This window comes from Pantherophis guttatus, chromosome 13 (assembly GCF_059756535.1).
Source record: "Pantherophis guttatus breed Tessera chromosome 13, ASM5975653v1, whole genome shotgun sequence".
NCBI classification, from domain to species: domain Eukaryota; kingdom Metazoa; phylum Chordata; class Lepidosauria; order Squamata; family Colubridae; genus Pantherophis; species Pantherophis guttatus.
This window is the reverse complement of record NC_142075.1, coordinates 19,038,166-19,110,254: the sequence shown is the minus strand read 5'-3', so window position 1 is coordinate 19,110,254 and position 72,089 is coordinate 19,038,166. Positions and strand designations below refer to the sequence as shown.

General features: G+C 42.0%; 1 long non-coding RNA gene across 1 annotated transcript; it reads left to right on the top strand.

Annotated features, from left to right (window-relative positions):
• The first annotated feature begins 47,376 nt into the window (after positions 1-47,376).
• On the top strand, positions 47,377-70,129 carry LOC148112172 (uncharacterized). Its single transcript, XR_015729818.1, has 3 exons — positions 47,377-47,530; positions 48,526-48,653; positions 69,472-70,129. It is a non-coding gene; the product is annotated as an uncharacterized LOC148112172 (long non-coding RNA).
• Positions 70,130-72,089: the final 1,960 nt, after the last annotated feature.

Sequence of the window (72,089 nt, the reverse complement as noted above, 5' to 3'; positions counted from 1 at the left end):
CTATTCAATTTCTTTTCCTCTAGGCAGGTGGCAAGATGGAGAGTGCAATTTTCCATTTCTATTGGAGTCCCTGGGATTCCTGCTTATGATGGACAGTCTGCTTTTGCTAGTAAGTACATAAAAAACTCAGGGTGCGTAGAAGCAGTGCCCATGTTCCAAGAAAGCTAGAAAAATTCCAGGCCATTGAGTCGTGATTTCCCATGGTTCCAACCTGAACACAGGAACAGCCAAGTTTAAACATACAGCTATAGTTATATATTTATACCCAGAGGTGGGATTCAGCCGGTTCGGGCCGGTTCAAGCGAACCGGTAGTGGCGACCCGCAATGTTACATTACAGAAATACATTACATTACAGAAGTAAGTAGTAGGAAAATCAGTCCGTGAAAAAACAAACTTTATTCGAACAGCCGAGAATTGCTTCATTCCCAGCGTCGTTCAACTAAATTAAAGCAAATTCCTCCCAACACAAATTCCTCAGTCCTATCGCAAACCTTGGTCCAATTAGGCAAACTGCCAAAGGCCTTTCTTGGCAAACATTCAGAAGTCACAGATAAAAATAAATACAAAACGTAGACGAAGAAGAAGACGAAGCTACCAATGTTGTTTTCCGGCAAAGCCCAAACGCTGTTGCTGGTTTGTTTTAAGCCTTATGGGAGGGGGCCAATCATCTCTTGGCCCTACTACCGAGTTGTCCTCTTTGCTTGAGCTGCTCTTGCCTTCTGGCAGCTCTTCTCATACGTGCACTAGGAACAGGCTCCTCCTGTTCCTCTGCCTCTCTGCTGTCAGCATCTGGAGGCTCCGGAGTCCGCACCTCAGTCCCCGATGGCCCTGGCCCCATCTCTACCTCCGACGCAGAGCCCTCATCTGGGATTTCCCCAGCCTCCAGGACTGGCCCCTGTTCTTCCTCAGCCTCATCGCTGTCCGACTCCGCTGCCAGCTCCCCAGTCTGCTGGCGGACCACAACACCCGGGCTCAATCCGTGTCACTGTGTTTTTGACGCTGCACGCAAGTGTGGACAGCATTGCCATGTTGTTTGAAATTGCACACATGGGCAGTTGGCGCGCATTCACATGCTAACTCACCTATAGCTAAGTTTAAATTCTAAATGTTAAAAATCTCCTCTGCATTTTCTGGAAAAGCTTCTGTCTGCTGTGGGTTGCAATTCAACGCAGCCCCACCCAGCCGTACACGTCTCTTTTTCCTTCCTGTAGTGTTCGTATTTTATGCTAGCGCTAATTTGTTTCATGCTATTTCCACACCAATTTTAGCATCTCCCCGTTCAGGAGCCGCACAAAAGAGTTACAGCCGTTTCCATGAGGGGAGCTGAAGTCGAAAATGACTCCTCATAGGCATATCCCTAATGTATGCACATATCTATATTGTACTTTCTCCGGATGGGGCTGCTTATTTGCCATTTCCCATAATGGTCTTACTTTTTATATGCAATTTTCCCCAAAGTGCTTTTTTTGGAGTGAGGGCTGGACTGCAACATTTGGAGGGTAGTAAAAAAAAAAAAAAGCCTCTAAATTAATCCAAGTTATACATTTGATCGTCTCCTGCTAAAACTTGGCAAAAGCTCCCCAGATACTTCAGCACAGTGTGTCTAGATAAGAATCTTTATTGCCTACCAGGATGAAGCTATTAAAATGGTTGATTGCTCTCGATCAACACGTAGGTGCCGTTCCTTTTTCCTCAACTTTAATTTCAGGGTTTCTTTTTCCTGCCTTTGCTCTGATTTAACACGTTTGTGTTTTTTTTGCCTTCATCCCTCCCTCCCTCCATCTATGATCTATCTGTCTGTCTGTCTGTCTGTCTGTCTGTCTGTCTGTCTGTCTGTCTGTCTGTCTGTCTATCTATCTATCTATCTATCTATCTATCTATCTATCTATCTATCTATCTATCATACCTCCCTCCCTCTATCTATCTATCTATCTATCTATCTATCTATCTATCTATCTATCTATCTATCATCCCTCCCTCCCATCTCTCATCCATCTCTCTCTGTCTCTGTCTCTGTCTCTGTCTCTGTCTCTGTCTCTCTCTCTCTCTCTCTCTCTCTCTCTCTCTCTCTCTCTCTCTATCTATCTATCTATCTATCTATCCATCCATAATCCATCCATAAATATCTGTCTGTCCGTCTATCTATCTATCTATCTATCTATCTATCTATCTATCTATCTATCTATCTATCTATCTATCTATCTATCTATCTATCTATCTATCTATCTATCTATCTATCTATCCATAATCCATCCATAAATATCTGTCTGTCCGTCTATCTATCTATCTATCTATCTATCTATCTATCTATCTATCTATCTATCTATCTATCTATCTATCTATCTATCTATCCATCCATCCATAATCCATTCATAAATATCTGTCTGTCCATCCATCCATCTATCTATCTATCTATCTATCTATCTATCTATCTATCTATCTATCTATCTATCTATCTATCTATCTATCTATCTATCTATCTATCTATCTATCATCTATCCATCCATCCATAATCCATCCATAAATATCTGTCTGTCCGTCCGTCCATCCATCCATCTATCTATCTATCTATCTATCTATCTATCTATCTATCTATCTATCTATCTATCTATCTATCTATCTATCTATCTATCTATCACTGCCCATCTCAGCCAATGACTCTGGACAGCTGACAGTCCAAAGCCTCTATTACAATTAAAATCTTGAAAAAAAATCAAAACAATAAAAACAGTGAAAGGCATTCCAACTGTAAAACAAATACATTGAAACATCAAAAATTCAAGCCCATGCAAAGCAAGACATCTGGCCTGTTAGCAATCTAGCCAGGAGGCAGGTCCTTTGGTGCATGTAGTGCCCCAGGCTTGGGAGCATAGCCAGGTTTTTAAAAACTTTAGGGAAGGCTAAGAGGGTTGGAGTCGTTCTTTATAATGCAAGCATACCAATTGACCGTAAGTAACTTGGGATAAGGATAGATTCATAAGGTAAAGGTAAAAGTTCCCCTTGCACATATGCGCTAGTCGTTCCCGACTCTAGGGGGTGGTGTTCATCTCCATTTCAAAGCCGAAGAGCCAGCACTGTCCGAAGACATCTCTGTGGTCATATGGCCGGCATGATTCAATGCCAAAGGCACAGGGAACGCTGTTACCTTCCCACCAAAGGTGGTCCCTATTTTTCTACTGGCATTTTTTACGTGCTTTCGAACTGCTAGGTTGGCAGAAGCTGGGACAAGTCACGGGAGCTCACCCTGTTATGCAGCACTAGGGATTCGAACCGCTGAACTGCCAACCTTTCGATCAACAAGCTCAGCGTCTTAATGTCCCTGGTAGATTCATAGACATGTGCAAATTTTATGCAATCCTTGGCTGGTTTGGTATTATTTTTTCTCCCTTGTGGTGGGTATCCCTGAACTGAACTGAAAGTTTGAATTCAACTGAGTAGCAGGGTCTTTAAGTGAAAATGGTCATAAATAAAAATGGTCCTGTTCAAATCACATTAAGCCATAATTTGTTTTATTTTATTGAATGGAGTGCTTTACGGTGTCTCAAAATTTGGTTTGCAAAACAGTATTTCTGGCTTCTCATATCACATTGTGTCTATGGAGATCCAGGTCATTGCTGTCCCAAAGGTACTTTTTCAAGAGGCAACTGGACTTTCTTTGTTTTTCCTTGAAGACATTTCACTTCTCATCCAAGAAGCTTCTTCAGTTCTGACTGAATGGTGGAGAATGGAAGGACTTACACTATTCAGGTGACCCTGAGGACACGGATAAAACTCCAAGTGGCCTCAGTGACTCTCAGAGGGAGTGCTAATGACCAGATGACTGCAAAGAATAGAAATCATTCCATTTTCCACCATTCAGTCCGAACTGAAGAAGCTTCTTGGATGAGAAGTGAAAATGTCTTCAAGGAAAAAGCCCAATTGTCTCTTGAAAAAGCATCTTTGGGAATATCACGTTGTGGTTTATCCACCATGGTTGAATGTGGCCTGGATGATGTTGTGGTAGAGTTAGGAATCTTGTTTATCCTCTCTTCCAAACTTTATACTCTTTGTCTTAAGTTGTAAATAGGATCTATTTTTGTTTTACAAAGTTAAGTTTCTTAGCTTTGTTTCTTCATTTGTTTTGTCCTGAGACAAGTAGATCTCCCTATGGAAATGACAAACAAAACACTCTGAAGCTTTGTTTGTTTCTTTGTTGACAGACACCAAATCAAATAACTCTTTCTCTTTTGAAAACTGGGAATTTCATTTCATTAAAGCTGAATCTTTCAATCATTCCCAGGGCTCTAAAACTTCATAGACTGAAGAACTCTTAGTGGGAAAACTCTTGAGAAGGGAAAAAATGAGTTGAAGAAGCAGCACACAACACAATGCTTGGACGAGTCTAGTGAAGAGAAGGACCAGGGGAGACAAGGATAGCAGTCTTCCAATATTTGAGGGGCTGCCACAGAGAGGAAGGGGTCAATCTATTTTCCAAGGCACCTGAAGACAAGGAATAATGGATGGAAACTGATCAAGGAGAGATTCAACCTGGAAATAAGGAGGAACTTTCTGACAAGTCTACTCTACTCTACTCTACTCTACTCTACTCTACTCTACTCTACTCTACTCTACTCTACTCTATTCTATTCTACTATTCTATTCATACTAGTCTAGTCTAGTCTAGTCTAGTTTACTCTACTCTACTCTACTTTACTTTACTCCTTATTCTATTCTATACTATTTAGTCTAGTCTAGTCTAATCTAGTTTACTCTATTCTATTCTATTCTATTCTATTCTATTCTATTCTATTCTATTCTATTCTATTCTATTCTATTCTATTCTATTCTATTCTATTCTATTCTATTCTATTCTAATTTACTCTACTCTACTCTACTCTACTTTACTCCCTATTCTATTCTATTCTATTCTATTCTATTCTATTCTATTCTATTCTATTCTATTCTTCTTTATTAGCTGTGATAGTACAGAATAATCTCATTGTAAGTTCAAAGGTTCTGCCATGAAAAGAAATAGCACAATATTGTTAACGCAAGATTGGGAAAGGAAGTTCAAGTAGCTAAAGAAGCAACCAAGGATGAATGTGCACATTTCTTGCAAATGGGACCATCTCACACTTCCCCATTCAAATCTGTGACTGAACATTTATCCAATGGCTCCTACCTTGGTCCTCGATCCAACTTAATGAATATGTATCCTTGTCCGGGTAAATTATTTACCATGTATCCCGTAAAATTAAATATTTGCAGAGATGGCAACGGCCTTTCCTTCGCTCTGTAGAAATGAATATGCATGGGGGAAAAAATACACACAGCTCTCCAGTTTAAAATATTTACAGGAATTTGAAAAGCGGATCTCAATATTTACTGAACGGGCCAGGTGGTGGACTCATTCTCCTTCCTTTACCATTTGTGAATTCTTCAATATTTATCATTAGGAAATGGTCAACCCAAATAAAATTCCCTTTTCTTTTTGTGTCACCAACGCTGAGCAAGAGATGAATGATTGTATTTGAGCTTCTGGGGCAAAAATCAAAGGGAGTTTATTTATTATACAGATAATATTCAACTTATTACACATTGGTTTAGTGACTGTTTGAAGTCACAACAGCACTGAAACAGCACTGACCTTCTGCACATGGACAGAGTTTCAAAAATTGGACGTGATGATGTCAGGGTATGTATGATGGTTGCAGTGTCCTGATGTCATGTAATCCCCTTTTGCGACCTTCTAACAAGCAAAGTTAATAGGGAAGCCAGATTCACTTAACAACGATGTTACTAACTGAAAAACTGCAGCGATTCAGCTAACAGCCGTGGCAAGAAAGATTGTAAAATGGGCCAAAACTCACTTAACAACTGTCTCACTTAGCAACAAAAAGTTTGGGCTCAATTATCGTAGGTCGAGGACTACCTGGGATGAATAGATGAGTTAGGACCCATCAAAGAGATCTCAGAGAATAAGACCCATTGAATTCTTCAGGCTTTACTCTGCTTAATGGGGAGCTTTTTAAAATCACCATTTCATTTTGGGCAATAGGTCAATAGACCTTGACTTACAAGGGTTCATTTAGCAATAGCAATAGCCCTTAGACTTATATACTGCTTTACAGTGCCTTGTTACAGCCCTCTCTAAGCGGTTTACAGAGTCAGCAAGGATGACTCTTAAGGATGGTCCTTCAAATGCGATCTTCATGTGCAACTTTCACAGCTGGCTTCCGACAAGCCAACTCAATGGGGCAAACTGGATTCGCTTGACTCTGTGATTCACAATCATCAGAGGGATGGATGTACAGGCAGACGGACCAATGGACAGATGGAAGGATGGATAGATGGACCGATCCTGCTCTGTTGGGTTGAAAGTCATCTATATATCCCATCTTTAATAATTTTCTTTGGGGAGAAATGGATTAGGTTTGCCTTGCAAGAGGATGCAATTTCCACCATCGTAAGTCTTGATTGCATAACCCCAAGCTAATCATTATCCAGAGAGAAGCGAGTAGCTTCTTGTTTATGTTGAAATGAGAGTTCATTAACGGTATTAATGGGCCTTGCTGCCTACTTAACAGAGTTTAGTTAAAATGATAAACTCTTTTAAATCTTTTCAATAATGCATGAGTGCCTGGCCACATCATTTTTGGTGTTTTCCAATAAAGTGAGTTCTGGCTAAATAGAATGTTTTGCTACATTTGCTGAAATAATGGATGAAACATGCTTTCGAGTCTGTATAAATGTTCCCCATGCAAAGAAAAAAAAAAGGACTTTAAAACCCCAAAAGCTAAAAGAAGATAACTAAAGGGAGAGAGAATTGGTATTTTACCAAGTATATGCCTTAAGATTTATGGAAAATTGGCCACCAAGCCACGCCCACCATGCCACACCTCGCCCACCATGCCACACCACGCCCACCAAGCCACACCACACCCACCAAGCCACGCCCACAGAACTGGTAGTAAAAAAATTTGAATTCCATCACTGGTGTATAGTAACTATTTTGGCTGGGATTATCATCAACTGTTTACAACAATTTGAAGTCACCACTGCTATTTCTTTGGTTAGTGTTGGCCTTCATAACACATCAAGTCCTTCCCAAGAACCTAGAATTCTTGGTTCCTACTACCAGTGTAGTATAAGTGTGGGTTGAAGTAGTCATTTTACAACGGACAGATGGAAATTTGGTCAAAGCACAGATGTTTTAATTTTTCAAAAATATTTTTTGGGTACGGCAGCCAGCGTGTCAATCAATCCCGATGGACCTCCATGGCTGGTTTGAGGCCATAATCTTTCAATTTCAACTTTCAGATCTTGATTCTTTGTGATCTGCTCCAGTTCTTGATGTTACAAATGGCTTTAAAAATACGATAGGCGGTAACACTTTCTCAGAAAGTAAAAAAAAAAATAGTCGAATGCTATCCTAAATTTAATAGTACCGTTAAATGCATCTTTTCAAGTTTGGGATATTCAGATTCTTTGTCCTGGATTGTCAAAATTGACATGTGGATTTGGCTATCTGCTGTAACATCTTGTATATTATCGCGGGGAAGCTTCTTCCTTACAACTTCTGGACTGTCAACATTGCCTGAGATGCAAATGAGATGCAAAGAGATGACAGAATAATTTTTGAAAACCCTGACAAAGAGAACAGATAACAGAGGCGGGGAGATGTTAGGATGTTTTGATAGGTGTGACATTGAAATACTTCTGTGACCTTAGCCTGTCTTGGTGTTAACTCATGTAACTCAAACAGAAAGAAAAAATACTTTAATTTTTTTTTTTTTGCTTGAGTAAAGGAGGAGAAAAAAGATTTTAGGAGTTTGTAACTGAATTTTTATTCTTTGTAAACTTAGTACCGAAAATGTCTTGGTTGTCTACTGACTCCCAAGCGTAGCAAGTTGATGGATCAACCCCCCCCACCCAACTCAGCCTCTGATTCTGAGGATTCTGAATTTAATCCAAGAACAAAAAAGCACAAGGAAAGAAGGAGCCGTGGTGGCGCAGTGGTTAGAGTGCAGTACTGCAGGCTACTTCTGCTAACTGCTGCCTTCCTGCAGTTTGGCAGTTCGAATCTCACTAAGCTCAAGGGTGACTCAGCTTTCCATCCTTCCCAAGGTGGGTAAAATGAGGACCCAGATTGTTGGGGGCAATAGACTGACTCTCTAAACTGCTTAGAGAGGACGGCAAAACACCGTGAAACAGTATATAAGTCTAAGTGCTATTGCTATAACATATTTATTTATTTATTTTATTAGTCATATTTCTATGCCGCCCAGTCTCCTAGGACTCTGGTCGGCTTACACCAAAGACAGTATACTAAATAGCATATTGCCCCCAACAATCTGGGTCCTCATTTTACCCACCTCGGAAGGATGGAAGGCTGAGTCAACCTTGAGCCGGTGAGATTTGATCCGCTGATCTGCTGAACTAGCAGTCAGCTGAAGTAGCTGCAGTACTGCACTCTAACCACTGCGCCACCTCGGCTCATATGTGGTATGTGTTCATCATATGATCATATCATATGATTACAGAGAACATGCCGGATGCCTGGCAAGTAAACAGACCATGATTGTAATTAACAAGCCTGCTGAAAAAATTAATTCCTTCCTTCCTTCCTTCCTTCCTTCCTTCCTTCCTTCCTTCCTTCCTTCCTTCCTTCCTTCCTTCCTTCCTTCCTTCCTTCCTTCCTTCCTTTCTTCCTTCCTTCCTTCCTTCCCTCCCTCCCTCCCAGTGATTAGTACTGCAGGCTAACTCTGCACACTGCCAGCAGTTCGATCCTGACCGACTCAAGGGTTGACTCAGCCTTCCATCCTTCCAAAGTCAGTCAAATGAGGACTCAAATTGTTGGGAGCAATATGCTGATACTCTGTAAACCGCTTAGAGAGGGCTGTAAAGCACTGTGAAGCGGTATATAAGTCTAAGTGCTATTGCTATAACATATTGCTTATGATGAACAGTATGGCAAAGGCTGAATTAAACATGCTGGGGTAGCCAAATTTCCTAATTCTCCAGGCTGAAATGTTTTCCGAAGTGTGTCTAGGTCACCTTCAGTCTTGATTACAGAGAACATGCCGGATGCCTGGCAAGTAAACAGACCATGATTGTAATTAACAAGCCTGCTGAAAAAATTCTGTAGAGAGAAGGTGATCTCTTTTATCCAGGAAGAGAGTGGCAGGGAGGTAGGACGAAAATCAATCGTGGAAGTTAATCGAAGGATGCCCTGATAAGGAGATGAAAACGCTTGGCACCGTGTGCCCAAGAACAGAACGCTTTAAGGTTTTCAAGGACGACAGCAAAACGATTGTTCCCTAATGTTCTGAAGTTTTTGGAGAGACCGTTTAGCTATTGGGGAACTAATTTAGTTCGAAGATGCCTTAAGTGGATTTTTTTTAAGGGTCTCCAGGGCTTTTGAGGACTTAGATCTGTGATGGCGAACCTATGGCACGCGTGCCAGAGGTGGCACACAAAGCCCTCTCTGCGGACACGCAAGCCACTCAGCTATCACACGTGAAGTGCATGCACGAAGAGAACTGGTAGTAAAGCTGCTTGGAACCCACCACTGTGCCATATCCATCATCGGACCTCAGCGATCATGTTGGCAATCTTATTATTATTATTATTTTTTTAAATTTGATTTATATGCCGCCCTTCTCCGGAGACTCAGGGCGGCTTACAATGCGCTAAGCAATAGCCTTCATCCTTTTATATATTTTTACAAAGTCAGCTTATTGCCCCCACAATCTGGGTCCTCATTTTACCTACCTTAGAAAGGATGGAAGGCTGAGTCAACCTTGAGCCTGGCGAGATTCGAACCTGCAGTAATTGCAGGCAGCTGGTCTTAATAACAGGGTGCTTTAGACCACTGTACTACCAAGACTCTTTTTGTCAACAGCCGCATGAAAAAGTGCTGTTGAGTTTTGTCCAAACCAGTCCCTTAGGTTTTGAAGCCATGATGTCCTTCTTCTGCCTGGATCTCGTTTGCCTTCAATCTTTCCCTGGAGGATTAAGTGAAGGATGCCGTATTTTTCTGGGTGTTGCGTCACATGTCTGAAATATTCTAACTTTCACTTTTTAATGGCTTTGATGATATCCCTTTGCTTTCCCAGGTGGCTTATCACCTCTTCATTTGTGATTTTGTTAACCCAGAATTACCCTTGACTTCTAGTAAACGATACCTTTCTCTCTCTCTCTCTCTCTTTTTTACGTTTTAAAACAAACATTATTCAATTAAAAAGATAAAAATTATACAAAAAGTTCTTAACTCTAAAAATACATTCAAAACTACTTATAAACAAAACTAACAAACAGGATTACCTCTCCATAATATATAAGTATGCAAATATATACATTAACCTTTGCTTCTTTTATCTTAATGACGGTGTATATTTGTTATCTTTGCTTTCTTACAATATTTGACATTACCTTTTTTTCCAGTGATTAATCCACTCATACCATCTTTGGTCCCATACTTTGAAATACTGTGAGACATTTTCTTCCATTGCCATTTTTTCCCTTGTGGGGAAAAAAAGAAACCAACACCATTCTGGTTCTTGTTGAAGAGAATGTGCGCCCCTAAAATAAAATTCTGCCAGGCAAGAAAAACAAGTACTTGGTAATAATGCCATTTTTAAAATCAGCACGTTCAAAGTGTTTAATCACCTACTGCATTTTGAGAAGTTAAAAAGGAATAACGCCGCTAGCTGTTTCTAAGATAACCTTTCGAAAAGATTTGCATAGCACGAGCTGATCTTTATTTTAAAAAGGCCATCAAAGCAAATTGCTGACCCTCTGTAAGAGATGGAAAAGGATCTCGACTACTGGACTGGACATCAGTGGGGAAATGCTACCGGTTCGCACCGGTTTGGGCGAACCGGTAGTGATAAAAACTACCGGTTCGAGCAAATCGGTAGTAAAAAAACAGCTATTGGTTCCTCTGAACTGGTATTTCTGATGATCAGCTGTGCCACATGATTTAAAATGTGAATCTAAATCGTGCGCACAAGTGACTCCCCCCCCTCCGTTTGCTGCTCTACTTAGCTTCCCAAGTCTCCTTTTGGTGCGTACTGCGGATGCGCGCACAGTGCGTGTTTGGCACGTGGCGCGCATGCACTGCCAGCAAACCAGTGGCAAACTAGTTCAGATTTCACTACTGCTGGACATGTTTTAAATATTCAAGAAAATGGGAAGGGGAGGGGTTGAAGAGAGGAGTTGGGGTTCCTTGGTTTTTGAAATTGCAATTCGTTTTTTCTTGTAGAGTAACACTAAAAATAAGATATTCATCTTATTTTAAAATACTTTGATGGTTAAAATACTTTGATTAAGACTGGGCAAGGTATTTGGATTTATATTTTAAAAATGCTACTGAAGACACTTTTAGCCTTCCTTCCTTCCTTCCTTCCTTCCTTCCTTCCTTCCTTCCTTCCTTCCTTCCTTCCTTCCCTCCCTCCCTCCCTCCCTCCCTCCCTCCCTCCCTCCCTCCCTCTTTTCAAATTGAGAGAAGTATAGAAAATGAGGTCTTATATAAAAGATTCTAAAATGATAGTTAAGATCACTTGTGTGCAACATTCAGTGAAGTTGTACCATGATATAAATAACAGAAGTAAGCCACCCTGAGTCTCTGGAGAAGGGTGGCATATAAATCAAATTTAAAAAAACAAAAAACAGAAATTGTGTTCTTTCTCCATTCATCAGATAATTCTGTTCTCCTTTTCTCTTTCTTTCTCTTCTCTCTCCTCTCTCCTCTCTCCTCTCTCTCGTCCCTCATCCCTCGTCCCTCGTCCCTCGTCCCTCGTCCCTCGTCCCTCTTCTCTCTTTCTCTCTCTGTCTCTCTGCCTGCCTGCCTGCCTGCCTGCCTGCCTGCCTATCTATCTATCTATCTATCTATCTATCTATCTATCTATCTATCTATCTATCTATCTATCTATCTATCTATCTATCTATCATATATCCATTCAATTAATCAGTGGATTAGCTTCCCTCCTGAAGTTGTGTCTGTTCCATTGCCGGAGCTTTTCAAAAATAGGCTGGACAGCTCTTTGGATGGTGTAGGATGTCCTGCCTTCAGCAGGGGATTGGACTAGAAGTTCTCCAAGGTCTTTTCCAGCCCTATGATTCTACGTTCTGTGATATTCCTTCTTTACCATTCCACGCACTTCCTGCTGTACAATGCCTTTTGTTTGGTCCAGCAAGTGCCTGCAGTGGGTGAGATAAAGGCCGGTGGCTGAAACGTTCTTGTGGCATTGCCAGAGCTTGAGTGCCCTGATTTACATGCAGGGGAGATGAAGGCAAACTGAAAACAGTAATTGACCTTCTGCCCTTGTCTGATTACTCAAGGTAGGAGAGCCTGGAGCAGAGCCAATTGTCTCTGTATCCCTGGCTTAACTGACAGTGGAATAATTGCAGCTCTGGATTGCTGATGGCCACTGGATTGCACGGGGGTCCCCCCTGAAATCCCGCCAGTCTTCTAATTAGTTCAAGTGATTTAGCAATAAGCAAACTGACAAATGCAAAACATGACATTATTTCCTTGAAACAAGCAGAGCGGTGATGGACACTATGAAGCAGGCTGTTGTGGCCCCGCCCTCTGAGCCTATCTCATCGGAGGAAGAAGGCTCCGAACATGAGAGAGAGGAGTCAGCCAGGCCTCCCTCTCCAGGCCCCTCCCCTCTGGCACTGTCTCAGGGAGGGAGGGAGAGGAGATTAGCCAGGAGCCAGGTGTCTCTGATGAGAGCGAGGAAGGAGAGACGTCGTTCCTGGATACACGCCAACGAAGGCGTGATAAACGGTTGCAGCAGTTAAGGAGGTGTGCTAGGGATTAGAACTGAGTCACTGGACCACACCCCAGAGACTATATAAGAGAGGGTGGTGGCTGGTAAAACTCCGTGACGAACAAAAACTGACTCTGGCTAGTCACTTGAACAACGTCTGAAGCTGCCGAAGGGATATTGTTTTGCTGGACTATTTGCAATGCGTATGTAATTTTATGTTATCTGTTGCAGTAAAAGCTCTTGGCAGACGGTGATTATATTGCTGCCAAGTTTGAGATAACGACCTGTGTGCGTGCCAAGTACTTTCTTAACCCTCGGCTGGCTGTGTTTGTGTGTGTGTGTAGACGGGGACAGATCACAGGCTGACCCGCTGATGAGGCACCTGAAATGTTCGTGGTCTTCCTATAGGCCTTGGTAAGACCGCGCTTGAAATATTTCATCAAGTTTGGGTCACCATGATATTAAAAAAAAGGATGTTGAGACTCTAGAAAGGATGCATTGAAGAGCATCCTGGGACTGGAGGATCAAGCATAGGAAGAAAGGCTGCAGGAATTGGGTATGTCTAGTCTAATGAAGGTGGGATGCGGTGGCTCAGTGGCTGAGCTTGTCGATTGAACGGTCAGCAGTTCAGAGGTTCGAATCCCTAGTGCTGCATAATGAGGTGAGCTCCCGTTCCTTGTCCCAGCTTCTGCCAACCTAGCAGTTCGAAAGCACCTAAAAGATGCAAGTAGAAAAATAGGGACCGCCTTTGGTGGGAAGGTAACAGTGTTCCATGCGCCTTTGGCATTTAGTCATGCCAACCATATGACCATGGAGACAACTTCGGAAAGCATTGGCTCTTTGGCTTTTAAACAGAGATGAGCATTGTCCCCTAGAGTCGGGAACGACTAGCACATATGTGCAAGGGGAACCTTTACCTTTACCTTAGTCTAATGGAAAGAAGAACTAGGGGTGACAAGATAGCAGTCTTTCAATATCTGAGGGGCTGCCACAAAGAAGAGAGAGTCAAGCTATTCTCCAAAGCACCTGAAGGCAGTTCAAGAAGCAATGGATGGAAACTAATCAAGGAGAAGACCAACCTAGAGCTAAGGAGAAATTTCCTGACAGTTACAGTAGAGCAATTAATCAGTGGAAAGAGATTGTGGGTACTCCAACATTGGAAGTTTCTAAGAAGAGATTGGACAACCATTTGTCTGAAAAGGTATGGGGTCTCCTGCTTGGGCAGGGGGTTGGACTAGAAGACCTCCAAGGTCCCTTCCAACTCTGTGCTGTTATTCTGTCAAGGATTCCAATGGCAACAACATATGCTGATTTTGGATGGCAAGAAGAACAATTATTTGCTTTCCCGTAAGAACATGAATTTTTGATGGTCAGCTTGCTGTAGCAGTTAAAGATGCTAGAAGATTAGGAGACTGTGAGTTCTAGTCCTGCTTAGACAGAAAACCAGCTGGGTGACTTTGGGCCAGACCTTTCCTAATAACCTGTTCTGTCCCCGTCTCACACACACACACAAACAGACAGCCGGGGGTTAAATAAACTGGCAGACAACCAATTCTTCCGATAAGATGCTTGGCAGCAACCCAGTAGCTGCTTGCCAAGAACTTTTACTCAATAAACAAAATACCCACAGTCAAGAATTGTCCAGTTCGTAAAAGAAATCCAAGGCCGATAATGTTGTTTCCAAAGATGCAATGTGACTCGATAGTAGTTAGTTTTGTCTGTCACAGAGTCTGAATGGCCACCTCACCCCCTTTTATACCCTGTGGGGTGTGGTCCAGTGACTCAGCCTAATCTCTGGCACATCTTTTCTTCTGTTGTGCGCGCTTATCTCTGTGACGCTGCCGAGGATCCAGCCAAGACTCATTACCCTCATCACTGTCCACCTGTGGCTGTGTTGACGTGCTTGGCCCGGGCCCTATCTCTTGCCCTTTGGCGGACACCGAAGGCATTGCCAGAGAGGAGGGTCCTGGAGAGGGAGGCCTTGCCAACTCCTCTCCTTCACTCTCGGAGTCCTCTCCTGCCGATGACACAGGCTCAGGTAACGGAGCCACAACATAACCCTATAAAGGAAGCAAAGGGAAACCACTTCTGGAAAATGTTGCATGGATTTTTATGTAGCTTCCAGGAATCAAGACTGATTTGAAGGTGTGCACACATGCACACACAAAGGTGTAATGATCCAAACTTAGAATCTAGACAGCACAAAGTACAATTTGCTATCTACAATTTTCACGCAACACTGGGCATATCTAACAATTTGGGAACACAAGTAGATCCAGTCTCAAAACACTCATTTACCAGATGACATACTTGGTGTGTGTGATTTTTTTTAATCTTAACAAAAAAAATCAAAAACATATGCCTCCCATTCTTTGAATAGCCTGTAAGCATACCCACCCATCGTGCTATTATCTTGGGAGTTAAACATTATGCAGGGCCCAGAAAGTGTATGAAGTATGGGAAGCTAGGAAATTAAAGGTTTCGGTTAGAAAGGAAATATAAATAAAATTAGTTTACGCCAAAACCCTTTGGGACAGTTTTACATACTATTCTTTTCTTGCAAAACCTTCTTGCTACCTTCACATCTGTATAAAGCTTTATGGATATTTTCTTAAACATGCAATCAAAACACCCAGAGGAAAAAAAACCAGCGTTAAGGACATTGCAGATAGAAAACAGAAACTCGGCAGTAAGATTTAAAAGCCTGGGGAAAATAATTATGGTTTCAACTGCTTTCTGAACTGTGCCAAAGAAAAGCTTACCTTCTTGCCAAACTCCCATAATGCTGTCTGTCATGCCAATTTATTTCTGCCTTTTTTTTTTTTGAAAAAACAGTCAAGCACAATGTCCAACGACTCACTAATCCAGTCCCTGTCAATCTCAGAAACTTTAACGCATGCGGTTTCAGCTCTCAGAATGCACGCGGGTTGGGGGATTCTGGGAGTTGAAGTCCACCCATTTTCAAATTGCTGAGGTTGTTGTTGAACCACTATGCTAGGTTGTAACGTGGAACCCCAAGACTTTTTAAGGTATGGAAGATTTGTGTTTTGGGTGGCAAAAACCCTGTTTGTTGTGGCCCGCCAGCGGCCAGCGGAGCTGGTGGCAGACTCAGATAGTGAGGAGGTTGGGGAGGAACATGGGCCAGTCCTGGAGTCTGGGGAAGGCTCTGCATCAGAGGCAGAGATGGGGCCAGGGCCGTCCGACAGTTATCAGCTGCCTTCGGAGTCAGATATCAGTGGGGCAGAAGAACAGCTGGAGCCTGTTCCCGACGTGTGCATGCGCAGAGCTGCCAGGAGAAGAGAACAGCTAAGGAACAAGGGCTGACTCGGGAGTAAAGGCACAGGTGGACGGTGAATGGCCCCACCCAGAGGAGCAAAAGGGGAGAGGAGTTTTCAGAAGACACTTAGTTCAATTCATTGAGGTGAAGATCTGTTCCTGACTCTTGCCAAGTAATTGCTGCTGCTACAGCATGGTGTTTGGAAGATATTGGGCTGGCCACTCTCTAAGCCTAATAAAGCTCTGAAGTTATGAAAGACTCTTTGCCGGGACTTTGCTGGAGAGGAATTTCCCTTTAACATAAATAAAAGAGGTTTTATCAGGACAAGGAGTCTGCTTCATGCTCTTGGGAAGCCTGGGTCAGAACATGTTTAAATTAAAAACAGAATCACAGGAATTGATTTATTTATTAAATTAATTAAAGGCATTTATTTATTTATTTGTATGGTGTTTAGTTGTATTATTTTTTTTTTACAAATTCCTCAAGGTGGCAAATATATCTGCCACACCTTCCTCCTCCTGCTTGCCTCCTGCATAGATCCAACCATACATCTCCAGCCATTGGGTGGTACAGTTACTTGGAAAAAAGCATATTAATATGTGAATATATCCGTTGCATATGATTCATTCTGATTTAGAGCAGTGTTTCTCAACCTGTTCTTCATCCCAGACAAGAGGTGGGTTTCAGCAAGTTCTGACCAGTTCTGCAGAACCGGTAGCGGAAATTTTAAGTAGTTCAGAGAACCAGTAGTAAAAAATTCTGACTGGCCTCACTCCCTCTATTCTCTGCCTCCCAAATCCCAGCTGATCAGAGGAAATGGGGATTTTACAGTATCCTGCCCCTGGAGTGGGGAGGGAATGGGGATTTTACAGTATTTTTCCCCTGCCATGCCCACCAAGCCATGCCACGCTCTCCAAGCTACATCCACAGAACCGGTAGTAAACATTTTTCAAACCCACCACTGCCCCGAAGCCCCTTTAAATACCTTTTTTGGCCACAGAAACCCCCCTCCCCAAGACTTAACTCAAGATTTAAATCATAACATTTCTTCAAGTCTTTGCGAACCTCCTGTGATGACATTGTGGCCTCTCCATTGGTCCATGGCCCGCAGATTGAGAACCAGTGGTGGGTTGCTACCAGTTTGCCCCGTATCAGGTGAATCAGTAGCGGTGGCGGCGGGAGGGTCCACCCACCTGCTCCGGACACTTCTGAGCATGCTCAGAAACTTCTGAGCATGCTCAGAAGCATCGCACGAGAGCACGAGCACCTGCACGTGAGCGAACCGGTAGCAAACTAAATTGAAACCCACTCCTGTTGAGAATCACTGAAGTTCACTCCGCTTTGTTTAATAGGAGCTAGTGTTGGATACTGTAATATATTCAGTACTGTAGCCTTGTCTTTAATCCCAATTCATAGCTTGATAGTTGATTTCTACCTTATTATTCATAGGTTAGCTACTCACGTCAATATTATCGGGGCTGAGACGGTGATGTAACTGGAATCTATTTAGAGATCTCTGACTTAAGCAATAAAAGTTCAAGCTGTGGTTTGAATTATGGCAGCTAAAGCCAACCCCTACCGGCATTTTTCTCTCATCTTTCGTCCCCTTAAAAATCTGCAAAGAGGTCTTTCTTCCCTCCATTTACACTCGTTATTCTTCCGTGATCTTGATTTTTACGGCAAGGCTATCGTGCGCTTTCCTTCTTTTCTGTTCATATCCTCTAGATATAAATAGGAAAGGAATTATTGGGCCATGATGAAAGTGATTATGAAAACACCCCCGTTTCTGTACTTCAGACGAAGGACAAACCATGTAAATTACCTCACATCATTTGCGTTGCATGCTAAATTGTAATCAGTGTTGCGTATCTCTAAAGATTGTACGTGTGTGTGAGTGTGTATGTATGTGGAGTCATTGAACCTGCATAAAGGGGGTCTTTCTTTCCTCTGCATTTCTCTATCTAATGTGGTCTGTTAGCTGTTTCTTGAGCTCTTCAAGAATTATAGTTTCTCCTCTACTTCCAGGTCATTATTTTAGCGCACTGACAAATAAAGTACTCCGATGATGTTACCCAGTTAACGGAATAACAGAGTTGGAAGGCACCTTGGTGGTCTTCTAGTCCAGCCCCCTACTCAAAGGATGGGGTTATAGAAGGCTCTATATCAGTGTTGGCGAACCATTTCGGCACCGAGTGCCGAAACCAGAATGCATGAATGCGCGAAACCGGAAGAGCAGTGGTTTCCGGCACACGCATGTGCACCAGCCAGCTTCTCTTCCAATTTCCAGCACACATATGTGTGAAGGCTAGCTGGCTGGTTCACATGCATGTGCCGGAACCTGGAACAGCAGCTGGCGATGGCATGTGTGCCCAGAGAGAGGGCTTTGCGTGCCACCTCTGGCATGCATGCCATACAGTGGTGGGTTGCTCCCGGTTCAGTCCGGTTCTATAGAACCGGTAGTAAAACCGGTGGAAGGTTCTGCCCACCCACCACAATACCATCATGGGTGATCTGCGCGTGCACAGAAGCGCAAGCGAGCGCAGAAGCGCAAGCGAGCGCGCTCCCGTTGCAAAGTGGTAGTAAAGGTAAGTAGAACCCACTCCTGGTGCCATAGGTTCACCATCACGGCTCTATATCACTCAGATAAGTGGCTGTCCAGGCTCTTCTTAAAAGTCTCCAGTGTTGGAGCATCCACAACTTCCAGAGGCAAGTCGTTCCACTGATTTTCACTGTTAGGAAAGTTCTGCTTAGTTTCAGGTTGTTTCTCTCCTTGATTAGTTTCCATCCATTGCTTCTTGTCCTGCCTTCAGGTGCTTTGGAGAATAGCTTGACTCTCTCTTCTTTGGGGCAGCCCCTGAGATATCGGAACACTGCTATCCTGTCACCCCTAGTCCTTCTTTTCTCTAGACTGGCCATTCCCAACTCCTGCAACCGTTCTTCATATGTTTTATCTTCATATATCATCTTTGTTGCTCTTTTCTGCACTCTTTTCAGAGTCTCAACAGGGGTGGGCTTCAAAATTTTTTAGCAAGGGGCTCTCTGTCCGGTTGCTGGGTAGTCATGGCCATGGTGGGCGTGGCACCATGATGGGGGGGTTTTTTAAAAAAAAATTGATTTATATGCCGCCCTTCTCCAGAAACTCAGGGCGGCTTACAGAGCGTTAAGCAATAGCCTTCATACTTTTGTATATTTATACAAAGTCAGCTTATTGCCCCCACAAACTGGGTCCTCATTTCACCTACCTTAGAAAGGATGGAAGGCTGAGTCGACCTTGAGCCTGGCGAGATTCGATCTTACTTTAATTGCAGACAGCTGGTGTTAAATTACAATGCTCTATCCAGGAGCCTGGATAGTTTTTGCCATCCCTAGGCACCGGAGGCCCTCTGGAGGCTGGAAATGGGCCTATTTCTGGCCTTCCTGAACTTTTGGTAGGCCCATTTTTCATCCTCCGCAAGCCTCCACATACTCCCTGCACTTACCTGCATCCAAAACGGGCTGCGTGGGAACTCCTGAGAGAGGCGGGGCGGGGCGGGGCGGGGCAGGGCAGCCAGGAGTGAGATTTGGGGGTTCTCCTGAACCCCTGCGAATCCCCAGCAGTCCATCCCTGGTCTCAATATCTTTTTTTAAAATAATGTGGTGATCAAAACAGTTTGGGAAATGAAATGTCTTCAAGAAAAGACATTGGTAGTTCAGTGGTCTAAAGCACCCTGTTATTAAGACCAGCTGCCTGCAATTACTGCAGGTTCGAATCTTGCCAGGTTCAAGGTTGACTCAGCCTTCCATCCTTTCTAAGGTAGGTAAATTGAGGACCCAGATTGTGGGGGGCAATAAGCTGACTTTGTATAAATATACAAACGGATGAAGGCTATTGCTTAGCACATTGTAAGCCGCCCTGAGTCTCCGGAGAAGGGCGGCATATAAATCAAATTAAAAACAAACAACAACAACAACAAAAAACAACAACAACCAAGCTCAGAGAGCTCCAAAGACCCTTCATTTCAATCCTCAGCTACAAAAATCCTGCTTTATATAATAAACACAGTAGAAAAATTAGTGGGGGAGAAAAAGGAGACACCCCCTCCTTCTTGATTTTCCTGTCCCTTTTTATAGTTCCAAAACATCTCTAAAGAGAAGACGGTGCATGGATAACTATGTGAGGAGAAAGCATCTGTTCGGTAATCGAAACTTTGTTCCCCCTTTTTTTTTAACACGGGAACCCTCCGTATAAATCATTAAGGATTTAATCTGCAACCTTGTCATTTTGGATTCTGCTGGCATATGCTACTTATGCAAATGTTGTACAACAACCCGGTTTCTCTGGGAAAAGACGTACTCCTGTGGGGAATAAATGAATAAAGTTAAGACTAATCACATGGCAAGTACGTTCTCCTGGAACTTGTCCTGTGGCCCCAAGGGAATCAGCATCAAGCATATTGTTGGTAAATATTCATTGCTGCTTAAAAAAGGAGATGCCGGGTAGACAAAGACATAAATCAAAAGAGCTGAGCCATGTTAGGCACCTGCAGTGGCGGCTCCTTTCCGTAAGTCACTTCCCTGAAGTCACAACATTTTAAATCTTAGCCCAGAAGTAGACGATTTACAGTACACCCTTCCAGATGTTGCAACAGCCAGCATTCCAAGGGAAGATGGGCTGTGGTGAAGGTTGCACCTCTAGCTTTTCTGCAGGGGTGGGTTGCTGGGGGTTCGCAGGGGTTCGGGAGAACCTCTAGCTAAGATTCTGTGCAGTTCGGAGAACCCCCAAATCCCACTCCTAGCTGGCCCTGCCCACCCCGTCCCTCCCCTCCCAGGAGTCCCCACACAGCACGTTTTGGATATAGATAATTGCAGGGCACGCGCAGAGACTCAGGGAGGGTGAAAAACGGGCCTACTGGAAGTTCCGGAAGGGCCTCCGGAGCCTGGGGAGGCTCTTTTCATCCTCCCGGAGGCTTGACAAAAGCCCCTGGAGCCCGGGGAGGGCAAAAATGCCCCCTGACTGTGGTGCAGGAGGCCGACTAGGCCACACCCACCATGGCCATTCCCACATAGCAACTGGGCAGAGAACCCCTTGGTAAAATTTTTGAATTTTACCCACCCCTGCTTTTCTGTCTCCTAACCTGTTCCATTGTTCAGTTTTTGTAGTAGACTTATTAAAAATCTCACGAATTTATCTAGTCTTCTTTTTAAAGCCAGCAGCCATGAACAAAGATTATGGGAGCATATTCCACAGGTTAACTCTACATTAACTATGTGGGTCTTATCTAAGCTTGTTTTAGAGTAGAGGTATATAGATTCGGCCTGTCAGCTGGGGCTTCCATATCTGGGTTGTTTAAATCAAGGTGGAGTTAAACCTTTTGGTATCTCTTTGCTGGTATCTAATTGCCATGTGGACAATTTTCACACCCAGGTGAATATGTATTTTATGATGATTATGATCATGATTTATCACTTTGTTGCTTGTATGTACACTGAGAGCTTATGCACCAGAGACAAATTCCTTGTGTGTCCAATCACACTTGACCAATAAAGAATTCTATCTGTCTGTCTGTCTATCTGTCTGTCTGTCTATCTATCTATCTATCTATCTATCTATCTATCTATCTATCTATCTATCTATCTATCTATCTATCTATGTATTTTATGATGATTATGATCAAGATTTATCACTTTGTTGCTTGTATGTACACTGAGAGCTTATGCACCAGAGCCAAATTCCTTGTGTGTCCAATCACACTTGACCAATAAAGAATTCTGTCTGTCTGTCTGTCTGTCTGTCTGTCTGTCTGTCTGTCTGTCTGTCTGTCTATCTATCTATCTATCTATCTATCTATCTATCTATCTATCTATCTATCTATCTATCTATTTATCTATCTATCTATTTTATGATGATTATGATCATGATTTATCACTTTGTTGCTTGTATGTACACTGAGAGCTTATGCACCAGAGACAAATTCCTTGTGTGTCCAATCACACTTGACCAATAAAAAAAATACTATTCTATTCTAAATCTGTGTTAAAAATACTGCATTGGATGTGATAGGAGACCCACACACTTTCTGCAAGTAAAACCAGTGATACTCTACAGTCCTTAAAATGCTATTTAAAAATGTAGCAGTTTGTCACTCTGATGAGGCCATAATGCCACTTAATGTCATTCAGACTACTCAACGGACTACACCCTCTGCACTTTCTTCATTAAACTAGTTGATTTTTAAGATCAAATGAGTCTCTTGACAGGTTGTCAACAACAGCCACTGATTTCCCTGGAAAGTGTATCTCATGAATGAGATTGAATCTGCCACTCATAGTCATTCTCTTTATGAGTTGATTCTTTTGTATGGCAAGCGGTCCATTCCAAGTTAACATCCAGGGACATCGGATAGGCAAGGGCCTCTGTTTCCATAGTGAATGACTAAGCTATTAATTACAAGCCATTAAAATTACAGCTTCATCCCTCTTAGAAAATGGAACTGGAAAATCTCTTTCTGAAGTCAATCTAATGACATGGTTTAACAATCATGTAAAGAAAGGGACATGGGGGTTCAGTGGCTAAGATGCTGAGCTTGTCGATTGAAAGGTTGGCAGTTCAGCGGTTCGAATCCCTAGTGCCCTGTAATGGGGTGAACTCCCATTACTTGTCCCAGCTTCTGCCAACCTAGCAGTTCGAAAGCATGTAAAAAAATGCAAGTAGAAAAATAGGGACCACATTTGGTGGGAAGGTAACAGCGTTCCGTGCACCTTTGGCGTTGAGTCATGCCGGCCACATGACCACGGAGACGTCTTCGGACAGCGCTGGCTCTTCGGCTTTGAAACGGAGATGAGCACCGCCCCCTAGAGTCAGGAACGACTAGCACATATGTGCGAGGGGAACCATTACCTTTTTAAAGACAGGTAAAGAAGGCAATTTGATAGCATAAGTTGTGTTAAACAACAGGTTAATTGTTGGCAGTTGAGTAGAATCCTCAGATCTGCTATCTATCATGATTGCAAGTTCAGCTTGGTTGCAGGAACTGGGTATGTCTAGTATAACAAAGAAGAGGATTAGGAGTGAGAGGATAGCAGTCTTCCAATATCTGAGTGGGGGGAAGGTCACAGAGAAGAGGGATTGACTTGTCCTCTAAAGCACCAGAAGGCAGGATAAAAAGTAAAGCGTGGAAGATCATTAAAGGGAGATCCAACCTAGAATTAAGGAGAAATTTCCTGTCAGTGAGAACAATTTATCAGTGGAACGGCTTGACTTCAGAAGTTGTGGGTGCTCCATCACTAGAGATTTTTAAGAAAAGATTGGATAGTCATTTGTCCAGAATGGTATAGGATCTCCTGCCTGAGCAGGGGGTTGGACTAGAAGACCTCTGAAGTCCCTTCCAGCCCTATGATTCTATCTTCTACGGTATGATATTCCTATTCAGATCCCTTCCAAATGTTATTCTGGACTCTGTACTCAAACAAAAGCTTGGTCATTGAGTTTCCACTCTCCTTTTTCCACCCCCAATGTCCAGGACAATTGGCTCAATTTTTTTTAATCACAAAGACAGATAAGAGATATTACTCATGGCTTCAGAATCTACCCCTAATTCAGAAGCAGTTTCTGATACTTGGATAAAAAGCACATCAGTTAAGGCTGCAAGGGAGGATCTGGACATGAACCGATTATGTACTCATTTCACAGCTGAAAGAATAAGGCATGAAAGGGATACTTGATGACTCACAGGCTTGGATCCAAGCTGTGCACAGAAACAAACAATTGACTGGTTTTATTATTTCTGACAATGCCAATAAGCCAGGGTGAGAGAGGACAGGAACCAACTCAAAGTGTCACTTAGGATCGGCTTGAAAGAGAGAATCTCTGCGAAGGCTGACTTATTCAGTGGTAAAATTTCTACAGCAACAATATTGAGGCCTCCCTCTCCAGGACCCTCCTCTCTGGCAATGCCTTCGGTGTCCGTCGAAGGGCAAGAGATAGGGCCAGGGCCAACCACGTCCACGCAGCCACAGATGGACAGTGATGAGGGTAATGAGTCTTGGCTGGACCCACGCCAATGTCGCAGAGATAAGCAGCGCAACAGAAGAAAGGGCGTGCCCGAGATTAGGCTGAGTCACTGGACCACACCCCACAGGATATAAAAGGGAGCGTGGTGGCCAGTCAAACCTTGTGACAAACAAAGCTGAAAGCTTCCACGCCATTCTGCATTGCCGGACTTTTGCTTGAAGACTGGATTATCTCTGGACTTGATTGTAATTATTGAGCTGCTTTCCTTTGATGTATCAGAAGTGGGGAGAAGTTATCTCTCCTCTTTGTAAATAATAAACTCTTGGCAGGGAGCCACTAGGTTGTTGCCAAGTTCCGTTATCATAAGGAAAAGGATTTTGCCGGCTGGTTTGGTCTTTAACTCCTGAACCTCTGTTGGTGTGTGCACGTGGGGTTGGGGACAGAACAATAACGTGATGGGAATAGGGCTCTCTCACTTTGAGAATTCATCAGCTTTAAAGGGAAGGAAAGCAAGCTCTGATTGTGCAAATATATTGACCAATATGCGGCATCGAATGACACTGGGCCAGTTGCAAACTTATCTTTGAAGCTGGAACCGTTAAAGGTCAGGAAGAAGGTTGTTGAAACTTGATTGACTACATTTTCCCCCAGGAAAACAGGGGACAGTTATGGAGAGGTTTCGTCATTCATTTTTTGGGGTGTTTTTTTTTTTTTGGTCTCTAAGAGATCCTATCCAGTGATGTAGCAAAGTCATTGCTTGGGAGGGTGGCCAACACCTATAGCTTTCTTTTTTATTCAAATCTGGGGGGAAAAGAAGCAAAAGAGAAGGGTTAAGCTTGCAAGGCTCTGAAAACGGCGCATCTGGAAATAGGCTATTTGGCTGCTGAATTTTAGCAAACATCATTTGAAAGTGCTCTGGAGCACAAAATTGGAATAGGGACCATTGCCAGCCTGAGAAAGATCTGCTCAATTTAAACTTCAAAGGCAAACCAAGGAGTTGGAGGAAGAAAATAAATAAATTAAAAAAAAAGGATTAATTGTCAAAAATGCAAAACTAACTCCTTGTTTTAATTTAGAAAGACAGCCTCTTAATTAAGAGAATTCTTAGAAGCCTTACCCTGGTGATGTGATCCCCATTGAGTTAAGAAAGGGCAGGTTATGCTTTCCAATAGCTTCCAGAAATAGTAATACTACAACAGGGAGCATAAGCTGTAGGAATAGCAATACACCTAATAACTAAACTTCAAATAGAAATGCAGTGCGTTTTACTACAATCTATGGACACTGTGGTACAAAAGGCCTTTATTGTTGGAGGAGCAAAAGACAGTGGTTGGATCAGGGGTGAAATTTACTTACCGTATTTTTCGGAGTATAAGACGCACCGACCTTTTTTTGGTGAGGAAAAGAAGAAAAAGAAATCTCCCTCTGCCTCTGAGTAATTTTGCCTCGTTGCAGCAAACAGCAAACAGCCTGCTTTACTTTCATTTTTGTTTTCAGCATAGCTCGATTAGCACAAGGAAAAAAAAAAATCTGCTCCCAGCAATTTACCTCTTTGCAGCAAGCAGCAGAGCCCTGTGCAAAACAGCTGAGAGCAAATCCGCTGAGAGTCGGGAGGCCGATGGAATCAACTTGTGCTATTTAGGCTGTGCTGAAGCTGAAAGGAGCTGTGTTTTCTTGCTGTTTGCTTGCAAGGAGGTAAACTGCTGGGAGACAGAGGCCAAAGGGTGGGGGCCAGTGGGTGGGCGGGGCTACATTCGGTGTATAAGATGCACCTAAATTTTCACCCCCTTTTAGGATGGAAAAAAGTGCGTCTTATATTCTGAAAAATACGGTACTTTCCCTACCGGTTCGTCAATGTGCGCTCTCCCCGCTCGCATGCGCCGTCATTTGTGCATGCGTAAAGCCTTCTTCACATGCGCAGAGGCTTAAAATGTTGCAAAAAAGCGATGTCATGACGTCTGCGCAGGTGGGTGGAGCCTCCTGCAGCCGCTGCTACCGGTTTGACCGAACCGGATAGAACCGGCTGGATTTCACCCCTGGGTTGGATGTTGTCATGATGCCCTCCTGCCATTTTCCCTTCCCATGTTCCTTTTGCTTTCAATTCAGCTGACTAGGACTATGGGGTCATGGACGAAGCTTAGTGGACACCATCCTTTGCCTCCACCACCCTTCTTAATTTTGAAGTTGACAAATGATGCATCTAAGGCCTATGTGCTTACTTGGAATTTTGGAGGCCTGAGGCAACCTTGAAGTCTTCTCCTCTAATCCAGTTCTCTAGCCTTAATCCTCCCTTCCAAGGAATGCCAACCAGTCACCAATATATGGTGCTTAATGGGCCTAACAACATTAGATTTAGTCTTTGGTCTGGTAATGGGACAAAGTAGGATTCTCCTCTATACTAAGCAAATAGAACAAGATGAGAAGAGGGTTTTACATATAGTGAAAGGAAGTTCATTGTAGTATCTTTTCTATGAAGAAAGCTGAAGGAAAAAAGCATTTTTTCCTTCTCCTTCTCCTCCTCATCCTACTACTCTTCACCTCCTTCTTCTATTTCTCCTTCTCCTTCTTCTCCTCATCCTACTACTCTTTACCTCCTTTTCCTTCTTCTCCTCGTCCTACTACTCTTCACCTTCTTTTCCTTTTCCTTTTCCTTCTCCTCCTCATCCTACTACTCTTCACCTCCTCGTTCTCCTCCTCACCTTACTACTCTTTACCTTCTTTTCCTTTTCCTTCTCCTCCTCATCCTACTACTCTTCACCTCCTCCTCCTCGTCCTACTACTCTTCACCTTCTTTTCCTTTTCCTTCTCCTCCTCATCCTACTACTCTTCACCTCCTCCTCGTCCTACTACTCTTCACCTTCTTTTCCTTTTCCTTCTCCTCATCCTACTATTCTTCACCTCCTTCTCCTTCTCCTTCTCCTCCTCCTATTACTCTTCATCACCTTCTCCTCCTTCTCCTTCCCCTTCTCTTCCTCCTCCTCCTTCCCCTTCCCCTTCCCCTCCTGTTCCATGCTCCTCCTCCTCCTCTCTTTTCTCTAGGATGAGTATGTTATTAGTCTACAGAAGCTCATTGCAGTTTCCTGAATCACCCAGGAGGCTGAATACTTTCCCCCAAATAATTGCAGTCAGGATAACTTTAAGTACCAGCATTTTCTCGTTCACTTTGCAGTTTTTCTAAAATCTGAGCTGGAGCTTCCCATGCTGTGAAACTGTATGATCATGAGTAATGTGGCTTGAACATACTTGTAAGGAGAGAAAAAGTGGTAATGAATACCTTTAGTGTTGAAGGAAAGGTTAATGAGTTGGGTAATAAAAAAAGTTTTACCCTGGCAAGGAAAAAGAGACATCTCAGGTAGGGTTTCAGTCTCCCATGCATAATTGCTATTGGCTATACTTCAACTAGCACAGCTTCCTGCATATTTCATTTTCCTTCCCGTTGGAATGGCCTGCAAAATCTACACATTTATAGCCACATGAATAGACATGCACATTCCTTCATCCAGAAATCTTAGTTTCTCATTTATTCCATTTTGCTTTTGCTGGCCTCGGATTGCAGTAGTATCCAATGTTGGGTTGATGTGGCAATTTTTTTAAAAAAAAAATAAAAAAAGACAACAGTAAAGAATAGCCATCGAACTGTTTCTTTGGCTATGGTGGTGGTAGTGATGGTGGTGGTATTGACGTGGGAAAGTTGGTGCAAAGTTTGGTGACCTATGGAGAAGACCCTACTCTACTGAGGCCACAAAACATCACTTCAACCCGTCAGTTTTCTCTCCCTCCTGCCAAAGGTAACTCGAGAGCAGGCCAGGAATGCTTTACGAGTTGACATCTGAGACTTGGCTCCTTCTCAAAGGTCTTCTTTAATGAGTACATCATGTCGGCACAGCTTCAGTGGAAAACCAAATCTAAATCTTTCTTGCAGTTTCAGTATAATTAAATTAGGAAATAACCCCATCCCCAAGTGTCACAGGTCACGTTGGCCAATTGGGTTAATTGGCAGGCTCTTCAGGCACTCCTTTCCCAACCTTATCTGTTGCCAGTAGAGATGACCTTGGTTCTCACGAGAAAGCTCTTTGTTGTGTCTACTAATGCCTTTTAACCTCCTTCCCCCCACTTCCCCCTCTGTGTGTCAACTGAGGAACAGAAAGATGGCTGCAGCCAGGTTCAGTCTGAAGTTGACAGACATGCTGATGTAAGGCATGGTTTTGTACAATGAATGGGATTACATAAAATGTTTATCCAACAGGAAAACTCAGCAAACCACAAAACAACATCAAGACACTGGCTTAGGGCAATGTATGAACTCAGTCACATTTCACTCCTTCAGATGAAACATAATTGGTCGCCCGCACCAAATTTTCTTCTCTTCACGTCTGTTTTTTAACGATTAGTCTGGGATATTTTACCCTTAATGCAATATTGTAGTTTCATTAGAAGAATGACCCAGTATGAAATCACATCATTTGAAAACTTTATGGAAAGAGCCTACTTATACAATCCTAATTTCTATTTAAATGCTAATTGTGCTTTGCATTAACAAATATGGTGGGGACGTATATAAAATAAATATCAGGCAAATATAGAAGCGGCTGGTGAAAAGGCCTGAAACTTCATTGTGCATCCCTCTACATGTGGACTGGTTTATTTGTATATTTGTTTATGCAGTTCATTAGACTCTGGGTTCTTCATTAATTCAGTGATATCTTTAAAGTCAGGGAAAAGTTGTATTAATCAAAAAAATGATACATGTTTGATAATTGCTCCTGCCTGTAAAGGATTCCCCCCCCCCCCATGTAAAGGTGTATCCTTTCTGCCTTCCAGAATTGGAATTATATATCACAATGCTTGTTTGTTAACGAAAACAGAAACCATTTTTATTATAATGCCTTAAAGTAAAAGGAAAACACTCCCTCAAGCTGAACCCCTGTGGAATATATGAATATATCCATGTAGTTTTTTTTTTTAAGCAACAATAAATAGAAATAGTTTGCCCTAGCTTTCTTCCGAAACCTGTTTTCCTTCCCTTTTTGGATTTTCCAGTAGAGCCCACCTGTCTGGCATTCCTTGATCACCTCCTTTGCAAGGATCAATCAAGTCTGGTCCTGCTTATGTATTAAGAGATCATCCAAAGAATATTTTTATTTCTCTAGGAATGTCTTTAAAATGCAATGTAATTGCCGTACAGTTTCACAAAAGAAAAAAAAAATCTGATGCCATTGGAGTATTTGTTTTGTTGTTATTAGTTGCAAAGTCATGTCTGACCCATCGCGACCCCATGGAAAGTGTTCCTCCAGGCCTTCCTGTCCTCTACCATCCTCTGGAGTCCATTTAAACTCACGCCGACTGCTTCAGTGACTCCATCCAGCCACCTCATTCTCTGCCTTCCCCTTCTTCTTTTGCTCTCAATCTTTCCCAGCATTAGGCTTTTCTCCAGGGAGTCCTTCCTTCTCATTAGGTGGCCAAAGTATTTGAGTTTCATCTTCAGGATCTGGCCTTTTAAAGAGCAGTCTGGGTTGATTTCCTCTAGGACTGACCGGTTTGATCGCCTTGCAGTCCAAGGGACTCGCAGGAGTCTTCTCCAGCACCAGAGTTCAAAGGCCTCCATTCTTTGGCTCTCAGCCTTTCTTATTGTCCAACTTTCACAGCCATACATTGCAACTGGGAAAACCATAGCTTTGACTATGCACACTTTTGTTGGCAGGGTGATGTCTCTGCTTAGTATTACTTTATTATTAGTTAAATTTGTATCCCACTTGTTCCAATAAAGTTAATTAACTGCACTCCATTCTGCTGGGGAAGAGAAATGATTCAGCTGAGTTTCTTCAGAGTAAGAGTTAGGTAAGCAGCTTGGAATCTGGACAGAGCAGTACTGGACTGAACCAGACAAACAGAATAGGGCAAGGATTCAGTACCAAGGACAGCTCCCAAAGGACACATTTATTAAGTAAATTATAGAGAGTTACTGACTGACTCAGGCATAACCTCTTCCAGTCAATAAACTCAGCTTGGTCTGTATACAAGAAAGAACTAAGGAGAGGAGGGTGTATTTTTGGCCAGATTTTCAGCTATCCCAAAGAAGGCTGGGAAACTGATATTTCCTCTTCCTTTCTATTTTTCTTCTGTTTATTAAGCAAATGTATATGGCTGCCCATCTACCAAAAGGAACTCTGGTTGGTGAACAAGAACTGAAAATGAACACAACAATGGAGAGGGAAGACAGAGAGGAGTAGAGGGACAGGTAGGAAGGAAAGAGGAGAAGGGAGGAAAAAAGAGAGAGAGAGAGAGAAGAAAGGGAAAAGGAGAGGAAGCAGAAGCAGGGAGAGTGGGGAGGCACTTGTGCATGCATGGGGGTGAGGCACATAGAATTATGGGTGTGGGCATGCACACGCGCGACCCCCCCCTGCCCTCCCCTCCTGGCATGCGATGGCAAAAAGGTTCACCATCACTGGTATAGGGTTTCCTGCCTAAGCAGAGGGTTGGACTAGAAGACCTCCAAGGTCCCTTCCAACTCTGTTATTCTATTCTATTCCTCTTCCACTGAAAATCATAGTTAGATAAGGATTTAAACCTGGATCTTCTCAGTTACTGTTTAGCATTGAGTACAACCCTGCCTTAGAATCCTGTTTTGCAGGGAGGATTTTGCAGGGCAGAACGATGATTCAAAAGAGCCAAAAAAAAGGAACACCCCGGTGCATTAATATGAACCAGAAATTAATAACCAACAATAGGCTCTCAGAATGATCTGTTGGATACAATTTACCATGCTCGTTTCCAGGAAAAAAAAGCTTTCAGTCAAAATCGGATCTGATTGAAAAGCAGACCGCAATCATCTACAAATTTAGTACCATCCTTAAAGCAACAGGATTCATTTGATGGGCTTTGACACTTCTCAGCCGAAATCCTTTCACTATTACAAAGGCTCTTTCAACCGTATGAATTAGATCAACCTCAGGAGCCCTAAAACGGATGCATTTCCTAAGTCCAAGAGGGATCTTTTATCTCCACGGTAACTTGCTAATTCTAATATAGGGGGGTGGGAAATTTGGTATTTGCAGAAAGTGGAAACTGTTTTTGATTTTCCTTGCCTTCGCTCTGCTCATAAATCAAAACTGGCTGAGGGATTTTGCCCAGTCTTAAGGTCAAAAGGAGAATAATTCAGAAACTTTGCAAGCTAGGAAATGGGTATTATAATGGAAAATTCTTCCAAGGTCACGAACGGTGGTTAAAAATATATTGTCATTTGGAAGCTTGCTGTATTTTAAGGGGGTAGGAGAATGGAAATCAGAACACGATCTAGATCTTCAGCTGAAACCTGAGTGGGGAACTCTTCTTTTCTAGCAGGCTCTCAAAATATAGGGAAGAAAAATGCTTCCTGTCCCCCTTTTCCTCCATTTTATCTAATTCTCCCCACCAGGTGGGGAGGAGCGTTTGTAACCATTATCTCTTAGCAGAGCTTCATCAGAGATAGGCTGATTTTTCTGTAAGGTAAAGGTAAAGGTTCCCCTTGCACATATGTGCTAGTTGTTCCCGACTCTAGGGGGTGGTGCTCATCTCGGTTTCAAAGCTGAGGAGCCAGCGCTGTGCAAAGACGTCTCTGTGGTCATGTGGCCAGCATGACTAAATGGCGAAGGCGCACGGTACGTTGTTACCTTCCCACCAAAGGTGGCCCTTATTTTTCTACTTGCATTTTTTTACGTGCTACTTGCATTTTTTACATGCAACCTAGCAACTGGCAGAAGCTGGGAAAAGTAATGGGAGCACACCCCATTATGCGGCACCAGGGATTTGAACCGCTGAACTGCCAACCTTCTGATCAACAAGCTCAGTGTCTTAGCCACTGAGCCATTGTGTCCCTATAGATTTTTCTGTAGACAGTCCCAAAGTCAGATATTTGCTGAATAGGGACTTGTTGATCAACTGCTGGGGCTTTTACTATCAAATATCAATAGTCTGAACATATTGGAGGGAATATCTTAGAACTATGCCTGTTGACCCCAACCTTGAATTTTTTTTTTAAAAAAACCTCCTTTTTACAAACCTGTAATCCCTTAATTAAAAAGTAGAGACATTACCCTGCCAACAAAAGTGCGTATAATCAAGGCTATGTTTTCCCAGTTGCAATAGATGGCTGTGAAAGTTGGACCATAAGAAAGGCTAAGCGCCAAAGAATTGAGGCCTTTGAACTCTGGTGCTGGAGAAGACTCCTGCGAGTCCCTTGGACTGCAAGGTGATCCAACCCGTCAGTCCTAGAGGAGATCAACCTTGATCGCTCTTTAGAAGGCCAGATCCTGAAGAGGAAACTCAAATACTTTAGCCTCCTAATGAGAAGGAAGGACTCATTGGAGAAGAGCCTAATGTTGGGAACGATTGAGGGCAAAAGAAGAAGGGGACGACAGAGAACGAAGTGGCTGATTGGAATCACTGAAGCAGTAGGCATGAGCTTAAATGGAGGATTGTAGAGGACAGGAAGGCCTGGAGGAATATAGTCCATGGGATCGCAATGGGTTGGACACGACTTCGCAACTAACAACAAAGTCCCTTAATTTGGGGTAGAGTTGGGGTAACTGAATGGAGTTGAGGGTTTACTGGCTGATGAACTTCCTTTCCTGAGTTCCTGATGAACTTCCTTTCTTATCAGATCAGATCAAATCTTTATAATCATCATAAACCAGCATACCTTTTGTTACAAAATATTAAAATCTTGGTGCATAAAGGAGCTGTCAGGGTTTGTAGTCCGATAGCCACTTGGTCTTTGCTTGGCATACTGTACGTCTATGAGTAGGTGTGGCCAACAAAACTAAGCAAAACCCAATTTAGATCTCAATCTGCATTTGAATGTGTACCAGTTAATTATCCCCATGTAGGAATTCATTTATCATGAGATTTATTGGACATGGACCTGCCCAAAGCTTTGAAGGACTGCATGCTATGCAAATGTGAGTTTCCAGATTGTGCATTCTGGTCTACACAGATCGATTGTGGCTTTCCCCATTCCAGGGAGGACTTCTCATCGATCCTATTTTCAACCAATCATGTGCTATGGTATCTCCAGTTGATTGTTTTTCTTAAGGTGATTCATACCAGTTCGCTCCATATTTCGACAATTGTATTAAATTTGCATATGGAATGGGCCTCTCTCTTAAGAAAGTGCAGGTTTCGAGAAGGAAACATCTCAGCCAGTAATAAGGATGTCAGGGTTCCGAGGGATGCCCTAATTAAATCATGAGTCTTGAGCCAAGCTTCAAAAGAAATCCAGTTTTTTAATAGGAGCTTCATGTTGGTACGTTCCTAAGTGAAGCCAGCTCTGACCCTACATAACTTATGCTCCAATTATGACCCTGTTCCCCCCCTACCCCCAGGGTGTGTCATCAATCACATGAGCAATTTCGTGAGTTGTAAAGTCACTCCCCTTTGGCTGCTGTAGGAATCCCTGGGATACAGCCTTGAGGGAGGTAAGCATGGATGTGCATCTGTTTTTGGCTGTTGTGCAGTTTCGCCACTTTCCCATCCCCCCTGGTTTATGGCAACTCGAGAGCAGGCCAGGGATGCTTTGCGAGTTGACCGAGGAATGGTGGCAGTTGCACTTGCAGCCTCTGACCTACCATAGGTTCCCCATCTCTTATTTATGGTGAGAGGAATCCCATTGAGTTCAATAGCTCAGTGCAGCCCTGGATTTTTGTTCTGACTTGCATTCAACAGGTCTCTCTTCTGCCTGAATGTGTGCAAGTGTGACAGTCTTTGAAGATATTTCATTCTGTAGCTAAATAACAGAGTTTAAAAATGAACTGTCTGGTCTTCAACTCCTAATTGTTGTCATCTTCATAATTGCCCAAGACATTTCCATTATGACGGAGTAAGTGAATGTCAGAATGCCTAACAATGTGATATCTAATGTAAAAGGTAAGTAGGGAGTCTAGAGCTCAAATTACCAATTCTCCTTCTCTTTTAATGACATATTAGCCTGCCTTTTTTATTACGGCTGCTGTATCATTTCCACTGAACTTTTAAAAAGCAGGCAATTTTGATAGTGTGGAAAAAAACCCCATAAAGGAACAAGAAAGAAGGGTGGGGGGAGACTTTCCACCTCCCCAATTGCTCAAACTGCTCAAACTGTTTTTGTGTTTAATGTCATCATGCCTAGAGGCCCAGACGTGAGTAAATGTTAACATTAATATGGAATGGCAAGCTAGATAAATAATACTTATGAATGTCAAGATGGCTGCTTGGAGAAGTGGCTGCGAAAAGGATTAGATTGAGAATGGGAAGGAAAGACAGGGAATTAGCAAAATACAACTGCTAGCAGCATCCATGTGCTCAGATGTGCCAGTTGACATGGACAAATGGAACCAGCCAGGTCATCTTGCTCTCCAACAAACCGGTTTGGAATGATGGATTTATTTTTTTTTTGCAAAATCTAGGAGGAAAGTCTTTGGTATGGTGCAGTGTTTTAGGTAGAATTGCAAAGAGCTATGCTATCATAGAGGTGATACCACCTCTGATATCATAATCCACCACGCGTTACAATAGCACTTAGCACTTACACTTATATACCTCTTTACAGTGCTTTACAGCTCTCTCTCTAAGCAGTTTACAGAGTCAGCCTATTGCCCTCAACAATCTGGGTCCTCATTTTACCCACCTCGGAAGGATGGAAGGCTGAGTCAACCTTGAGCCTGGTGAGATTCGATCTGCCAAATTGCAGGCAGCCAGCAGTCAGCAGAAGTAGCCTGCAGTACTGCATTCTAACTACTGCGCCACCGTGGCTCTACAACTCCTTGAATTATGACCACAATTGAGCTCAATATTTCTGTTGCTAAATGAGACCGTGGTTAAGTGAGTTTTGCCCCATCTTATGACCTTTCTGGCCACAGCTGTTGAGTGAATCCCTGCAGCTGTTAAATTAGCCACATGGTGGTTAAGTGAATCTGGCTTCCCTGTTGAGTTTGCTCATCAGAAGTTCGCAAAAGAGGATCTCATGATATTCTGGGCCATTGAAACCGTCATAAATACAAGTCAGTTGCCAAGCATCTGAATTTGGATCATGTGTGACTATGGGATGCTGCAATGGTTGTAAGTGTGAAAAACAGTCATACGTCACTTTTTTCAGTGCCATTGTAATTTTGAGTGGTCACTAAATGAACGGTTGTAAGTCGAGAATTATCTGTACAGAGGAAGTCTTCTTCAAGCCAAGGTCGACTCTTGGTGACTTCATGGCAATATGGAAGTGGTTTCCTCCTCAACCCAGCCTATATTCCTGGAGGTTCTCGTCAGGGGTGGGATTCTACTGGTTCGGACCGGTTCGGGCGAACTGATAACTCTGACGATCAGCTGGGAGTGAACCAGTTCGCCAGGATGATCAGCTGGGCCTGCCCTCCCACCCCTGTGCTTTACTTACCTTTATTTACTTTGTTTGAAACCCAGCTGATCAGCGCGGCAAAGCAGATTGCCGCGCCTCAGCTGTTTTACTCACCGGGGCTGCATTAGAAGATAAATTTTAGAGCTGAATTCAAATGCACCGCCGCACGCTCGAAGCGCGCGCTCAGCAAACCAGTTGTTACACCAGTTGAATCCTACCACTGGTTCTCCTCCCGTAGACTTAAATGGAAGTCACAGAAGCGATCCCAAATCTGCAAAGAGCTGGAGAAAGGATAACTGTATCCCAGAAAATATAAGACATTGCACATTATAAGGCCATTCTGGACCCCAAGGAAGCCGAAAATGTCCTAATCAGATCCAAAAATTGAAAAGCAGTTTCTTTGCTATAAAATCGAACGAGTTCAATATAGACGAATCAAATCGTAAGAGAACTTTTTCGTCACTGAATGTACTTAACATTTTCTTCTTGAATCCCCAGAATGGGATTAATTACTCAAGATGAAAATGAGGCCCTGCACTTATTAACAATTACTGATATTTCAATCAATTCTGCTAGTTTATGCTGGAAACGAATCTCTCTTCCCTTGTCTACAAGGGAAGTGTCTTCTTTGCCTTTTATGCAATAGATTTTTCTCTCTGAAGGCTCATCGCCAGCTTTTGAACATCTCTGCAGGAGCCAAAGTGAGGGAATAAGGTCCTTTCTGAGACGGATCGAGATTCAGAGTGGAAGTGTGATGCATGCAGTTGGGGAAGTGGATGAGAAAATGAGAGAGAAAAAAGAAAAAAGGAAACGAAAGAGGACAAGTCGGGGAGAGGGAAGGAAAGTAATTGCTTAATTAGATTCTGAGTTGTTCTTGGCAGTAGGTCGAAGCTGGCTTTGATAGAATAGAATAGAATAGAATAGAATAGAATAGAATAGAATAGAATAGAATAGAATAGAATAGAATAGAATAGAATAGAATAGAATAGAATTCTTTATTGGCCAAGTGTGATTGGACACACAAGGAATTTGTCTTGGTGCATACATTCTCAGTGTACATAAAAGAAAAGATACGTTCATCAAGAATCATAAGGTAGATGAGACCAAGAAGCCCACAATGCGATTGCAGCACAAATGGAGGCCCATCACGGACATTGTGGCAAGCTGATCAAATCTGCAAACACCTTTCCTTGTTTGATAAGAGTAAATACAAGGTTTCTCCTGAAAGAAGTGAGAAAAATAGATTTTGGACCATCCCTGTGGCAGAGGACAGCAGTCTTTCCAAACAGCAGGCATCACATTGGATGATCTTGGGGATGGTACAGGAAGCCAAATGGATGGATGGATGGATGGATGAATGAATGAATGATTGATTTTTCTTCTTTTTATGATCCTGTAAATTCTTTAAAAAAAAAGGAGGATGCGGTGGCTCAGTGATTAAGACACTGAGCTTGTCGATCAAAAGGTCGACAGTTCAGCAGTTCGAATCCCTAGTGCCGCGTAACAGGGTGAACTCCTGTTACTTGTCCCAGCTTCTGCCAACCCAGCAGTTCGAAAGCACATAAAAAATGCAAGTAGAAAAATAGGGACCACCTTTGGTGGGAAGGTAACAGCGTTTGGCGCACGGTATTTGGCCAATCATCTCCAGGCCTTACTCCCGAGTCGTCCCTTTTCTTTTAACTGTTCTTGCCTTCTGGCAGCTCTGCGCATGCACACACTAGGAACAGACTCCTCCTGTTCCTCTGCCTCTCTGATGTCTGACTCTGGAGGCTCCGGAGTCCGTGCATAACTCCCAGATGGCCCTGGCCCCATCTCTGCCTCTGATGCAGAGCCCTCGTCCGAGACTTCCCTAGACTCCATGACTGGCCCATGTTCCTCCCCAGCCTCCTCACTGTCCGACTCCGCTGCCAGCTCCTCAGGCTGCTGGCGGACCACAACAGAACCAGAACTCTCAGTCTCCTGGTGATTGGCTCAAAGTCACCCAGCCAGCTTTCATGCCTAAGATGGGACTAGAATTGGTGCCTTAACTGCTAGACCAAATTGGCTATATACTGTATGCATATATTTGCTTTTTGCATTCAGTTCTAGTGGCGGATAATCAAAAAGCTGCTACTCTTATGATCAGGCTCCTTCTCCTTCTCCTTCTCCTTCTCCTTCTCCTTCTCCTTCTCCTTCTCCTCCTCCTCCTCCTCCTCCTCCTCCTCCTCCTCCTCCTCCTCCTCCTCCTCCTCCTCCTCCTCCTCCTCCTCCTCCTTCTTCTTCTTCTTCTTCGGAGAAAGGAGCTTCTGTGATTCAGTTTACCAGGCTTAATGCTCAAATCAGACACCTTGTTCAGTAGAAGAAGCTGCCTGTGCGGGATCTTCTAATGAAGATGTTGAAAATGCTTCGAGGTTCCCTGGCTGAAAAGCAATTAATACATATCACATTCCAAGCAGCCCTTTTGGTTAAGGCTCAATTAAGAGGAAAATAATGAGGCCATCCCAGATGAAACTTCTGCTAAGTGTTATATAAGTGTCTGACCTGGAATGAGTAAATGCCACTGTTGATTATTCTTTCTTTGACATCCTCTCTTTCTCCTCCCTGCCATGGTTGAGTTCAGTAGGCAGGAAACATCAAAGAAAAGCAGATTGGCTGCTAACGCACTGCCTTAAATAAGAGATAAAGTTTAGTTAATTTACGGTAGAAGTATCATGAATTTTATTCAGGCTAACAGCTTTACGTGCGGACTGTGCTAAGATATTACCAGGTTCCCTTCTGAGTACCTTCTCATCCGCTGTGCTTCAATACAAGCACAGATTTGCTGATTTAGAATTCAATTACATAGAGATAATAAAGCGGAGTAAAGCAGAATCACCCAATGCCAGCTTTAAAATCCCTGCGCCGTTCTCATTTGAGCAATTTATGACATTCCTGGTATAGTTGAACTACAGGCGATCCGTGACTTAGAACTATCCATTTTATGACCCTTTCAAAGTTAGGTAAAGGCAAAGGTTCCCCTTGCACATATGTGCTAGTCGTTCCTGACTCTAGGGGGTGGTGCTCATCTCCGTTTCAAAGCCGAAGAGCCAGCGCTGTCCGAAGACGTCTCCGTGGTCATGTGGCCGGCATGACTAAATGCCAAGGTAACACTGTTACCTTCCCACCAAAGGTGGTCCCTATTTTTCTACTTGAATTTTTTACATGCTTTCAAACTGCTACGTTGGCAGAAGCTGGGACAAGTCACGGGAGCTCACCCCGTTACGCGGCACTAGGGACTCGAACCGCTGAACTACCGACCTTTCGATCGACAAAGTCAGTGTCTTAGCCACTGAGCCACCGCGTCCCTTCAAAGTTACATCAGCCCTAAAAAAGTGACTTATGACTGATCTCCATACTTATGACCATTGCAGCTTCCCCATGGGCACATAATTAAAATTCAGGCTGGGCAGAGGATTAAAGGCCTGGAGACTAAAACAGAGGAAGAACGACTGCAGGATTTGGGTTTGGCTAGAGAAAAGAAGGACTAGTGGGGACATATATCAGCATTCAAGTATTTAAGGGGGTGCCACAAAGAGGAGGGGTCAACTTATTTTCCAAAGCACCCAAAGGCAAGACAAGAAACTGTAAGGTCCCAGAGTTTATCTGAGTCACTGAGGTGTCAAAGATAGCGAGACTCAAGAAGAAGCTTGAAAAAGTAACAGCTTTTATTCGTACAAAGAAGATCTGAGTGTGAACTTATTCCATATGCATATATACAAAAAGCATGCAAGGAAAGAAGCCACACCTAAGTGAGTGTAGCCCCAATGTCTTCTACCCAAATTTAGCCAATAAGAGACAAAAATTTGTTACTCAACTTGGGCAATGTCTTCCCCATGTCCCCCCCTTATCCACGGAGCATTCTTTGTCCATGCTTTTTGTTATGTTACAGAACATTCTTCTGTCAGAGTATATTCATCAACTGGAATAGGACATGGTAACAAGGTCAGCCAATGTATAGGCATAGCAACTAAGTCAGCTAATGAGGGCTGTTTGGGAGCTGAGACAGACTGGAGTCAGGGCGTATCTTAGTCTGCAGCTTCTGAGTCTCTGCAGAGAAACTGAAACTAGTCTGCTCTGCTGAAATGAAACTAACTGTTCTCTCCTGCCTTGGGTTTTGCTTGTAACTGCTACTACGTTGAAGAAGAATCTATATTGGTATTGTACATTTATCTTCATCTGTTATTATGTATATAAAGAGAAGTTAATGAACCCTGCTAAATCAGTTTATCTATGTGTGCATCTGGTTTTTATTTTTGCAAAAAACTCTGACATCTTTGTAGCCTTGTGTGTTTGTGCTCCTAAGCAGCCCCCTTCTCTGGCCCCATTTATCTATGGAGCAGGATGTTCCTGGGTAACTGTTTTGTTCTGTCTCCAAGGACAGCTTTGACGTGAATAACAGAAGCAAGAAACCAAATAGCAAAAGATACAATTCTTAACAAGCGAAGGTTACAGAATTAATTCCTAATAAATAATTCCTAACCTTAGCAAAATAGCACAAGCTACTCTTAACAGAAGCAAATAGCAAAGGTTAGATTGATTCGTGGCACTAGGTCCCTTCAAAACGATGGATGGAAACTAACCAAGGAGAGAAGCAACCTGTTTGCAAAGCCAGTTATTTAAAAGGACAGCTTTCTTTGCTTTAGCGCGCTGAATGCAAAAGGTAAGGCTTGCTAAATAATAAGCTGAAAATAAAATAAAATAAAAAAACCCCACGAATCTATCATCTTGAAATACTATAGAGATGCTAACGTGACGGCTGATGGGCCCTGTGCAGAAGAGCAGGCTTTGCAAATGACGCTGCTTTAACATTTTATGTGATGTTCTCACTTCCACTGTGCACAATTTCCTAGCAATAATGCCAGACAAAAATGCATCCTTGGTTGAGCGGGTTTTTTCAACTGGGATGGGAAGAACTGACAAGTAGCTGCAAAGACGAACGCTCTATAACAATAAAACTTTTATGAGGATAAAAGCAGCTGCCACATCATCTTATTTAAGGTCCTTCGTATATTTAAAAGATGAACAGAGCAGCATCTGGGACTTTTCTGACTATGAAAATGCAATTCCCCTCCCTACAGTTCAATCTGTGCTCAGTTTTGCAACTGGCTGTCCTTCTGTTCACTAACAGTAGTATATTATTATTATCCTCCTCCTCTTTCCTATTATCTATTTCCTTATCTGCTTATGACTATAACTTTGTTCCTTGTATCTTACGATTTATATTGTCTTATTTAGTATCCTATGGCTATCACCGAGTGTTGTATCTTATGATTTATGATGAACTAAGGCTGCATTACTATTAGTCTTCTCATCGTTCCTATCGCCCATCTCCTCCCACTTACGACTGCATGACTGTAACTTTGTTGCTTGTATGCTTACGATTTATATTGATATTGATTGTTTCCTGATTGCTTATTTGTGCCCTATGACTATCATTAAGTGTTGTACCTTATGATTCTTGATGAACATATCTTTTCTTTTATGTATACTGAGAGCATATGCACCAAAGACAAATCACACTTGGCTAATAAAGAATTCGTTCATTCTATCTGTCTGTCTGTCTGTCTGTCTGTCTGTCTGTCTGTCTATATCTATCTATCTATCTATCTATCTATCTATCTATCTATCTATCTATCTATCTATTTTTCTATCTATCTATCTATCTATGAATGTATTTTATGATGATTATGATCATGATTTATCACTTTGTTGCTTGTATGTACACTGAGAGCTTATGCACCAGAGACAAATTCCTTGTGTGTCCTATCACACTTGGCCAATAAAGAATTCTATCTATCTATCTATCTATCTATCTATCTATCTATCTATCTATCTATCCATCCATCCATCCATCCATCCATCCATGAATGTATTTTATGATGATTATGATCATGATTTATCACTTTGTTGCTTGTATGTACACTGAGAGCTTATGCACCAGAGACAAATTCCTTGTGTGTCCAATCACACTTGGCCAATAAAGAATTCTATCTATCTATCTATCTATCTATCTATCTATCTATCTATCTATCTATCTATCTATCTATCTATCTATCTATCTATCTATGTATGAATGTATTTTATGATGATTATGATCATGATTTATCACTTTGTTTCTTGTATGTACACTGAGAGCTTAGGCACCGGAGACAAATTCTTTGGGTGTCCAATCACACTTGGGCAATCAAGAATTCCTAGCCAATTTACAATGTGAATTACAGAGATCTGATTCGACAGTTTGGGACAGGAAGGAAATTAACATTAACATCATTTCGGAAGGGAGTTTATAAATCTTCTCACATAAGGTGCACAACATACCCCTGTATTTGGGAGAATTTATTAGACTTCACCTAAAACTGAGTTCCACAATCAAGAGTTATGTCTCTAAAGTCAGTTTGGTCTAGTGGTTAAGGCACCCAGGCTAGAAATCAGGAGACGGTGAGTTCTAGTGCCACCTTAGGCATGAAAATCAGCTGGGTGACTATAGGCCAGTCATCAGGAGATGGCGAGTTCTAGTCCTGCCTTAGGCATGAAAGCTTGGACCAATCACCAGAAGACAGCAAGTTCTAATCCCGCTTTAGGCACAAAAGCCAGCTGCGTATCTTTAGGACAATCATCAGGAGATTGTGAGTTCTAGTTCCACCTTAGGCATGAAAGCTGGCTGTGTGCTTTTGGGCCAGTCCGTCTCTCTCAGCCCAACCCACGTCATAGGATTGTTGTTATGGGGAAAATTAGGAAGTGGGAGGTATGTTGACTGGGTTCACTACTTTTATAAAAATAACAAAGGTGAGATAAAAATAAGAAATAAAATTAGGTTCACACCAGATTCGTGAAGATCTTGCTGGTTTGAATTTAGGCTGTTTAGTTAAAACTGTCCTGAATATATAGAAAGACACATTATCTGAGACCAGGTTGGTCAGTTGGTTGGTTGGTCAATCTGTCTAGCCAGCTTACTCTCTTAATCACTGCAGTCTGAGTTGGTCAGTGTTGCCTTCGACAATTGGCCAAGACACTGCAAATAAAGCCAGGCTGATGGATGTCTCTTAAGTCTTTTCATTTTAAGATTTCATTTGTTCATTTTTCTTGAGTCGTATTTCTTTATGTTGGTCGTTCATTTTTTTTTTTTATCGATGTCATCAGTGGAATGAGCCCCTGCTTTGTTGCCTGTCACGCTTGTAGTTTTATAGAAATGTCACGACTATTTCAGACGGTCTGCTATCCATCCTATTACCTCAAGGGCATTTGGCCTGAAAAAAAAAAAATTCTGACAAACAATTCTATGTAAGGGCTTCTATTTTTTAATTTGTCAGTTTCACGGTTGTCTCTATCTTTTGGTGATCAATACTGGTTGTCAGGCTACTTCAACCTTTTTATCACAAAAGGAAAGGACTGAACCAAAGTGTGAAAATAGGGGGAACAGGAAGTCCAAACAAAAGGGCCGTATGCATTCAATGTTCTGATTGTTTAACAAAAATAAATGCCCACTCTTTCTACAAACCTTCATCCGTCTTTCCACAGATAGAAAAAGCCGGCATAGCGTAGTCACTGCAGCATAATATTTGAAGGAAATGTAGGTTACATAATAAATTGGTAAAATGCTTTTCTTGTCAACTATTTACATGGTGGTCCATTAACATAGAAAAGGATGCAGTGGCTCAGTGGCTAAGATGCTGAGCTTGTTGAGTGAAAGGTTGGCAGTTCAGCAGTTCGAATCCCGAGTGCCACGTAACAGGGTGAGCTCCCGTGACTTGTCCCAGCTTCTGCCAACCTAGCAGTTCGAAAGCACGTAAAAAATGTAAGTAGAAAAATAGGGACCACCTATGGTGGGAAGCTAACAGGGTTCTGTGCGCCTTTGGCATTTATTCATGCTGGCCACATGACCATGGAGATGTCTTCGGACAGCATTGGCTCTTCGGCTTGGCATGAGAGCCTGAAAGAACCAAACATGATACCCCTATGATCCATTCTCCTTCCTTCCTTCCTTCCTTCCTTCCTTCCTTCCTTCCTTCCTTCCTTCCTTCCTTCCCTCGTCCCTTCCTCCCCTCCATCCCTCCATCTCTTCCTTCCTCTACCCTCCCTCCCTCTCTTCGTCCCTCCCACCCCTCCGCTCCTCCATCCATCCATTCATCCCTCCCTTCCTCTATCCTCCCTCCCTCTCTTCCTCCATCACACCCTCTCCTCCATCCCTCCCTCCCTCTCTTCCTCCCTCCCTCTACCCTTCCTTCCTTCTTTCCCCTGTCCCTCCCTCCCCTCTGTCCATCCCTCCCTCCCTCCCTCCCTCCCTCCCTCCCTCCCTTTACCATTCCTTATTTCCTTCTTTCCTTCCTTGTTCCTTATTTAACACACTGATTTGTCACTCCGAAGATGTGATGTTTTTTTTTCCAGACCCTGAAAACCATAAATATTCCTTTAAATACTTATTTTAGGGGCCTATAGAGAATTGCCTGACTAGGAACTGCAGATGCAAATATATGTTAATATACAATTTATGCCAAACTCTTCCCAAAGGATAAAAAAAATTCACAAAAGCAGAATGCTGTAAATGGGCCTCAGACCTGCTGCTGTTGTACAAAACCTTAATGTATTGATTAGATACATGCACGCAATCAATATTTTAAGGCACGTGGGAACAATTTCATATTTAATGTGATGATTTCATCACTCATTATTCTGCAAGTGCTTAGATATTCATTCTGCAGAATTTTAAGCAGAGAGCTAGGGAAGACCTTGGAGGGTTTTTTATTTCCCCAAAGGGTTCTCCTTTGGCATTGCCTCTTTTAAATATTGCTATTTTTAATATGATTTGAAATTTAAAATTGGGATGACCAAAGTTGCACCATTAATGCTGTAACCCTGAGTGATTTTGTGAAAATTTGAAACCATTGGTTCAAAAATGGAGCCCTTTTATCCCAAAAGAAATAAACTTTAATTTTAATTCAGTGAGCTTTAATATTTCCCAAATAGAAACAACTTCATTTCATTCTGGACAGCACAACATTTTTATCAGAGAGCTGAAGTTAACACTTTAATGTCCAGACTTCTGAAATCAGATATGGCCAGAAGAGAAATTGAATGGACCAGGAGGGGAATTTTTTTTTTTTGATCTGACACTAAAAGAAGCTGGATTGGAAGAAGATGAGTATGGTTTTAAAATTGGAAGAAGAAATATCAATAACCTGCCTTATGCTGATGACATTAATCTGATAGCTGAAAATACAACAGAGCTGCAAACTCTAGTAATAAAAGTTAAACCCAGTGATTTTTATTAAAAGTCAAGCAGAGTGAAAAGAAGGGGGCTAAAATTAAATCTAAAGGAAACCAAACTAATGGCAACAGAGACAACAACCAGCCTTAGAACTGACAATGCAATCCAAGGGCCTCGCAGGAGTCTTCTCCAGCATCATAGTTCAAAGGCCTCAATTCTTTGGCGCTCAGCCTTCCTTATGGTCCAACTTTCACAGCCATCCATTGCAACTGGGAAAACCATAGCCTTGACTATACACACTTTTGTTGGCAGGGTGATGTCTCTGCTTTTTAGTATGCTGTCTAGATTTGCCATAGCTTTCCTCCTCAGGAGCAAGCGTCTTTTAATTTCTTGGCTGCAGTCCCCATCTGCAGTGATCTTGGAGCCGAGGAAAATAAAATCTGTCCCTACCTCCATTTCTTCCCCATCTATTTGCCAGGAATTGAGAGGGCCGGATACCATGATCTTAGTTTTCTTAATGTTGAGTTTCAAGCCAACTTTTGCACTCTCCTTCTTCACCCGCATCAAGAGGCTCTTTAGTTCCTCTTCGCTTTCTTCCATTAGAGTGTTATCATCTGCATTATCTACCTCCTATCACAACACAAATGATCCTGACTTAATTATTGTAGGAGGACAATTCCGTTGATGTAAGCTAGCCCAAAAGCAGAAAGGTCCTAGTAGTGAGAAGTGATGAGCACTTCTCATCACTTCTCTGATGAGAAGTGTCCATCAAATCAACATGGAGATTTTGTCAACCCAAATTGTACCTGTTTATTGTTTGGTTCCTATTTCTGCACATCTGGATGGCTTATAGCAGAATACTTTGAGAGGTGGGGTTCCCCCCTCCCCGTTTCACCAATATTTTCAGGCAGAGGCTGGACAGTTCTTTCTTAAGGCAGCTTCAATTTGGCTTCTTGCCCTCGATCATCATCATCATCTAAAGCAGTGTTTCTCAACCTTGGAAGCTTGAAGATGGGTGGGCTTCAACTCCCAGAATCCCCCAGCCAAGGGGATTCTGGGAGTTGAAGCCCACCCATCTTCAAGCTACCAAGGTTGAGAAACACTGATCTAAAGGTTGATTTAGAAAGGAAGAGTGTCTACATTCTACAAAGCAGAATGAGGGGACAACCCAACATTTCCCTCTCCTCTGTTTTTTTCCTTCTGTGGCCAGCTGTTGAAAGGGTTTTAAGAATTCACTTTTATCACCGCCATATGCTTGGTTTTTCCGTTGGATTAGCATGCGGTCAGAGAGAGCTGCACAATATCCTTTGAAACGTCTCAGCGGTTGGCAAGATGTAAGTGGGCCACATAATGGCAGGTGTAATTTTACTTCCCCTGATTACAATTGGCAGAAGGCTGAGAAATGCTCTTTCCAGAATGAGGTTCAGTGGCCCAAACCTCTTTTGACCGATATGTAATGATACATCCCCTAGATTTTACAATAAGGGTCTAATTGTTAATTACAGACTGGCCAGAGGTGATATTTATGGTGGCCTTGCAAAATTGAAGACTAATTTAGCCAATCCTTTCAGGGGAGGCTGTGACTAGAAGGAAAATACACAGGCCACCACGAAATTCCCAGGAGGAAAGAAGAATCCTGTTAAAAATAACAGGTTCTTTAGTTAAACATGTTCCTTTCCATCAAGATACTAATTTTCCATACTCTCTTTGAAACTGGAATGGGAATATGAAGAGGAAACTACTGACATTGTTGTATTGAGAGCATGACTAGAGAATTCCTACTTTTCTTTAAAATTAATTTGCCATTTACTGGTGCAAAAAGAATTGTTTTAGGGAAAACACCCGAGATTCGGGTCTTCTCCCACGTAAAATTGGAAGTGTCTTGGCGACGTTTCGATGAAGTCTCATTCGTCATCTTCAGGCTGGTGTTCTTGGCTTCATCTCACATTGCTCCTGGAAGCACGAAGCCGAGAACACCAGCCTGAAGATGACGAATGAGACTTCGTCAAAACGTTGCCAAGACACTTCCAATTTTACGTGGGAGAAGACCCGAATAACCAAAGACCTACACACACACACACACACACACACACACACACACACACACACACACACACACACACACACATATATATATATATATATATATATATATGCAAAAAATTAAAATCTCGGGTGTTTTCCCTCGTCATTATAAATAAGTTGGTTAAAATATTTAAAATCCTGGTTAAAATCCCATCTTAAAATCTTCTAAAAATCCTTACAGAGCACTCTGCAAGGTCCTTTAAAACCTCAGCTAAAATCCTACCAGTGACTTTAAAAGTTTAAAAACTTTTAAACTTCACCTATATCCAGTGTGGTGGCCTAGTGGTGAGGATGTTAGCCTCCTACTTGGAAGGTTGAGAGTTCAATCCTAGGCAGCGACAGATGTTTCTTTATCATGTCACAAAGAAAAAATATGGTTTTATCTTAATTTTATATATTAGTTCTGTTGTGTACCTCACTTGATCTTGATTATTTTACTTCCTGCCAGGACAATATACAGATCAAGGCTTAAAAGGTGACCCCTCCCCCCCAACACTGGACAGATGGGAAGATAGCCTTCTAATCATCTCAACCACCAAGAAGCCCAGAATGAATCCACCATGTGTCTTCCATGGAGTAAGGGCTGTTCTGCGGCAAAGAACGTTCCCTTAAAAATAAGGACCATCTGGCAATTTCTACTTGGCAGTAAAATTTGACACATTGTGACAGCACAGCATCCATCAGTGATGACTGACTAATGATGTGATTATTCACGTGGAGTTATTGAGAGGCATACTTATGGCACAGAAGGAGCAGAGCCTGACCCGAATGTAAGTAGAAGTAACAGCAGAAGATCAGTACCTCGGAGAGGGAAAAGCTGCGAGAGCTGGTTAGAAAAGGTACATCTCGCACCGTTTTGTAGCATGTGGCTCACAGCGAGTTGGGAGCATTTGTTGCTTGCAAGATGGCAAGGTGGAGATCATCCAGCCACACAATGGGTTTCCTTTCCAGAGCTAAAGAAGCTTGTAGCACATGCTGTTGGCCATCAGCTATCCAACTTTGGGGTGTTTGTTGCTCTTTGAAGTTGTTTTTTTTCCCCTCTTGTAGACATTTCATGCAGGAACCAGGATAGAATTCACAAGTAGAAATAGAAATAGAGTAACAGAGTTAAAAGAGACCTTGGAGGTCTTCTAGTCCAACCCCCTACTTAGGCAGGAAATCCTACATCACTTCAGACAAGTGGTTATCCAATCTCTTATTAAAAACTTCCAGTGTTGGAGCATTCCCAACCTCTGGAGGCAAGTTGTTCCACTGATTAATTGTTCTCACTGTCAGGAAATTCCTCCTTAGTTCTAAGTTGCTTCGGTCCTTGATTAGTTTCCACCCATTGCTTCTTGTTCTACCCTCAGGTGCTTTGAAGAATAGCTTGACTCCTTCTTCTTTGTGGCAGCCCCTGACATATTGGAACACTGCTATAGTACTACGAGTTTATTTCATGCTACCTATATGCAAGAATCTGAGCTACTAACGGTCAGACGAAATTGGTGCCAGATAAGAGTTAATGGACTTCAAGGGCAGGCTGGACTTAAGTCTCTTACCAAGAGTATAGACTCCAAACTGATGATGCATTTGAACCCTAAGGAGAGTGGTGGCTCACGTACTTAGGACACTGGGTTGGAGATTAGCAAACCCATGTTTGAGACTCCAGAGCTGCTGAAGTAGGATGAGCTCCCATCATTCACTCCAGCTCCTTGATGGGGACCTGAAAGGAGCAATGGTGATGTCACTGGCTAATCTTTCAGCCTGGAAGTGTGTTAAACAGTGCCTCTGACACCAATTGGTTAATTATGACTCTTCCTCAGGCTAAACTTGGTCATCTCTTGTATCTTCCTAGCCACACTGTCTGGAATCTTTCATGGATCTATGGAGAACTCTTCCAGATCCAGTTGCTTGCTGCATCACTTTGCTGTCTTCCCAGTCCAAACTATACCTGTAAGAGGATAAGCAGAATAGAGAATCAAGGTACAAAATGCATAATACTCTAAGGACCTTTGACAACTTCATTGCCATCAATGTAGCTTTTAAGTCTGGAAAAAGCATATCTGAACATTGAAAGAACTTAGAACATAGAATAATAATCAATACATTGTGGTTGATCTTGAGGGCCTATTGAAGGATCAGGTTTCCCCTTTCTCAGTTGAGTGCACAATGCCTTCTACTTTGTACTCATAATTACGGTTATGACTAGCAATGAGCTATCGTGAAAAAAAAAATCTCAAAATGCATCAACTTACCATGTAAATAACTAAATAATACATCTGAGAATTATGGCTAATATACTGCATGGTTACACTTGACCTTTGAAATGAACAAGGTTTGCTCATATCAGAAGTTAGGAGACCAGCTATGACCAATTAAATTAATTGCTTGCACAATGTACAGGGGGAGGAAGGGTGATGTTTTATGTTGTTGGTATAATTTGCTCAGAGAGATTTGCAAAACATTTAAAACAATTAATTTGTTTGTCTGCTTGTTCGGGCTGTCCTGGGAGAGCCCAACTTTGAACCTCGATGTTTCCTGTTCTTCAGGATTTCAGCTACAACAGGCAATCAGACAGAAAAAGGCCTTTCTAGCATTTGCATTGAGAAATGTTGCTCAAGGAGATCCTCAGCTAAAGGATTTTTTTTTAATTGTCAGATTTTCTAATGAATAAATTATGTCTGCCATTTAAGCTGGTCAAAGCAGAACATTTTTTCTCAGGGCAATCTCAGCTGTTCACCAAGTTTGATTATCACTTTGAGATTAGAATAGCTGATGGGTGACATCTACTTTCTTTCCCTACCGGTTTGGAAGTGCATGCACTGCTCGTGTGTGTGTGTCGTCACATGCGATTTTGGACCCTCTGTGCATGCGCAAAGCTTTCTGCACATGTGCAGAGGGTAAAAAACAGGTTACTTCCTGGTTAAAACCAGGAATAATGACATCGGGGTGGATGGGCGGAGTCTTGATCTGCCGCTGCTACCAGTTCTCTGAACCACCTGCCGCTACCAGTTCGCCCGAACTGGTACGAACCAGTAGCATTTCACCCCTGAGAGACAGGGGTTAAAAAGGACCAGTCTTGAGTTTGTCAAACTGGTCAGTATCTGTTAAACAGCAAAGAAAAACCCTAGCTAAAAGCCTAATTTAAGTTTTGCATGGGAAAATCTATACAAGCTTTGCTTGTTGTTTTGACTGCAATAAGTAGGAACTGAATTAGAAGCATTTCTGTAAAAAGGAAAAATGCAGGGTGGAAAGGCCAAGAGTTGGGATTGTTACCAGGCTATCATCGTGTGCTGAATCAGATAATGATCTTGACTATGTTGTTTAGGATTAACAGTTGACCTAGAAGTCAATTTTAATCCATCACTGGGAGGGGAAAATTGCTAAATTCCAAACTGAGTTGAGGGTGGACTATTCAGGCAGAAACTGTGACTGACTATTACGGAATCAACATGTACAAGACAGATAATGATGGCTTGTAAGTAGTAATTATATGAGAAGAGCAACAGTATGGAGGAGTATGGTTTAGCTTTAAATCCTACTCAGATGTAGAAGGCATAGAAATTTGGATGTTGGCTCCAAGGTTGGGCTCCAATGTCTGAAAAACACCTTTGTTATAGAATTCTGAATAGAATAGAATAGAATAGAATAGAAGATAGAGTAGAGTAGAGTAGAGTAGAGTAGAGTAGAGTAGAGTAGAGTACAGCAGAGCAGAGCAGAGCAGAGCAGAGCAGAGCAGAATAGAATAGAATAGAATAGAATAGAATAGAGAACAGAAAAAATGGAATAGAATAGAAGAGGAATAGAAGAGGAATAGAATAGAATAGAATAGAGTAGAGTAGAGTAGAGTAGAGTAGAGTAGAGTAGAGTAGAATAGAATAGAATAGAATAGAATAGAATAGAACAGAACAGAACAGAACAGAACAGAACAGAATAGAATAGAATAGAACAGAATAGAACAGAATAGAATAGAATAGAATTCTTTATTGGCCAAGTGTGATTGGACACACAAGGAATTTGTCTTTGGTGCATATGCTCTCAGTGTACATAAAAAGACAAGATATGCTCATCAAGAATCACAAGGTACAACACCCAGTGACAGTCATATGGTAGAATAAACAATCAAATCAAATACTAGGAAACAATCAATATCAATATCAATCAGAAGGATACAAGTAACAAAGTTACAGTCATGCAGTCATAAGTGGGAGGAGATGGGCGACAGGAACAATGAGAAGACCAATAGCAATAGTAATGTAACCTAATGTGAATAGTTTGACAGTGTTGAGGGAATTATTTGTTTAGCAGAGTGACGGGAAAAAAATGTTCTTGTATTTAGTTGTCTTGGTGTGCAGTGCTCTATAGCGTCGTTTTGAGGGTAGGAGTTGAAACAATTTATGTCCAGGATGTGAGGGCAAACCAATGTTCTGCTTTGTTGGATAAGACTCAGTTCGTCTTCTACGTTGGCAAGTCTATGAGTCTTCTTTGCTGGATAAAAGGGATGTAACGATTTTATATGCAATAAAATCTACTTCTTTTATTCTAATTGAAGTTTGCATGTAGCCTTGGAATCATCTATATGGAATGGAGATGGTTAGGGGCAAAGAATCAGAATACATGCTATGTCCGAGTTCAGAAGATTTCAGGAATTTATTGCTCGAGTCTACGCACAAGAATGTAGTCAAGTAAAGTTCAAGTGTTAAACTGGCAGTAGATAAGGGTCAACAGAATGGAAGACAAGTTGGACTTGGATCATTTGTGGGAACGTAATGATTCTAGGCTGATGACTCACTTAGCACCACCTCTACTTCTGCCTATTCATCTCCTAGAGAAAGTGTCTTACAGTCAGTTGTAAGTGGAATGGATGGAGGTAGCCAGGGACCTTTTCCTTTTCGCTGCCCATGCATATGTGGTGCTAACTACCGGTTCGCGCGAACCAGTAGCTTTTTTTTTTTTTTACCACTGGTTCGCCTGAATTGGAGCGAACCGGTAGCATTTCACCCCTGATAGAGATCCATATCATACATATTGACTAATATTATTTTGAATGATTCCCTTACTCTTGCAAGTTTTTCATGTATTGCTGCAATGATAATAGGACAACAGAAATTGTCCTTGTTATGCTCACATACCGTATTTTTCGGAGTATAAGACGCACCGGAGTATAAGACGCACCTACCTTTTTTGGTGAGGAAAAGAAGAAAAAGAAATCTCCCTCTGCCTCTGAGCAATTTTGCCTCGTGACAGCAAACAGCCTGCTTTACTTTCAGTTTCATTTTCAGCATAGCTTGATTAGCACAAGGAAAAAAAAAACTGCTCCAGTAATTTACCTCTTTGCAGCAAGCAGCAGAGCCCTGTGCAAAACAACTGAGAGCAAATCAGCTGAGAGTTGGGAGGCCGATCCAATCGACTTGTGCTAATCAGGCTGTGCTGAAGCTGAAAGGAGCTGTTTCTTCTTGCTGCTTGCTGCAAGGAGGTAAACTGCTGGGAGGCAGAGGCCAAAGGGTGGGGGCCAGTGGGTGGACGGGGCTACATTCGGTGTATAAGACGCACCTAAATATTCACCCCCTTTTAGGGGGGAGAAAAGTATGTCTTATACTCCAAAAAATGCAGTAGATTAAAACTAAGAAGCTTAAGTGAAAGGTTTATATTTTATTAATTAAAAAAAATTAATGTGGATGGATGAGGGAGTCTTCACTTTCCTACTGGTTAAGGCCCTGTTTCAATCAGATTTTACCTTTAAAAAGATGAAGAAGATGTTAGAAAGGGTGAGAAAAAAAAAAAGAAATTTCAAATAGATGGATTTTCTACTGCTGTGATGAATGTCATGTGGCTGGATATTTAAAAAGAAAAGGAGGCGAGAGACTCAGAATAATGTCTCCGTAAACTGTAATTTAGATAGATGCAAGCTGTGTCCTTCAATCAAGAAAATTATAGGCACACAATTACTGGTTTTCTTTATTAAAAATTTTGATTTTAACATACTGTCGAAAAAACAAATCAATTCCTCAAAATTGCATCAACCCGACATTGTTTCTATTGAATCAGAATTAAAATGTATGTTATTCCCCATCATTTTTCTATGCCGAGAGAGAAAAAACAAAATAATGATTTGGATGCAAGCTCTTTCTACATTTGATCCTCAAAGCAGACCTGAGTGAGATGCAGTGGCAAAAAAAAAGAGGCCCTGATCAATTTTTCTGCAATGTAGAGAAAGGAATGTCCACATTCTGGATATAGAGAGGACCAGGTGAAAGAGCGAGTAAAAGAGGCCATCTATGTTAGAAGAAGCTCAAACTGCCCAAGGAGCTGCTGATACAGCTCTACAGAGGAATTATTGAGTCTGTCATCTGCACCTCTATAACGGTCTGGTTTGGTTCTGCAACCCAACAAGACAGACACAGACTTCGGAGGACAATTAGAACTGCGGAAAAAACAATGGCTACCAACCTGCCTTCCATTGAGGACCTGTATACTGCAGAGGGCTGTGAAAATATCTACAGACCCCTCGCATCCTGGACATAAATTGTTTCAACTCCTACCCTCAAAACGAAGCTATAGAGCACTGCACCCAGAACAACTAGACACAAAAACATTTTTTTCCCGTACGCCATCACTCTGCTAAACAAATAATTCCCTCAACACTGTCAAACTATTTACTAAGTCTGCATTACTATTACTATTAAACTTCACATCCTTCCTATCACCCATATCCTCCCTCTTATGACTGTATGACTGTAACTTGTTGCTTGTATCCTTACAATTTATATTCATTGTTTCCTAGTATGATTTGATTGCTTATTTGTACCCTATGACTATCATTAAGCGTTGTACCTTGTGATTCTTGACGAATGTATCTTTTCTTTTTATGTACACTGAGAGCATATGCAACAAAGACAAATTCCTTGTGTGTCCAATCACACTTGGTCAATAAAGAATTCTATTCTGTTCTGTTCTGTTCTGTTCTGTTCTGTTCTGTTCTACTCTACTCTACTCTACTCTACTCTACTCTACTCTACTCTACTCTACTCTACTCTACTCTACTCTACTCTACTCTACTCTACTCTACTCTACTCTATTCTATTCTATTCTATTCTATTCTATTCAAAATTGAACAGCCTATATACATTAATTAAGCAGATTATTTGGCTCCTTTCTCTTGGAACTCAGGACAAATTACACTTCCATGGTGTCTCTGTGATGGTCCCTGTATTCCTTAATTTTTTTTTTTTACTAAGCCTTTTAATAAATAACATGATCCATGAATCCTTTCTAGAAGGTACAGCTCAAGAAAGAAAAAAAAGTCAAGTTGGGAGCCAAGTTGGGGCAACTGAATTAAAGTGGTGGGGCTTTGAATGGGCCATTGTAGCTGCCATCTTGACTTTTTTGACCTCTTTGGAGGTCTGCAGAATGGTCATGAAATCACAGCAACCACTAACATGATTGCTAATCTTTACCCTTTTGAAAAGAAAGGATGCACTTCACAACATTTTTTTTGTCCAAGAGGTTATGATGGCTGCTGCTGATTTTCTAGCTTTAAGTGGAATTGACACGGTGACAAAATAATTGGGGGGTAATTTTACTTCTTTGTCAGTTTTAATGAATGATTCACGTGGCACCCTCTTTTACAGATACAGCCATTTCTGATGTGTTCTCAGCTGAGGCCTTCCAGATCCTTCAAAGCTTGCTACTTAAAACTATTCCTTCTGTGTATTTCTCTCCCCCTACCCGGGAAATTGTCTATGTCCCTCCCCCTTCCCCCTTGTTAATAATAGAGCTGTCATTTCTAATAAAATATGAAGCCACCCTCTAGGGAAAGGATGCAAGTGATACAGAGTAGGGCAGCTGAAGCGCTGGACAGAGCAAACACAAATGCTCAGTGGCTCGTACAGGGACACTTCTCATTAAACGAGAGAAAGCTCAGGGCCTTGACGATCTGCCAATGAAGATGCCCAGGCGTTGTGAGATTAGAATTGCGTTCTGCTGGGCACAATCTAACACGCCACATGGGCCTGCCCTCGAAAAGCTATCAGAAGCTGTATCTGGCCCACGGTTCAATAGGTTGGGCAGCTTTTAGCATTTCACGACACATATGCTCATGTAACACTGCTACTCCTAAGATGGGTTGGATCTCAGTAGGCTTTTTGGTGTAATTCAAGGGGCTGATTATCCTCCATGAAGTCCAACATGGCATAGCACCAGGCTCTTTGCAGGCCACCTGTCTCCAATTGTTTTTGCTTGCCTCACTGGAACTGATGAGGATGATGTTACCCGTTCAGTCAAGTCCAACTCTTGATGATCCTATGGGCTAGGTGTCAACTCTACATCTTCCAATCTTTTTCTCTGAGTTTTTCTATGTTCTGGCTGATGTTAGCTTTTGATGGTGTCCAGCCACCATGTTCTTTGGTGGCATGGTTTCCTTTTACTGCTAACTCTTCCAAATATAATTGCTTTCCCCACGTGACATGGCCAAAATAAGTGAGACACGGTTTTGCGATTTGGCCTTCTACTGACATGTCTGGTGCTATGAACTCCAGTATTTGCTTGTTAGTCACCTTTGCCATCCAAGAAATACGCAGGAGACTTCCCCAGCACCACAGTTCAAACAAGTCAATTGTCTTCCTGTAGAAAAACCCAGTTCCTTCCACTACAGCTAACATGTTCCAAGTCCCTTCCTTTAAGTGATGTCTACTTGCTGGACTCAGATGTTATGTCTTCTCTGTGACAGGACCTGTCCTGCAGAATGACATCCCTCTGGAGATCTAGATGTCCCTGAACATGGTAGCCTTTCTCAAGGTACTTAAGATCAGGCTGTTTTTCCAGGCATTTGAGCCAGGAGGTTAGCCAAACTTTGCTGTTTGACTGGTTTTTATTGTTGTTGTTGTTTTGTGTTTTAAGTTGAGAATGATTTTTTTTCCTGTTTTGATCACAGACATTTCTGATCTGGATTGCTGGTTTAATTTTACTGCTTGGTTTTAATTCTTGTACACCGCCCGGAGAGGAGAGGCCAGATGAAACAAATAAAAACATTTTATACACATTTAGAACAATAGAACAATAAAATAACAGAGTTGGAAGGGATCTTGGAGGTCTTCTAGTCCAACCCCCTGCTTAGGCAGGAAACCCTACACCACTTCAGGCAAATGGTTATCCAACATCTTCTTAAAAACTTCCAGTGTTGGAGCATTCACAACCTCTGGAGGCAAGTTGTTCCACTGATTAATTGTTCTAACTGTCAGGAAATGTCTCCTTAGTTCTAGATTGCTTCTCTCCTTGATTAGTTTCCACCCATTGCTTCTTGTCCTGCCCTCAGGTGCTTTGGATAATAGCTTGACTCCCTCTTCTTTGTGGCAGCCCCTGAGATATTGGAAGACCGCTATCCTGTCACCCCTAGTCCTACTTTTCATTAAATTGGACATACCCAGTTCCTGCAACCGTTCTTCATATGGTTTAGCCTCCAGTCCCCTAATCATCTTTGTTGCTCTTCTCTGTATTCTTTCTAGAGTCTCCACATCATGGCAACCAAAACTGAATGCAGTATTCCAAGTGTGGCCTTACCAACAGATACCAAGTATGTCCCAATAGAACAGACCTTCTAGGTATACGGGAGGAATTTATGGGTCCAAACAACCAATGGATGAACTTGGTATTTTTTAGCCTCAATCCTGATCTTTCTGCCAATTAATTTCATTGAGGGATTTAGAATTCTAGCGCAGAAAGAACAGGAACATCTCTTTCATTGTTGGGTTAGTGATTTCATCAATCTCATTGATGACCTCCCTTACTGATCTCGAATTGGTTACATCTGCTCTCAGTGCTAAGCAGAAGTAGAATAGAATAGAATAGAATAAAATAGAATAGAGTAGAGTAGAATACAATACAATACAATACAATACAATACAATACAACACAACACAACAATACAATACAATACAATACAATACAATACAATACAATACAATACAATTTTTATTAGCCAAGTGTGATTGGACACACAAGGAATCTGTCTTTGGTGCATATGCTCTCAGGGTACAAAAAAGAAAAGATACATTCGTCAAGAATCATAAGGTACAACACTTAATGATAATCATAGGGTACAAATAAGCATATCTGTATGATATATAATATATGCATAATATAAAACAGACATCTTGCATCAAACTCTACAGGAAGGAAATCTGACAGGGGAACTGCATAAATGGAGCATTCTGCTTTCTTACTAAAGGGGAATCAAATGGATGATTGAACGAATGAATAAATAAATGTACTTCCATTAACTTCCAACTAAAAAAATAATAATCTGTGCTTAATTCTCTCCACTCGACAGTCCTATTGACCAGTCAGCCATGACTTTTTTTTACTATTAAATATCTAGTAGTACTTGCCAACTAAAGATAGGCTCAGAAACAAAAAGCTGCAAAAGCAGTTTATCACCAATGCTAATTATCCAATTATGCAGCATCCAAGAATACACAGATTCAAGGGGGGAAAAAAAGCCATTGATTTGCAGTTCTCCTCCAGATAAGGGTTGAGAACATTTATTTACTTACCGTACTTAGAAGCATAAAGAAAAATTAGCCATGTTAATGGTCTGTTGCCTCCAGTCCTTTATATGCAATCACGCCATATGTAATTCTTACTATACATCATATAATGTGCACCCGGTTCTGTGGCAGAGCAGGATCTGACTCAATGCTGGAATTATTCTTGCAAATCAAAAAAATTCAAAGCCATTGCAGGAGCTCATGGACCATTAGCTACACTTTGTATGGTGAAGTGTGGCATGCTCTCCTTCAGTAAAATAGAATAGCTTGTAGCTTGTACGCTGTTCATTGTTATGATTCACAACAATCTCAAAGGTGCTTTTTCCAAAGACAACTGGGCTTGCTCTTTGTTTCTTCCTTCCTTCCTTCCTTCCTTCCTTCCTTCCTTCCTTCCTTCCTTCCTTCCTTCCTTCCTTCCTTCCTTCCTTCCTTCCTTCCTTCCTTTCCTAGTTTGTCAAACATGTACAAGATAGCAGGTATAAATATGAACATGGACATGAACGAAGAAAATGAATACAAATAAATGGGGACAGTAGGACAGGGACGGTAGGCACACTGGTGCACTTATGCAAGCCCCCTTTACGGACCTCTTAGGAATGGGGTGAGGTCCACGGTAGACAGTCTAAGGTTGAAGCTGTGAGGGTTTGAAGAGTCTGGTAGAGCATTCCAGGTGTTGACCACTCTGTTGCTGAAGTCGTATTTTCTGCAGTTGAGTTTGGAGCAGTTTACCTTGAGTTTGTATCGATTGTTTGCCCGTGTATTATTGAGGTTGAAGCTGAAGAAGTCATTGACAGGTAAGATGTTGTAGCAGACAATTTTGTGTACTATGCTTGAAGATGTTTTGCTTCTCATCCAAGAGGTTTCTTCAGCTCTGACTGAATGGTGGAGGATGAAAGGATTTATATTCCTTGCAGTCAGTCAGTCAGTCAATCAATCAATCAATCAATCAGAATAGAGTTGGAAGGGACCTTGGAGGTCTTCTAGTTAAACCTTCTGCTCAAGCAGGAAAGCCAGTCACCTGGTCGTTAGCATTCTCTCTGAGAGTCATTGAGGCCATTTGGAGGTTTATCTGTGCATAACTGCCATAATTCAGATAGAGTTGAATGCCTCCATTCTCCACCATTCAGTCAGAAGCTTCTTGGACTCTCTTTGTTTGGACTGGATTCTCTTTGTTTGTCCTTGAAGATCGTTTGCTTCTCAACCAAGAAGCTTCTTCAGTTCTTTACTTCTTCAGAAGTGAAGAAGCTTCTTGGATGAGAAGCAAAATATCATTAAGGAAGAAGAAGAAGAAGAAGAGGAAGAAGAAGAAGAAGAAGAAGAAGAAGAAGAAGAAGAAGAAGAAGAAGAAGAAGAAGAAGAAGAAGAAGAAGAAGAAGAAGAAGAAGAAGAATCCAGCTGCCTTTTGAAAAAAACACATTTGGGACAACCATGACCTGGATGACTGAGAATCTCCATAGAGATTCACAATGTTAGATTGCAGCTGCCAGTTCTTTAGCTGGTATTGGTCTCCATATGCATTGAGTTCTTCACAAGAACCTAGGATGTTGTAAACCCAGACCATAGGAACCTCTAGACTGGGAATCCTTTGGGGAAATTTTACGGGCCAGGATTGTTGTCACCAGAACTGCTGCTGTTGTCCCTTGTAATGGCCACAGCAAAGGCAACCATGCAAGATCCAAGAACGATAACTATTGTTGACTGGACTTACACCGGTTTGTACACCGTAACTGACACCGTGCAGATTGTGAAATGGACCACACTGGTGATACAACTCAGTCCTGATAAATTTTCACATCTCTGAACTTCAAGCCTCTCTAGGTTCTGCTTCATTAGAGAGCATTTGATCGGCATTCATTTCATCGTGCATTTTGCCCGAAGCCGTGGGCAAAATTGGAACTGTGATCCGAAGGCTTCCTCTGGGCAGCCTTTGACATAAATATGCAACAGTATTCAATTGTTTAGCACTAATTAGCCTGATTAATTTTGGAAAGGTTTAGTTTCCCATTAAACAGTGTCTCTCTCTGGGTTAATTACTGCGAGAATGGACTGAGGAGAGTAGATATATGTGAGCTGTACTGAAAATAAATAATAATAAGAAGTATCAAATAAGTTTCTCAACAAATTGATCAAAGAGACTAGAAAGTTGAGGGGAGAGTAGTTCACTTGATCTGCTTCTGCGTGAATGTGTTTTTCTAACTGATTCTGAATGAGCTGCGGTGGCGCAGTGGTTAGAGTGCAGTACTGCAGGCTACTTCTACTGACTGCCGGCTGCCTGCAATTTGGCAGTTCAAATCTCACCAGGCTCAAGGCTGATTCAACCTTCCATCCTTCCGAGGTGGGTAAAATGAGGAGCCAGGTTGTTGGGGGGCAATGTACTGACTCTGTAAACCGCTTAGAGAGGGCTGTAGAGCACTATGAAGCAGTATATAAGTGTTAGTGCTATTGCTATGTAAAGCACTATGAAGTGGTATATAAGGCTAAGTGCTAAGAGCTATTGCTATTGCAAGCTAACTCTGCCTACCACCAGCAGTTTGACTCTGACTGGCTCAAGGTTAACTCAGCCTTCCATCCTTCCGTGGTGGGTAAAATGAGGACCCAGATTATTGGGGGCAATAGGCTGACTGGGTAAACCACTTAGAGAGGGCTGTAAAGCAGTGTAAAGCGGTATATAAATCTAAGTGCTATTGCTAGTGGTATTTTTAAAATATACCTTTTGAGTAAGCCATGATGATGATGATGATGACGGTTTTTCAAATCTATTACACCAGGTTGAGATACTTAATACATCTGGAGTTTAATCTGTACTTTTTAACCTTCCGTCGTTCCCTTAAAACCCATCTTTTCCAGCAAGCCGGGTTGGCTTAAGAAATTTTTAAATTCTTTTAATCAGTCTGTGATTTCTTAACTTTTGGGCCAAAATTTATATATATTTTTAACTGTTTTTTAATATTTGTATTCTATGTTTTTATCTTGGCTGTACACCGCCCTGAGTCCTCAGGGAGAAGGGCGGTATATAAATTGGAAATTAAATTAAATTAAATTAAATTAAATTAAATTAAATTAAATTAAATTAAATTAATTAAATTAAATTAAATTAAATTAAATTAAATTAAATTAAATTAAATTAAATTAAATTAAATTAAATTAAATTAAATTAAATTAACTCCCTTCACCTTTCTTTAATCTTCTCCCAGTTTTTGTGAAGCAGAAAATATTCCTTAATCCACGAAAGCCTGTTTCATATTGCAGCTTACAGGAAACATCACAAAAGCCTTTGGAAATATGATCTTGGCACATAATCGCCTCCTTTAGACTCCCATCTTATCTTCCCATATTGAAACAAAACTTGCAGTATACTTCTCAACCCAAGGATGGCATTTCATTTTGTAAGGTAGCGTGAGAGAAGTTAGTGCCTGAAATCTGCCAGGCTGATAATATTATTTTTCGGTTGATGAGCTGGAAAGCTTATGATTATCTAAAGCATCCATTTTGAGGGGGCTAGTTTTCAATATCCTGCAGTAAAATTAAACCCTGAAGCATGGGTGAGACAATTTTAGGCGGGGGACATGAATAAAAAAATCAAGTAGTCCTTGATTGATGACTACAATAGAGCCTGGAATTTCAGTCATTGTGGTCATAAGTTGAGGCACCCCGACAGTCATAAAGGGAGTCATCATGATCATGAAATGAATCCCATGATCTCTAAGTGAACCGTGTAGTTAATAGAATAGAATAGAATAGAATAGAACAGAACAGAACAGAACAGAACAGAACAGAATAGAATAGAATAGAATGGAATGGAATTCTTTATTGGCCAAATGTGATTAGACACACAAGGAATTTGTCTCTGGTGGATAAGCTCTCACTGTACATACAACAATAGCAATAGCAATAGCTTTTAAGACTTACATACTGCTTTACAACCCTCTGTAAGCGGTTTTCAGAGTCAGCGTATTGCCCCCAACAATCTGGGTCCTCATTTTACCCACCTCGGAAGGATGGAAGGCTGAGTTAACCTTGAGCTGGTCAGAATCAAACTGCTGGTGGTAGGCAGAGTTAGCTTGCAATAGCAATAGCGCTTAGCACTTAGCCTTATATACCACTTCATAGTGCTTTACATAGCAATAGCACTTACACTTATATACCGCTTCATAGTGCTCTATAGCCCTCTCTAAGCGGTTTACAGTGTCAGTATATTGCCCCCAAAAATCTGACTCCTCATTTTACCCACCTCGGAAGGAGTCAGCCTTGAGCCTGGTGAGATTTGAACTGCCAAATTGCAGGCAGCTGGCAGAAGTAGAAGTAGCCTGCAGTAGAAGTAGCCTGCAGTACTGTACTCTAGCCACTGTGCCACCGCAGCTCATCTCTACACCTCAACATTACCCATAGTCATTGTAAAAATATACATTCATCATAAAACATTAGATAAACAAATCCATTCTCCCGAAAACTGGCAAAAACCACCAGAAACTGACTAAAATCAGTTGCAAATCATGATTACGTCACCATGGAATGGTGTAACTGTTGATAAATTTGAGCTGGTTGCCAAGCTCCGGACATGAAATCACATGATCTAGGAAGGACGCAGCAGTCATAACTTCAACGATGGGTTGTAAGTAGCTTTTGGGAAATCCGTCGTAACTAATGATCATTAAACAGATGGCCGTAAGCCGAGGACTACCTGTACTTGGTAAATTGACTCTATCACATCTTTATTTTGACAGTTTTAAGCTCCCAGAAATAAAATCGCAAGTTAGCAGAAAGGTAATCTCTGGGCTGGATACACAGATGTGTCAATGCACTGAATCTTAAGAAGAAACGTGAAAAGTACTTAGCTGCATCGTTAAATGGGAAAATGATAGCTGTGTTATTAAAAAAGATAAATACATTTAATGCCTAGATGTACTGTAAAATAGGAAGATGCCCTGTTAACTTCGCGGAGAAACACTATGAAAGGCATTGATGTGCGTGGTTAAATCACCTTAATGCATTCGGATAGATTGCCGCAGGTATCAATGTTACATGAACGAAGAAGAGGCAGGAAAATGACATTCAATTTCTCTCTTCTTTCCTTACAAAGCGGGGAGTGCTATTTCAGTGGGATAGTGGGAAAGGGACGAACGGATTGCTTGCGAAAAATAGTAAGACCTTCTTAATGAATCTCAGGAAACGGCTTCAGAGTAATTCAATTTTTTTTTAAATTTGATTTATATGCCGCCCTTCTCCGAAGACTCAGGGCGGCTTACAATGTGCTCAGTAATAGCCTTCATCCTTTTGTATATTTATACAAAGTCAGCTTATTGCCCCCACAAACTGGGTCCTCATTTCACCTACCTTAGAAAGGATGGAAAGCTGAGTCAACCTTGAGCCTGGTAAGATTCGAACCTGCAGAAATTGCAGGCAGCTGTGTTAAATAACAGGGTGCATTAAACCACTGTACTACCAAGGCTCTCGTGCTATATTAATAGCACAATAAGGAAAAAGGTTTGAGCATCGCGTCATACAGCTGCCGTCCTGTTCCAGAGGTGCTTTTTCAAAAGGCAACCGGACTTCTTTTGTTTTTCCTTGAAGTTGTTTCTTTCTTTGTTTTTTCTTGAAGATCTTTTGCTTCTCATCCAAGAAGCTCCTTGAACTGAGAAGTGGAACATTTTCAAAGGAAAACCAAGAAAAGTCCAGTTGCCTTTTGAAAAAGCACCTTCGGGACCAACCCTGACTTCGATGGCTGAGAATCTCCATAGACATATTGCTGCCCAATTTCTTGTATATTCTTTTGTCTCCTTAAATTCACAAACCCACCTATTTACCGTTGCATTTAGTCTGGTCCTCAGTTACTTCTTCTTTTGAGGAAGCTAAAAATTACACCAATCGTCTGTTTAGCAGAGTGCAGGAGAAATGCTCCATGTTCCTCTTGTTCCTTTTTTTTATTAACGTTTGTATTACATGTATTTTTATCATTCGCTGTTCACCGCCCTGAGTCCCTTAGGAATAGGGCGGTATATAAATTTAATAAATAAATAAATAAATAAATAAATAAGAGCCGATAGATCGAATTGCCATTTTCCGCATCTTTTCCGGGGGAGTTGCAGACAAAGGGAAAATCCCTTATATAGAAAGCAGAAGAAACTTTATTTATGATCCCATCTTTCTCTTTGAAGATATTCTTCTGAGCCTGCTACACTTTATGGTAGCGTGATGTTGATGGAAATCCCAGCCATACACATTTAGAAGGTACAGGCTCGAGAAAACGAGTTAAAATTAATTTGGAAAATCATATTAGTCTCCAACTTTTTTCAACTCCTACCCTCCAAATGACGCTATAGAGCACTGCACACCAGAACAACGAGACACAAGGACAGTTTTTTCCCCAACGCCATCACTCTGATAAACAAATAATTCCCTCAACACTGTCAAACTAGTTACTAAGTCTGCATTACTATTAATCTTCTCATCGTTCCTATCACCCATCTCCTTCCACTTATGACTGTATGACTGTAACCTTGTTGCTGGTATCCTTAAGATTTATATTGACTGTTTCCTTATGACTATCATTAAGTGTTGTACCTTATGATTCTTGATGAATGTATCTTTTCTTTTATGTACACTGAGAGCATATGCACCAAGACAAATTCCTTGTGTGTCCAATCACACTTGGCCAATAAAGAATTCTATTCTATTCTATTCTATTCTATTCTATTCTATTCTATTCTATTCTATTCTATTCTATTCTATTCTATTCTATTCTATTCTATTCTATTCTATTCTATTCTATTCTATTCTAAAAAGAGAGGAAGATGAAGTAGACATATAGTCAAAACCTACAGCCATGTCTGTAAAAAACAATCGGCTTTGATTTCAATCAATACGTTATTTTCAATCAATTATGTATTTTTTCTTTCAATATGCTTTTGCGTGTATTCATGAATATTTGGGGAACAGGGTCAAAACCATGCCCTACATACTTTGGGGAGCGCAAAACCGCGACCCACCCACTTAAAAACCTAGCCCAGTCCTCAGACTCCAAAAATAGTGAATTTCAGTGGAAGAAAAAAAAAATCATTCTTATATTAAAGGTGTGATGTAACACTGTTTTATTTTCTAGCTTGCAAGCTTAGAATTTTCAGTCGGTTCTCTCGCTTAAGTGCCAAATAAGATTGATCCTGAAAAAAAAAAATAATAATCCAGCCAAATTGCTTGAGAGCCTTCCCTACCCCTTTGACGAATAAATGACCTGAAATGTTTGACAACCTTCTGTCTTTATATAAAAGCAACTGGTGTTTTTTTTTAAAACTGATTTACCTAGTTTCCTTGAATTGGCAAACAAACAAATCAATCAACCATTTTATTTTCTGGGAAATGTGTTTTGTTTTGGAAATAATAACTGAACCTGTCTAGATGAGACACTGTACAAGCAGTATGCTGTGGGATTCTATGAATTTCAAAGTTCAACCTTGCTCCATGGTGGCGCAGCAGACTAAAGCACTGTTAAGTAACACCAGCTGCCTGCAATTACTGCAAGTTCAAAATCTCACCAGGCTCAAGGTTGACTCAGCCTTCCATCCTTTCGAGGTAGGTAAAATGAGGACCTGGTTTGTGGGGGCAATAAGCTGACTTTGTATTAAAAAAAGAACACCGCTTGAGGGGGGCAAAGCCCTACTAAGCAGGTATACAAAAGTATGAAGGCTATTGCTTAACGCATTGTAAGCTGCCCTGAGTCTCTGGAAAAGGGTGGCATATAAATCGAACCAATAAATAAATAAATAAATTTAAAATGGGCAAGAATTGGGATTTAGCTAAAGGTACCGTATTTTTCGGAGTATAAGACACACCTACCTTTTTTGGTGAGGAAAAGAAGAAAAAGAAATCTCCCTCTGCCTCTGAGCAATTTTGCCTCGTTACAGCAAACAGCTGCTTTACTTTCAGTTTTGTTTTCAGCATAGCTTGATTAGCACAAGGGAAAAAAAAAACCTGCTCCAGCAATTTATCTCTTTGCAGCAAGCAGCAGAGCCCTGCGCAAAACAGCTCAGAGCAAATCAGCTGAGAATCAGGAGGCCGATGGAATCAACTTGTGCTAATTAGGCTGTGCTGAAGCTGAAAGGAACTGTTTTTTCTTGCTGTTTGCTTGCAAGGAGGTAACTGCTGCGAGGCAGAGGCCAAAGGGTGGGGGTCAGTGGGTGGGCGGGGCTACATTCAGTGTATAAGACACACCTAAATTTTCACCCCCTTTTAGGGGGGAAAAAAGGTGCATTTTATACTCCAAAATATACCGTAAAATAACCCTGCAGAACAAAGAAACAGACCATTTCTGGCAGCCTGACAAGTGCAGATCCAGGAACCTTTGTGGAATTACCTGACTGACAGGAAACATTAAAGCTGAGCCTGAATGAAAGACCTGGTGTTATCGTTGCAACCTTTCAAGCAACCAATCTCTATGCTTCGGGATTGTCTACTCGGGTGAAATTGTTAGACATTACAAAGGTAAGCTGATTGGAAGAAAGTCAGAAGGATTGCTCTCCCTTTTCCACAAGCCGATGCCAATGTGTTTCTAATCTCGCCTTTCCAATGGGAGATTTAAGGACTTCCATCAATTACCCCAATAAATAAATTCATCAGGATTGTTTGCTTGGCATGCTATGGGGTTGCAACGGAATTATTTTGACATGACTAACCAGAACTTGGAAAGGTCTCCCCATCTGGGAAAACAAAAGCAAAGAAGAACAACACGATAAAGAGGAGACAGCGAGAGCTTTGTGAAACAACAAGTGATTCCAGAAACTGACAGGTGAAACATTTCTCATTTCCTCCAGTCCTACCTCAATACACCTCAGCAAGTGAACCTTAGCAAGTGCTATCAGCACTTCCTATTCGAGTGGCGGTGGTTTGCTATGATCAATGATCCTTCTTTTCTGCCTTTTATTGTGTCGAGCTTAAAGAATAAAAAGAGACCGTCTCTTTTAATTGTCTCTGAAGTCCTACAGGATCCAAAGTGATCAACAGACTTCTACATATTGGAAGGAAGTGCTGAGCAAAGTATCAAGAGGTTATCTGGGAAAGATTTGACTTCATTTGCACCAACCGATATTGTGTAAGGGAAGGAACTTCATGCAGATTAGGTATATGAGTGCTAGTTGTTCCTGACTCTAGGGGGCGGTGCTCATCTCTGTTTCTAAGCCGAGAAGCCTGCGTTGTCTGAAGATGTCTCGGTGGTCATGTGGCCAGCATGACTCAACACCAAAGGCGCACGGAGCGCTGTTACCTTCCCACCAAAGGGGGTCCCTATTTTTCTACTTGCATTTTTTAACTGCTTTCAAACTACTAGGTTGGCAGAAGCTGGGAGAAGCAACGGGAGCTCACTCCATTACGCGGCACTAGGGATTTGAACCGCTGAACTGCCGACCTTCTGATCAACAAGTTCAGCGTCTTAGCCACTGAGCCACGGAATCCCCTCATGGAAATTAGATTGTGCCTATTCTGGTAAATTATTTTTGGGAAGATGGGCTGGGTCACTTTTAACAGAATAACAGAGTTGGAAGGAACCTTTAAGGAAGGAACCTGTTCAAACAAGAGACTTGAAAGGTTCAAAATCCCTAACTGGTCTTGGTTAGGTTATGAGGGATCCCCATGGAGTCCAAAGAGTGTAAGATGTCGAAAGTTGAACTGATGACCAAAGTAAGAAGCTCCTATCTAAAAATCCCCAAGACAAAATTCTTCTGAAATCAAGATCAAGTGAATGAACTCCTTCTCATGAACAGAACTCTTCAAGCCAACTGCTGAACATAGGTGGACTTCAAACTCTCCCAATTTCAACAAAGCAGTTGATGGAAGAATTTCTGTAAAGCCATCGGTGCTCTCTGAGCTTGATTGCTTTCCTGCAGATGTCTCATGACCCAGCAAAATAACATCTTCAGAATCTTTTGAGTACGGGACTGCTACTTATCAACTATTAAATGGAACCAGAAATGATGACTCTTGGACCTAGTTAGAATCTTGGTTGTTTCCCATAATTGTTATAAATGTGGATAGACTGTGTGTTAGCTTGGAGCTCTTCTACTTCTTTGTGTATAATCCGTTTTTACTATCCAAACAACTCATTAGACTCAAAACAATGACATCTCTGAAACAGAGCAGGAGAGACACACATTCACAACAGTAGCTTTTTTTGTACAAAACCAAGCATTGAGCTAGTCCGATGATGGACAGAAGTTTTTTTTTTTTAAAAAAAACCCTAATTCAGAGATAGGCAATCTAGTGCATACAAGCCCCACAATCCCCAACCTTTGGTCATGTGGATGGAGGCTAATCAGAATAGAAGTCTAAAACATATGGAAGTGTTGTGGCCCCGCCCTCTGAGCCTATCTCATCGGAGGAAGAAAGCTCCGAACATGAGGAAGAGGAGTCAGCCAGGCCTCCCTCTCCAGGCCCTCCCCTCTGGCACTGTCTCAGGTGCCGGCCGAGGGAGAGGAGATTAGCCAGGAGCCAGGTGTCTCTGATGAGAGTGAAGAAGGAGAGCCTTCGTTCCTGGATGCACGCCAACGAAGGCGTGATAAACGGTTGCAGCAGTTAAGGAGGCGTGCTAGGGATTAGAACTGAGTCACTGGACCACACCCCAGAGACTATATAAGAGAGGGTGGTGGCTGGTAAAACTCCGTGACGAACAAAAATGAACTTTGGCTAGTCACTTGAACAACGTCTGAAGCTGCCGAAAGGGATATTGTTTTGCTGGACTATTTGCAATGCGTATGTAATTTTATGTTATCTGTTGCAGTAAAAGCTCTTGGCAGACGGTGATTATATTGCTGCCAAGTTTGAGATAACGACCTGTGTGCGTGCCAAGTACTTTCTTAACCCTCGGCTGGCTGTGTTTGTGTGTGTGTGTGGACGGGGACAGATCAGGAAGAAATATTTAGCTCTGGCCTAAATATCTGTTTTTTTTCTCTCCTTTGCTAGGAAAATGTTCCATTTCTTAGTTCATTTTAGTTGTCTGCATCTATGCTTTTATTTACTTTTATTTCTGAGACAGTGAACTACCAAATGGTACATAATATTCTAAACTACAATACTCTGTAGATATATCTAAGAGGGAAATGCTACTTGCTGTTTTATTATTTGCATCTCTTTCATTACAGATTAACGTTAGGATGGCTTTACTCTGCTGTAAGCACAGTGTTGAATTTCAAACTACGGTACTTGTTTTAGAGGTTCCATAAAACTAGGGCATGGAATATTGAATCTAGCAAATAGTGTCATAATTTTGAGGAAGTGGGAGGAATTCCAGAGGAAGGAATGTACCTTCTTATTGCTGTTGGCTGCCAACTTGTTTTTCTCAGAGCCTCTTGATCTAATAGTTGAATTCAACTCTCTGTGTTGCAGGAATTGGGTATGCCTAGTTTAATGAAATATAGGGATGCGGTGGCTCAGTGGCTAAGACGCTGAGTTTGCCGATCAAAAGGTCGGCAGTTCAGCCGTTCGAATCCCTAGTACCGTGTAACGGGGTGAGCTCCCATTACTTGTCCCAGCTTCTGCCAACCTAGCAGTTTGAAAGCACGTAAAAACAGAGATGAGCATCGCCCCCCTAGAGTCGGGAACGACTAGCACATATGTGCGAGGGGAACCTTTACCTTTATTTAGTTTAATGAAAAGAAGGACCAGGGGTGACATGATCGCAGTGTTCCAATATCTCAGGGGTTGCCACAAAGAAGAGGGAGTCAACCTATACTCCAAAGCACCTGAGGGCAGGACAAGAAGCAATGGGTGGAAACTCATCAAGGAGAGAAGCAACTTAGAACTAAGGAGGAATTTTCACCCTGTTACGCGGTACTAGGGATTCGAACCGCTGAACTGCCGACCTTTCAATTGACAAGCTCAGCGTCTTAGTCCCTGAGCCACTGCGTCCCTTCAGAAAAAAAAAAATCCCTGCATATATATGACTTAATTCTTATCTGCAATAAAAGAACCCATCTAGTCATATTGAGCCTTGGAGGATGTTTATGCTGCCAGATACATCCAGAATAATGGGCTGTGGTTTTTTTGGTTTTTTTTTTAGAGTAGAGATTTATTAGCATGACTGGAATAAAATCTGATTCCAATGGAGCAAACATGCACAAGGGTCAGCCCCAAAGTATTATAATTGAATAAGGACGATGTTTTTCTGTTTAATAGGATTTCCCAAATGTAAAAAAAAAAAAAAATTGCAATTGGCAATTCAGTGTGTTCTACTGAGATTGATACTCATTTTTCCCTCTGTCAAACTCTGTTTGTAGAAACGACCAAGATGTGAGCTACTAAGGGACCGGAGCTTCTTGCCTTGAGGCAGTTGTCTTCCTATGGGCTGGAGGTCATTCTAAAGACAGCGCATGGAAACTGGACTGATAACCATAAGGGCTGTTGGTGACCTATTATAAAACAAACGACTTTGCTCTCTTTTGTAGTCTACCCACACTAGAGTGCAAATATTTATTTATTTATTTATTTATTTATTTAATTTGTATACCGCCCTTCTCCCAGAAGGGACTCAGGGCGGTGAACAGCCAAAATTAAAAAACATACAAATGCAAAAGTTAAGATAATTAAAAGAATTAAATCATTGGCTACCCAAATTTAAAACCCCAAATCCATAAAATTTAAAATCCCAATTAAAAACCATTTAGGCTAGGCCGGCTTGATGAAATAAAAACGTCTTCAGGGCTTTACGGAAGGTCCGGAGGTCCGGGATCAATCGTATTCCAGGAGGCAGCTCATTCCACAGGGCGGGTGCCCCCACAGAGAAGGCTCGCCCCCTGGGGGCCGCCAGCCGACATTGCCTGACCGACGGCACCCCGAGGAGGCCCTCTCTGTGAGAGCGTATTGGCCGGTGGGAGGTTATCGGTGGCAGCAGGCGGTCTCGCAAATACCCTGGCCCTAAGCCATGGAGCGCTTTAAAGATGAGAACCAACACCTTAAAGCGCACCCGGAAGACCACCGGGAGCCAATGCAGCTCGCGCAGGAGAGGTGTTACGTGGGAGCGCCACGTCGCTCCCATAATCACCCGCGCTCCTCAGGGGGAGCCCCATGTAGAGAGCGTTACAGTAGTCCAGGCGTGACGTAACCAAGGCATGAGTGACTGTGCACAAGGAGTCCCGATCCAGAAAGGGGCGCAACTGGCGTATCAGGCGAACCTGATATTGACTCAAAAACAAGGAAGCTCATGCGTATGTTTCTTTTCATTTCTTTTCTGGTTTTCTTTTGGGATCTGAGACATCGTAAATAGGAAAAATTGGGCAGGTCGTTGTTTTTTCCCCCTCCCTGGTACACGATCTAAGGATTGGAGAGTAACCAAGGGACCATCTGCTTCCCTTCTTCATTTATCATTAGGCACGAGTGTGAGCCCAACGCTAGCGGACAATGAAGCATGGAGAAGCCATTTACAATAGCCCATGGGTTGGAAGAGTTTTAAAGGCAACGTGCGACGGAGGAATAAATCATTGTTAAGTAAGGCAAACACCCCGGTGCTGGAGAGTCCCGTTGGCAAAAGCAAAGACACTGCAGAAAAGTGCAAGTGTTTGCTAATTCATTGGAGTGTTATCCTTCAATGTTGGAAGGCTTGAGGCATGGTGACTCATCAGAGGTCTTGTAGTGGAGCCACCTCCATTCTACAGCTGCTCGTTTCCCCACTCGTTTCCTCTGTGTCCACCAGGGGTGAAATTCAGCAGGTTCTGTTAGGTTCTGAAGAACCGGTAGCGGAAATTTTGAGTAGTTCGACGAACCGGCAAATACACCCCTGGCTGGCCACAGAGTGGGATGGGAATGGAGATGGATGACATGATAGCAGGGTTCCGATATCTCAGGGGCTGCCACAAAAAAGAGGGAGTCAAGCTATTCTCCAAAGCACCTGAGGGTAGAACAAGAAGCAATGGGTGGAAACTCATCAAGGAGAGAAGCAATTTAGAACTAAGCAGAAATTTCCTGCCAGTTAGAACAATTAATCAGTGGAACGACTTGCCTGCAGAAGTTGCGAATGCTCCAACACTGGAAGTTTTTAAGAAGAGGTTGGATAACCATTTGTCTGAAGTGGTGCAGGGTTTCTTGCTTAAGCAGGGGGTTGGACTAGAAGACCTCCAAGGTCCCTTCCAACTCTGTTATTCTATTCTATTCTAAATACTTGAATGAAGTTTTTTTTTTTAAAAAAAATCTGCAGATACACAAAACATCCCTCATTCCTTTGGGTATTTCTAATATGTATGTCTTGTTTGAAAATGTCAGCTGGGTGCAGGTATTGGGGAGGGAGGGGGAGAGAGAAAGGAGGTAAGAGGCTGAATAATCCTCCTATGCACATTTGTCTGCGGTGCATAATTGCCGGGCCTGACATGTACGAATGCACTTTCATTATGGTGTCAAGAGGACACTTTGAACTTTGAAAGGCGCAGCGATTTCAGACTAGCAATAAAATAGCAAGTGTGCGCAGCTTAAAGAAAGTTTATTACAGCTCTGGAAGAGAGGAAGGAGGGGTGGAAAAGGTAATTATGAAGCGATCATGGGTTGACTTTTGAAATACACAGCTTCAAACTGTTGGTGAAAGAGATGTAGCTATTTCAAGCTCGCAGCAAGGGATTGCTTTGATGAGTCTCTCATCCTGGCCTACGAGAAGGCTCAGCAGAACGTGGCCCAAAGACCTCCCTCTGAATCTTCTTGTCTCCTTCATTCTAGTGAAAGCTGTTGATTTGCATGCCTTCCTCTCTGGGACTAATTCACACCATTATCCCCCAAAACAAAAGGCAAGAGGGGATATTAACTGGGAATGAATCCCTATCCAAGTATGTTCATGCTTTATTTAAAGTGTACATATTGCACTGATTTACCTAGGCAAGATGAGGACATTCCACTTCAAGAGGCGCAGCTACTA